Source organism: Tachypleus tridentatus, chromosome 6, assembly GCF_004210375.1.
Source record: "Tachypleus tridentatus isolate NWPU-2018 chromosome 6, ASM421037v1, whole genome shotgun sequence".
Taxonomy (NCBI): domain Eukaryota; kingdom Metazoa; phylum Arthropoda; class Merostomata; order Xiphosura; family Limulidae; genus Tachypleus; species Tachypleus tridentatus.
In genome coordinates, this window is record NC_134830.1 from 77,726,679 (window position 1) to 77,787,626 (window position 60,948).

Here is a 60,948-nt window from a genome sequence, read left to right on the forward strand (position 1 = left end):
AATGTCTAAAATGATTGGACAGAATCTGCAAACGGCCTACAGTGTGTTTCAACTTTAGTCAGTTTAAGAAACATTGTGATTATCTTGAAGAAATAGAACATGAAACATAAATATTATAACATAAAACCGAGAAAGCTGTGGACATATTTTTGTCACAGATAAAGTCAGTTATTTACCACTTTAGACTCTGCAGGATCTGCAAATAATCCATCCCTGCCAACAATATGACTGTGAAGTTCCATGTTAGAAATCATCAGATCACACTTTCCTCTCTCCAGCTTCAAGTCAGTTTTTTTTATCCACTGGAAAACCATTCCCACATTCTCACTAGCAGATTCAAGACTGTAATCAGACACAAAAATTTTACACTTGTATATAAGAGATCTCTTTTATTGCTTTAGTCTCGGTGTAATGATCTTCCTATCCTGTCGAAAATGATAGGTATATTATACAAGGTAGGCAGCATAACAAAAAAAAAATCAAAGACATATCAATTGCTAAAACTTTGTTTTCTAAATGACTGGAAGTCAGATCTAACGTGTTGTTCTAGTAAATACCTTCCAGCATGTTCAGAGATTCATCACCTGACAGTTCTCACAGAACCTTGTTTAATATTTGTTCTCTCTCTCAATGACTGCTGAAAACAATAAATAATTTAGCAAAGGTTTTATTACTCTATATCTGTTTACTATGACAAATATTGAGGCCTAAATAATCTAGAAACATCTACAGCAGGTGTAATGGTTGTTTTCTTAGACGGGCATTACGTGCATGTGGTTATTGTCTGTCTAAGCCATCTGTTTCACAATATCATTGACAAATTCAAATTTACAAACCATGATTTACATATAGCTGTTCTACAACTGATGTTGGTTTGGATAAAATTGCATATTCCAATATTTTTCCTGGGTACTAAATACGAGACGTTTCTTTAAATATGTCCAAGCATTTTATAACTAGGGCTTGTGCGTCATACTTTTTGTCTAAAGTACCATCTGAGTGAAGGCATCTACTATTATTTTGAGCCAGTCATCATAAGCACCTTCGGTATTCCTGACTACTCACTAATATTCACTGTTGCTTAGACAAGACATGAGGTTGCGCCTATAACATGAAAGATATTAGCAGTTTTTAAGACCATTCTGATTAAGGTGATGCCAAAATAGTTATTATTGTAAGCTTGTTTCTCCATTATAGCAAGTTATACATTCCTTTCTGAAACATATTTATTATCTTCTGATAGAATATATATAATACAAATATGGTGTCACGTGAACTTATCAGGTATATTATCAATCATCAATTAGGATATTTTTACACTCAGTAATTTGCATGATAGAACATACATTGTTCTATGGTGTCACGTGAACTTATCAGGTATATTATCAATCATCAATTAGGATATTTTTACACTCAGTAATTTGCATGATAGAACATACATTGTCTAACACACTTTCTGCAGTCACCTAAGAAAGTGGCTCATATCTTTCTTTGTCACCCTCTTGAACATCAGATCAGTGTTATTGAATATAGATAACATAACTTTGGACCAAAACACCAATAATATTCAATATACAACATTATGCGTTCTGTGCTTCCTATTTAAAAGTTGAATCTCAGTGTAAAGTTCATTAACTATCAAAAATAGTTAGTGCATTATGCTAGCTAATAATTTTCTTCATAATCAGCCTTTCATTTACTTTCAAACAAAACAATTCTAGTTTCACAGAAGTTCCAATAACACCCGTTTCAATAGCCATACCAGCATTCTGGTAGCTACTGCAATGTTCAGGAGCTCACACTTATATGCAACTTTACCACATTATAAGATACACGAAATCTTATGGGCTTCTCCCTCTTTGCACAAAAAAAGGTCTCCTTGATGCACCATATATGGGTTACAATTCTTGTAAAAAGAGAGTTAAGTCTAATAAACAATATTCTCCAATGGCACACTTAGTCTAATATTTATCAAAGAAGACACTAACAATTACACTTGGTTACAAACAATTATGATATCTATTGTTTTTTTTTCATATTTCTTGTTTCATGACAGCTCAGTCAACCCCAAAGGTTTTAATTAACATGTAAACTCTGAAGCTATAAGTAACCTACCACTCCTGTCGAAGAAAATCTGTGTTCAATTCTGAATGAACATATTTTTTTTGGTGTCTACTATTTTCGTGATGGCAAAGTAGCTCAAGATAGCAAAGTTTCACTTTCAACCTTACTTGAACCATAGATGCCACTGAAGAATGATACCGCTTTCCTCGATCGATCTGTGAATACCTGTGTTACGTACAATCACTGCTTTCACTCATGACATAATGTTCTACATGTATTATCTCATCATAGAAGCTCTCATTTATCTATGTTTCTTGCCTGATAAAGCTCGGATCCAAAACAGAAGCTTGTTCAGAAATGCAGATCTTCTCTTTCAATGTGCATCCAAATTGGGATCATAGATCTAGCCTTCCATATATAACAAACTATAATTAGTCAGAAGTTTGGATTTTCTGTTTTTTACGCAGTCCTTCTTTTTTATTTTGTTTTAATTTACTTAACTCTATCGGTATTAATATTCTCTAAACATATATGTATACACATATACATACATAGTGGTGATAACCCAACGTCCATAAGACATATTTATCTTTAGCCTGATTTACATTATAAGATAGAAAAGATAGCATAAATTAGTATGAGCAATTAGTTTTAAGTTACTTATTCGTAAAATTTGGAAATGAAATTTTGTGAAGTTTTTAATTAGGTACAATCAGAATATAAAGTAAAGGAAAGAATAGCAGAGTTTACGAAGTTTTCTATAACAAATCCTACCATCTTACTCTCTGGTAACCTTACATATAATGAAAACAGACAGTTAAAGCTAAGTAGCCTGCTTGCACAATATGTTCATCAGAATATATTTTGTAGTATATATATCTGAGTACAATCCCCAATCCAATAAAGTTCATTAACTCCTAGTTAAGCTACGTCCTTCTCAACATGCATATGAGCAGTCCACTGTTTTCAAGCTTTTCTGAGCTGATAAGAATACTTAACTCATATTTCACTACTTTCAACTAACTGGAAAAGGTGCATCCCTGGCATACCATTGATTCATCTTCCTTTTCTGCATCATAATCCAAGAACTGTATATAAACGTTCCTGTGTCAACCATCAGTCACATAACCTACACCAGATTCGGAAAAAAAAAATTAAATATTGTTTGTTTTTGAATTTCGCGCAATGCTACTAGAGGGCTGTCTGCGCTAGCAGTCCCTAATTTAGCAGTGCAAGACAAAAGGGAAAGCAGCTAGTCATCACCACCCACCGCCAACTCTTGAGTTACTCTTTTACCAACGAACAGTGGGATTTACCGTCACATTATAACGCCCCCACCGCTGAAAGGGCGAGCATGTTTGATATGACAGAGATGCGAACCCTCGGATTACGAGTCGAGTTCCTTAACCACCTGGCCATGCCGGGCTTAATAAGATAAAGCAAAATGTATGTAATATGAAATATAACATACAGTTAATGAAAAAACAGGAATCGATAAAATTGAAAGTGAGTGTGGAAATATTTATATTGGACAAACTAAACGTAATTTAAAATATTGTTTGACGGAGCATAAAGGCTATGTAAGAAATTTTAAAAAATGAAAATTCAACCATAGTAAAACATATATATTAAACATAACATATAGTATTGTGGGAAAATACTGTATTATTAGTTCATTCAAATGGTATTACAACTAATAATATTCGAGAACCTGTCGAAATAATTAAATATCATGTATTATTAAATGTGGATGAAAGTCTGGAAATTTGATCCAAAAATGTGAGGTGACCTTCTTTGAAATATTCGCATGGAAATTGTAAGCCTTTACATAGATCAAATGATCTATTTAAACAAAAAGTAAAAATAAGACGCAATTACGTATTGTAACTCACTCCTGAAAATAACATTGAAAATAACATGTAGTGTCAACTTTTTAATGGTCATATATTAACCTTAATTAAATTTTTTTAATTGTGTATCTATTTCAATGTTGTGTGTTATTTATTATTTTAACATTATACACAAGTGTCAAGAAATAATATTTGAACCATCTTTAATATTTACCAGTGCTAGAATTACGTTAACTAAATATCTTATTCCATCGTTAGGTATCTTCTTAGCTTAGAGTACAGTAAATGCTCTGATGTGCAGCTGTCTTATTCCATAGACTCAATGTTTCATAATCTTATCAATGTATTCAGTATTTTTTATGCAAACAAGACCTTTCACACCATACAAACATTTAAACTGGTATATGGAAATTCTTAATCATTTTCTCTGCAATTAAAACATGTTCATATTAGTCAAATGTAATTTGGTCTGTTATATTTATCGCATGATTAAAAATCCAACCCATTTATGACTAGCGCTTTAATCACAAAAGTAAATTTTCTTGTTACGTGGCCCAGCATGGCCAGGTGGGTTGAGACATGCGACTCGTAATCTGAGGGTCGCGGGTTCCCATCCCCGTCATACCAAACATGCTCGACCTTTGAGCCGTGAGGGCGTTATAATGTCACGGTCAATCCCACTATTCGTTAGTAAAAGAGTAGCCGAAGACTTGGTGGTGGATGGTGATGACTAGCTGCCTTCCCTCTAACCTTACACTGCTAAATTAGGAACAGCTAGCGCAGATAGTCCTCGTGTAGCTTTGGGCGAAATTCAGAAACAAAACTCAATATTCACTTTTTTAAATAACGGGAGAACAAGTGTGAATAATGTTGACAACAAGCTGTATTTCACCAACAGAATAGTCTCCACTAAATTGTTAGGGATAAATTACACTATATTTTACATTTTAAAACGTGACATAACGGTATGTTACTATTGAGCGACTCTCAGCATGGCTGAAATACTCAATTATTACTTCTTGTTGGTTAGTACACGTAGCTTTGTGTCTGAAAAACAAGCAGTTGAAATTATTTTTTATTAAAAGGAAAACTAGAAGCATGTTTACGCAGCAAATCATGTCACTGGACCTAAAAGGTCACCCTTCCCTCAAGACCCATAGCTCCTGGATAGTTTGCGCATCCTATGTGTGCATTCAGAGAGAAAAATATAAATAGGGAAAGTGACTTTGTAATTTTCTTCTTTCTTATTCAGGGTGTTTATATCCTTCTTTTATTCTGTACAAAATGATTAATGTGTCTTTTCTTAAGGAAGAATTATAGAAAAGTTTGCTTCTTCCTTTTTATTTTTTGGCATCTATTGACATTTTGCTTATTTTGGAAACTAAATAGGTTTCCCTATTACTACCTGAAGTCAAATATGAAATATTGCAGTATTTAGGAACAAAATTCAGGGAGTTCAAAGAAACAGACTTTCTTCAACCTACCAATAATGGTATTAAAACAGATAAAAATCAAATGTAAAAAATTCATAAAAGAAATATGGTAGAAAATTTGTATCTGAATACTGTATGAGTAACAAGGAAAAGACTTCGAAAAGGAAAGGGAGTCAAGCTTGGTCAAGTAAAAAAAGATAGAGTAATTGTAATTATCTAAAGAAAGTGAAGCACAGTAAATCTAAAATGCAACATCCCGGTTCAGTAAGCAAAAGTGTAAACACAAGATAATATATATAAAACGCAGAAACACAAAGTGGAAAAATCCAGGAATGTTTCAGAAGCAGAAGAGTTATGGCAACTGAATGAAGTTAAAACAAGCTGTTTAGAAAATGATCTATTTGAGTGAGTGACATTTATTCCTTACAGCGTCAGCGCTGGTGATACTTTGTCAAGTATCATCAGAGTGATGGAGATGACAGTTATGGGAGAGTGAAAGGTAAGAAAAAGGTTATTAATGTTAGGTCAAAAGTCATGATTATCTTAGAAAGGAAAGTAAAACAGTTCTGCGAGTCAAACGGCTGGTAGGAGTATTTGTTTGTTTTGAATTTCGCACAAAGCTACTCAAAAGCTATCTGTGCTAGCCGTCCCTAATTTAGCAGTGTAAGACTAGATGGAGGACAGCTAGTCATCACTACCCACCGCCAACTGTTGGGCTACTCTTTTACCAACGAATAGTGGGAGTGACCGTAACTTCATAACGCCCTCACAGCTGAGAGGACGAGCATGTTTGGCGCGACGGGGATGCGAACCCGCGACCCTCAGATTACGAGTTGCACGCCTTACCACGCTTGGCCGTGCCAGGCCTTGGTAGGAGTATTAACACTTCTATTGATAAGGGGAGAACAGTGTTTCGACCTTTCTAGGTCACCTGAAAATACCCATACCAGCCGTTCTGAGATACATTTTTATTTCAAGTGGATTTCTAATCATCAAGAAAGTCTTTTGTGAAATATCGTTAATCAAAAGGTAAAAACGTACATTTAGTAAAAACTTCAAGGTCAACAAAAATTTTAAAAAGCCTTTAATGGTTATTTGTGCTGGCTTGATAAAAGGAAATATATCAGCGACAAGAGCCGGTGTTGAGACTTCATTGAAAATCCCTTTTTTCATCCAGTGCTTAACAAATTTCTAAATGTTTCTCTTGTCGGTTTTTATCACACTCCTTCCTTCAAAATATTTCAGCTTATAAGAGGTGAAAATATTTTAAGAAGAGCTTAAAACAGCTAGAAAGGTAAAGTGCTGTACTGAAATTTGTCGATGGTTTTCAGTACTTTGCAACTTTCTTGAGTTGCCTTTTGTTCTATTAGTTTTTTTTTAACTCCCCCTAAAATTTGTTGAAACGTTTGATTGAAGATCGTTAGGCTGGTCGAGAAAGAACAAAACAATATCACTTTGAACTTTGTATTTTCTCTTTTCTAGATAGCGTTTAAAGTATAGATTTTTTTGTATATCAAATGACATATTTTGTTAGCTATGGCAAAGGAAATCTTAATAAGTAGGTTAAGAACCTTTAAAATTTAAGACTGAAACGTTTGGAGACGGCTTGGCTAGGTAATGAAAAAAAACTTTTTTTAAATGTGTGACGTTTCAACGAGGTCCGGCATAGCCAGGTAGTTAAGACACTCGACTCATTATCCGAGGGTTGGCCGTTCGAATCCCTATCACACCAAGCATGTTCGACATTTTAGACGTGGAGGCGTTATAATGTGACGGTCAATCCCACTATTCGTTGATAAAAGAGTAGCCCAAGAGTTGACGTTGGGTGGTGATGACGAGCTGCCTTCCATTTAGTCTTACACTGCTAAATTAGGGACGGCTAGCGCAGATAGTCCTCGTGTGGCTTTGCGCGAAATTCAAAACGAGTTGACGATTTAAATATAGTTTTGTCTTATATGTGCGTGTTTTTTTTGTTTTTTTTACAGTATAGCCACGTGTGTTTTGTGTGTGTGTTTTTCTTATAGCAAAGCCACCTCGGGCTATCTGCTCAGCCCACCGCGGGGAACCGAACCCCTGATTTTAGCGTTGTAAATCCGGAGACATACCGCTGTACTAGCGGGAGGCTAGTATAGCCACATCAAGCTATCTGCTGAATCTAAAGAGGAAAATCGAATTGCTTGATTTTAGCGTTGTAAATCCGTGTACAACGCTGCACTAGTAGAGGACGTCATCTTGTAAATAGTTTTTATGTAAAAATATTTTGATTTTGTTGATGTTTCACAAAAGTTGTTATAGATTTTAGAATTTAAAATAGCAAAAATAAGGAAAATACCATTATTAAGTGTATACTTATTCCGTCACCGAGCTATTCTCCCTAGCAGAAAAGAGGCAAAATTAATAATAAATTTTTTTGCTAAGAATGTCAAGGCCGGATCTTGATTAACGTAATATATTTTGACGAATTAAGGAGAAATAAGACAGATACCTGAAGATGCCATTTCTGGTTAAATCATATTTATGAATAAATGGCGTATTTGTGAAATACAATTGTCTTGTTTTTTCCTGACTTCTATAATTATGACATTCTACCAAGTATCGACGATTTCAAATATCAATTATATAATATGTTTTGTTTTTATGTATAATTTAGCAAACCAATCTTATGTGAAGAAAAAAGACAAAAATCGATCATGAAAACAAAAGTTTAGTGTAAAAGAAAAATAATATTGGGAATGATGAAAATTCTACTTAAAAGGACTAAAGTGACTGAAGTAATTGGTATATTAATGTAAATTATATATTAGTTAATTTCAGCAGGAAGACAAAATTAAACTTAAATGAAGCTAACTTGCTCTTATTGTTGTTAATATGCCAACATATATTCATTTTATTCGCATTTTGGTATTCATTTTGCTTAAGGAAGATCAAATTAAAGGCTATGTAAATTTTGCTAAGAACATCAAATATCCAGGCACAGTCACATTGTATAGCAGAATGTTAACAGAAAAAAAAGATAAATTAAACTCATTTGTGATTCAATATATATATATATTGCTATATGTTAATTCTTATCTGTGCTCTTATGCAGGAATAATGCAAATGCAATCCCTACTATCTTGTTTACATTGTTTTTGAAGGATTGATATTAGCTATGCCCACATTTGCTTCTTTTTTGAAATTTTTGTTTACATGTTTGCTTGTTGTTGTTTTGTTTTTGATGTAGCATTTCAATAGACATAGGGAGGTTGTATTTATAATTAGGTTCTAATGCAATGAGGTTTCCAACTGTAACATTTATTGTTTATCTGTTGCAGGCTGGTAATTCCTTTTTTACCCCGTATTTAAGGTTTTTAAAGGAACACCAAATTTTGTAAGGAAATTAACTTTAACCAGAAATTGAAATACTATTTATACTAGAATTATATATCTTGATTGCTATTAGTTATTAATAATACTCATAAAAGTGAATACTTCGTTCGAAACTATGTCACCAGAATGACATTAGTTGACACCATTGTTTCGGGTTTTAGTTATCATGTAAGAAAATAGAAGCAGATGAAAGAAGAACAAAAAATTCAAACTTGTTGCTATGATATTTACAAGGTCTCTCAGAACTTGTGACTCGGTCATTGCATATGTGTATTGTTACAGAATGAAACACTGTACAGTATTGTCAAGTTCTGATAAATAACCTATTGAGAAGTAACTTAAAATACCATTTCCACAAATAATTAGCCATCCCTACGTAGACAACTCTACCACCTGCTTGATAACCTTTTAATGTTTCAATTCTCGTCCCATTTATCCCTTTTGTTATTTTTTCCTTTAGTAATTCGTCATCTTAATAAGCTAAGGGCTAAATTCTAAACAAGATCACATTATAATTAATTCACTACTACTAGTTCTATTGGTGCTATTTCTGATTTCCTGATTCTTTTACATGTGAGAAACCAAGTTTCTCTTTAAGTCTTGCTACAATTACCCACAATTTACCCTTCTTTTTATTCATTTAACTATTAAATACTTACATTAATAGCATAAATAGTGTAATTTATACTTATAGTACTCCACTATTACTTGTGAGGTATTCACACTTTATTGAAATTACCTATATATATTTATCTATATACCTATGAACAATTTGAAAGTGATGAAAGGTATATTTGTCATATCAACAAAATAATTAATTTTATGATATTCACAAATTAATTATATGCAAAAAAATGTTGTGTTTTTGTATTAATTAATTTTTTATTAACAGATTATTTTCATAGATTAACTATTATTAACCCTGGTCATTTGCATAATCAAATGTCGTATTACCATAAATTTATATTAGTTATCAAAAGCTAGGTTTACATTTCCTATTTATTTATGTTAAACTTTTTTTAAACAACTTTAACACTGTATTGGTTTGGGTTAATAGTGATTTGTTGTAGGTGAGATAATTTTATTATTACTTATTAAGATGTTGATAATATTATATTAAAATGACTTTTGAGCTTTACCACACCGTTACAATCCATGTCATTACATTCATTGATGCTCTGTCTGACAACCATACATCTTGATAACAGCCTTAAAACGCATTTTTAATTGCAAAGGGTTTTGTTGTAAAGTTACTGCTTCCAAATCATATCTCTTCTCCATTCTGGCTTTCCATGATCTACGTTGTGTAAAAGAACAATAGTTTCCTGACATCTGTTTCAACAGTCTGATGGTACAGAAACCTTTAAGCACTGCATTCAGCAACTTCATTAGCATGTCTTCATACAGAATGGTACGAATAATCGTTTGAGCCATGCAATAGTTTATTGGGTCCATTAAGGAAGCAACATTCTCGCACTTAACTCGTGTTATCTATCAAGATTAAGATCTTTCTTTATAATTTTGTGTACTCTGCTTAGGGACAAGCGAGTGGATTTTGCCACTGACTTTGCGTTAAAGAATTCTCACCTCGAATAAGTCACTGCGTTTTGTTTTCAAGTTTCCTCGTAAATGGTTTTGAATCCAGTTGATCTATATCATTTTACTTTTCTCTGCCGTTTTGGAAAGTCTGAATCCTCGAACTGAACGTGTCTTCGTGAATTGATTGTGAGAAAAAATTATGTTACATGTCTTTACCTAAAGTGATAAATTTTTGGTAGCATTTCATTACCCACACAATTCTATGATATCCGCGAAAACAGGAAGTTCTTGGATGCAGTAAGAGGAGGCCCGGCATGGCCAGGTGGGTAAAGCGCTTGACTTGCAGCCTGAGGGTTGCGGATTCGAATCCGCGTCACACTAAACGTGCTCGCCCTTTCAGTCGTGGGGGCAAAAATGTGACGGTCAATCCACTATTTGTTGGTAAAAGAGTAGCCCAAGGGTTGGCGATGGGCGGTGATGACTAGTTGCCTTCCCAGTGATTTGTTGCAAGTAAGTGATAGACGAGACGGTTTTGTTTTGTTGATGTTTTGTTTAGAATAACATCAAGTGATGTTATTCTACATTTTATACTGTTTGTCTTTAAATTTAGTCTGCTTGAAAAATATCAGAAAATAATAGGTTTTAATTTGAGTGAAGTATTCATTTGCCTATTAAACAAAATGAATTATGGTTATTCATTTCCTTTTGAATAGCTGTAAAATTATAGATAAAACATTTAAGACCCCATGTTTATAAATTGTCTAGAAAAGTACACACAGTATTGTTGGAACAAGTGATTGATAAGTAAATAAATATTTTGTTCTTTTTAAATGTTAAACATGCAGTTACACTGTGTGTATATCTTTTCATATAGAAGATTTAAAAAGTCACATATTTTGAATTATTGTGTATGATGTCTGACAGGGTTTCACCTGGATTTTCCATTTGTTTTCTTCCACTTGATAAATTGAGATACAATTTTAAAGTCAGTTTTATATGTTCATACTAGCTATAGTTTAACAGATTAAATTGTAAATATTTTAGAATCATTTTCAGACATTTATTTAGTGTAGTTCATTGAGAAAATAAAGAATATTTTCGTTTTTGCATAGCTGCAAAGAGTACCTGTAATCAAAACAACCCACTTCATAGTTTTTTATTTTTATTTAATTTTCTGCCCATCCATAAAAATAACTATTTTTGATAAGAAATTATTATCCCTTGAGAAAATATTATTTTTTTGTTATGCTAAAGTACTTCTTTTAATTTTTGTAATGCCTTGGTTGGAAGTTTATTATGGTGTCACATTAAGTAGTTTGATTATTTACTTATGAAACACAGGTTTCAAAACAGCTATAAAAAAAGTTTAAGTATGATTGGTAGAGTAACGATTAGGCTATCATGTTATAATAGAGTAAAAATATAGTTTAAAGTTTTTTTTATAAAATGTTTGTTAACATTTTTCATTTTCTGTATGTTTGTGAATTGTAAAAATATTTTTGTGTTAATTTCTGTAACTTTCAAACAGATAATTTTTTTTCTTCTGTGAGAAAACATCAGACTATACAAGGTAGTGATGGTAATTTTAAAAGGAATGTTCACTATAATTATGAATTTACTATGTCATCAAATTTTATTGAACTACTATTTCATCAATTCATGTCAATAAGTTTGGTATCAAACTTTAGATTATAATTCAAATTTTAGTATTAAATTTTATTTAATTTTTAATTTAAAAGTAAATATTAAAACATATCTAAACATCAACTCTTGTGCATCACTTGGCATGTTAAAAGCAGCACTGATTCAAATTAGATATTTGTCAAAATAAAAAAGTCTGTAGTTTTGTATGAAGTAAAAATTGATATGTATCCCTGATGGCTTTTTTAGTCATTAACAAGTATTATCACATATCGTTCTTTCGATATAAACCTTCAAGCTGCTGAGTTGAGTTGCTTGAAACTTTATACATTTTTAGACTCAAATACAGCTTAGTTACTAAACTTGATAAGTGGTAGTGGAATTCTGTGGTATTAATTTAGTAATTTATGATTTTTTTTGGTGATTGGAAGTTCATATGTAAAACCTAAAAAGAATTATTTTGTTTCAAGTCCTCCACATAAAATTTTTTATAAAGCTAAGCAACCTATAACAAGCAGCAAAGGTGGTAGTTAGAAGTGATGTTTTGCTGTATTTCTTTATTTACTGTTCTGTGCTTTAAGAATACATTTAGAACTTACTCATACACAGTAAAAATGACATATATAAATAATGCTTAATAATTGAAAAATGAGAAAACATTCCTCTTTCTGCTGATGCCATCATCTTTTGACAGTTTTCCATCTATAGGAAAGACAGTATGATAGTCGAACCCATGATGAAGTGGCTTTGCTGGTCACTCAAAACATTCTCTCTATGCCTGTGTCACTAGCCACTCCACTTAAGGCTGTGGTAATTTATCTTTCTTTGGGTCACACCATCACTATTTGTTCCATTTGCCTGTCTCCAGATAAAGACTTAAAAATCAAGTAGACCTAGATGTTCTTTTAGATCAATTGCCATCTCCAATTCTTCTCTTGGGTGATTTTAATGGACACAGCCCCTTTTGGGCAATGCTGACATTGATGGAAGGAGTCATTCTGTGAAGTATATGTTTTGAGATCATGATCTCTCTATATTCAGTTATGGTTCTTTTACTTACTTTCATAAACCCAGTCAGTATTTTACTGCTGTAGATCTCTTTATCTGTTCACTCTCACTCTATTCTCATTTTTCTTGGAGTGTGAGGAGTATTCCATGTGCCAGTGATAATTTTTCCGTCATTTTGGAGGAAACTGGCCCATGGTCAGTGCCACCTGACCAGTGTGCCATGATGGAAGGTGGACAAAACTGACTGGCCCTCTTTCACCACTCTAATAGAACTTGATCCTGCCATCATTGGTCTGCCATGTGTGGATGGCTGCATATGTCCAGTAATTGACTATAATATCCAGGCAACTGCTCATTCTAATCCTTTGACCTTGAGACGTTTTTCAGTGTATCCTTGTTCACAGTGGAACCTGACCTACCAGGTGGTAGAGAGGACTCAGAAATGAGCTTGAGAAACCTTTCTGTGACATCCTTCTTTTTCTAACCATATTGTTTATCAGCAGATCCATGCCCACAGTTAGCAGGTCAGGTTTCAAAGCCAGAAGGGATCATGAATTAAGTTCACCTCTAGCATCTCTATTTCTACCAGCTCTTAAGTTGTGTGGGATAAGATTCAGAAGGTCAGTGGATTGTACACTTATGAACCACTTTTGATCTTTCTCTCTTATAGCCAGGAAGTTGCCAATGTCCTCAACATTATTAACACTTTTCGGGGGAGCTCTTCATATCTTTCTAGCTTTTTTGCCTCCATCTCAGCCTTCTTGACAGTAAAAATTCTGGGCAAGAGATCGTCATTTTGCTTTTGAGAATTGGGTCAGTTTCTCTGACTACAACTGTCTCTTTCCTGTGGTGGAACTGCAGTGACAGTACATCACTTGGACCCAACAATATTCATTATGATATGTTACATCATTTATATCTTGCCCCTCTTTCTATCTTTCTAATTGTTCTCAGCCAGATTTAGCAAGAGGATGTCTTTCTTGATGCTTGGCATCTTGCTATTGTACTACCCTTTTCTAAACCTAAGAAGGATCCATTATTCCAGCAAACTATCCACCTACTGCTTTGACAACCTGTCTGTGTAAAATCTTGGGGATAATTGGCAGTGCTAATCTTGTTTGGTTCTTAGAGTAAATAACTTCCACTAGCCCACCCAGGGTGGGTTCCAGTGACAGCACTCTCTCTGCCTGGACCACCTTATTTGGTATGAAGCACCAATCAGGGAAGCCTTTTTAATGAGAGAACATTTAGTTTTCATCTTCCTGTTTTTAATCACAAGCTTTTATTTCACACATTAAGCATCTTCATATCAAGTGTATGAGGGCACTGAACATACTCTATTTTCTCTTACCAACCTCTTGAGAAACCAGTCAATGTATACTAAAGATCTATCATGCCCTCATAAGATATAAACTTTAGTTTGGGTCTTTGATCTATGGTTCAGCTAAGCCTTTAGCACAAAGTTTGTACACCAAGTCTCATGAACCACCTCTACATCTTCAATATTGGCAACTCTCCTCGCAGTATGCTGTTAAGCTATGTTTGTTGCCATAGCACTTCACCTGGGATGGTGTCTTCCGTTCTTGGTGGGATGTTCTTTGCAATAAAAGATGGTTCATTATTCCACTTCCTGGCCTCTATATCTAGGTGCACATTACCAGCTTGGGTCTACCATTGGACAACGTTTCTGAATCTGGTGTTCAGCCTATTCCTCTGTGGGCTCAGCCATGGTTTGCCATGGCTTGTTGGGTGCACACCGACTCCCCTTTACAGTTTCTGTGTTCACTGCAAAGTTGTATGCCATCTCTCTTGTTGTGCATCATGTAGCAGCTAACCATTACTTTGCCTGTAGTGTTCACACAGAGTGTCTTAGCTGTCTACAGTCCTAGTAATTTTTTCTCATGAATTCTCACCCTGTCCTCTTTGACATTTTGAACCACCTGGCCCAATTTTTTATATCATTGTTTGTATCTGTTCTTTCTGAATACTGGGCCATGTTAGCATTTTGAGAATGATCTCACTGACACTGCAGATAAGTCCATCTGCTCTGATACCATTATTGCTGGGTTTGTTCCATATATGAACAATTATCTTGTGATCAAAGCTAGACTTCTCACCATATTTTTGACACTCACAACACAACATCCTACATCTTACTGTCTTGCCTTGTTATAACCAAGAGTGGCAGAACCAGAATTTACCATTGATTTTGGAAGCTATTATTGATGATAGTGAGACTGTCTGTCTCTACTGTGTTTTTAGCTTTTATATGGGCCATTAGCCTTTTTAATTCTATTTAGGTTTTTACCTTTTCTGGGATTTAAACAACACCACAAAAAAAAAAGAAATCTCATATTTTAGCACATACCATTTTTATCTTGTTTGATTTTAATTGTTATATATTTGTTGATATGTTTTATTGCTTTTTTAAACTTTTAACGTTTTTCAGGAAATTGTTGACTTTAAAAAAGAAACAATTCCTACTTTTTTTGTGGTGGTGGTGTTGGAATCCCACAAAAGGGTAAAACCTAAATAAAATAGAATTAAAAATGTCAGTGACTCATAAAAAAAGACTAAACATGTTTGCCAAGAAAATAATATTTGGCTTTTGTTCCTTACTTCACATGTAGACATGGAAGATAATGCTTATTCTTGCTAACTTATTCTTTCCATGTAAACATCCATCTACATTATTTTTTATTTCTATTTTGTACTCCTTAACATGCAACACTGAAGATAATGGAAGATTTTGTTTTTATGTAGGTTATTACTCCTTACCATGTCCACATAGAAGGTAAGGTTTATATCTTCTTGTTTATTTCTTGACATGTACACCTAGAAGATAATGCTTATTTCTTTTTCTTCTCCACATGTGTAAGATCATGTTTAGACTTCTTTAGCTATGTCTTGGCATGTACACATTTTGAATAAGGTTTAGTTCTAGTTTTTACTATTTAACATGTAGCTTATTCAGGTTAATATTTTGCCCTAGCTCATTAATCTTTGACTTTTACTCATAAGAGATAATGTTTAGACATAGTTAATTCTTCTTTACCCTGTTCTACTTAGAAAAGTGCATTTGTTCATGGTTTATTGATCATTTCTACATACACACCAATTTGTATCTGGGAGTAGTTGCTCAATTTAATATACATATTTAAATATTACTATGTTTTTCTAGTTTACTACTTTCTCAATTATAACACACCAAATATGTTGTTTAATCATAATTCCTTACTTCTTATGTCACTTACAAGTAAAATGGTTCTTCCTTGTTTATTACTGCTTAGTATATGCACTTTGTAGGTATTCTTTAATCATACTTAATTCTATAATATGTCCAAAGAGTAGATGATATTTCAGTCTAGTTCTTCTTTAGCATGCATATTAAGACCTTTATGTCTGGTTCTCTTTCATCACCCCTTAACATGTACACATAAGAATAAATATTTGAAATATGATATCTTACCTTTCCTTGCATAACAGTTTTTTTTTTACTTGTACTGCCCTTTATGCATGCAAATTTTCATTTGCCACCATCTTTGATAGTCCCACCTATCATCAAGTATTTTCTTATGAGGCAGCTGTGTGATAGCTATCAAATGAGTGTAAAACAATCCTCAATCAATGACAGTGCGACTTAACTCCTAGGACAACTGACTCTCTCTTCATGCAGCTTAGCACAAGTTTACCTCTCAATTGACAGTGGTGGTGTTTAGATGTTTTTTGCTTTCACTTGACTCACAGAATTTCAATCAGTTACGTTTTTTTACGTTCAGTTTTCAAAGCTTTCATTTGTACATGTAAGTATTACATGTCTTCGAAATTATTTTTATTTTTAACTCCCTAGATTTTTCATTATTTCTGCTTATAGTTATCAAGCATTCAGAGTTTAATGTTATATTGCTACTGCTGTTCCAACTACAGTTAACCTTACTTTATTAACAGTGGCTTTAGATCTGCAGTTACCAATGAAAAGCATTATGACCTTGGTTCATCATGAGTTCAGTACTTTCATGCAGTTTTCTAATTTGTCAGAAGATTATCCCATCACACCACTTTCAGGGTTATCTAAACAAAACGATGGCAATATTAACAGACTGTTTCCTCCCCCATTCTAAATCACACTGTAACATTTAGCTTGTGTGGATGTGCTATTTCTTCCTTCTCCTTTCTTGGAGTAGATCAACTTGTTTTGTTTTTCTTGCCCATTTCCTTTGTTTCTTCTTCTACTATTTTAAATGAGACACCTTCAAGCCAGTATTTTTTCTTACACCTCCAACACTCTCATAGTATGGAAGCGCATGCTTTGGCTTACTATTTGTCTGAATTTCCGTTTTTTGCATCAGTATGATCATCTTATGCCTCTGTGAGGTTCAGCTCACAATACTTCAATTACATTTTCTCAATATCAATTCTCCCGGGCCCAACATAGCCAAGCTCGTAAGGCGTTCGACTCGTAATCCAAGGGTTGCTGGTTCGCGCCCGCGTCGCGCCAAACATGCTCGCCCTCCCAACCGTGGGGGCGTTATAATGTGATGGTCAATCCCATTATTCGTTGGTAAAAGAGTAGCCCAAGAGTTGGCAGTGGGTGGTGATGACTAGCTGCTTTCCCTCTAGTCTTATACTGCTAAATTAGGGACGGCTAGCACAGATAGCCCTCGAGTAGCTTTGTGCGAAATTCCAAAACAAATAAACAAACAATTCTCCCATATTTGCTTTACTTTAATCTTCATTCTCCCTTATTCATTTTTTGTATGATGCTCTACAGAGTTCACCTAAAATGTCTTTGGTGGAGATTGATGTCATAATTTTTTCTACTCTCACACAATTGTCCTCCTCTGTCCTTTCCTTCCGAACATCACTCTTTTCTTGTTGAGATCTTTTGGGTCAAGATGCTCTTTTATCCAGTATCTGTTAACCCCAATCTTCTTATAGTAATTGTATATGGCTTCCATTTTTGAGACAAGACTTCTTTGGGGGCCTTCTTGAATAATTAGAAACCAGAGTTAAGTCTGCCTGTTTGCCTACCTCTTTTCCTCATTAGCTTCCTTTTTATTTTGGTGCCCTCCTTAACCTATTTCTCTGTTTCCCCCATCTCCCTCATTCCTCTGCTTTAACGGTTTCTGTTATACAAGTTTTCAAGGTTAATTTTCAGTTCCCTGTCAATAACTTCACTGCCCCTAGTAGTCCTGATGACTGTGTGGTGGGAGACAGGTTTTTGCATTTTGTCATTGTATGGGAGTCTTTTACCACATACCTGTGGGTTCTCTTCAAAGGGTTTTTCTTCCAGTTCTCTCCCTTCCTCTCATCCAGTCTCCTTCTTTGCTCCTTTTGATCCCTCTTTCAGGTTATGTCTGTCCAAAGAGGTTCTAGACCAGTGTTTGTTAACCTTTTTAGGGTCATGGACCATTTTGGGAATCTAATTTGAAAGCTATGGACCCCTCTACCCAGAAAGATATGCATAAACACATAAACAAAAATAATGGAGGAAAAACAATCAGTTTCTTTGCCCTTGGTTCATAGACTCCCTGAAGTGTGTCCATGGATTCCCTAAGTTTAAGAGCCCCCATTCTAGATTTTCATTGCAACAACAATGTGAAGTGGGTTGTTCCTTCTCAACCAGACTTCTATTCCTGTTTGGTCATTGTTCTCAACAAATACTGGATGTCCCATAATTGATGCTTATTCTTTAATTCACTTCCTTGATTCATTATGGAGTCATGCCTATCTCTTTAATGGAATTAAACTCCTAACCTGTGGATGATGATGGTAAAAGTCTTGGAAGCTTACTTCTACATTCTGGTACTTTCTTCTCTTTTTTTCTCTCCAGGATTGTGCCTACCAGTTCTGGACTCTTCTGTTTGGGCTGGCTTTGGTTCTTTATAGGTTTTGTCAGGTAGTCTATTCTTCCCCTCTTGCCCAACCTCTTCAGATAACCTTATTTGGTCATGCTACAGCTTTCCCTTTCTCTGCTTCATCTTCACACATGACTTTTGTATGGTCTTTTGCCATATGGGCTAGACTGTTCTCACAGGTTTCTTTCTTAATTTCTCATTCAGTGCACTTTTCATTAATGTTACTAAAGTAAGTGGTATATCAAACATCAACTGTTCTCACAGGTTTCTTTCTTAATTTCCCATTCAGTGCACTTTTCATTAATGTTACTAAAGTAAGTGGTATATCAAACATCAACTGTTCTTACAGGTTTCTTTCTTAATTTCCCATTCAGTGCACTTTTCATTAATTTTAGTTTACTAAGGTAAGTGGTATGTCAAACATCATTGTTCTTCTTGTCATGTCAGGAATCACAGCAATGTGGAGATATTTTTGTAGGTTAAAATCTATGGTTTGCCTTCTCTAAAATGTGGACCTCCTCATCTGCTTTCATACCTAATTTTGAAGAAAAACAAAAAAGTACTGATATTTTATGTCCCTATGTATTAGAACGAGCTATGTAATCACTGTTGTTGGAATTCTTGAAAGCAGTATGTCTTGCTTTTCAGTATTGGTACTTTTATATATGTTTTTATTGCATTTTTAATATTTCTTGTTTTCAGAACAAAAAAATAGAAGCATGATTTCCTATCCTTTGTTATAAACAAGTCTTTGTTTCACCAATTCAATGGATGAGTACTCCAGCTAGTAATTTGGAAAAAAGTACAGTTGAATGAATAAGGGTGTCAATTTCACAATACTGTGAAACATCAGAAACATTCTTGCCAGGATTGTGCCTGAAAATATTAACAATTGATAATCTAAACATTGATGAATTAAAAACTTTAAATCTCTTTTAATTAAATCCTTAATATTTATGAAATAATGTAGCTGCTCTGATATTATTTAATATTAACATCTTGGTTGTTGTATGGATGAATAATTTATTAGTAAAATAAAAAAGTGTTGAATTTCATATGTCAGAAAATATTAGATATAAAAGTTTAAACTATAATAAAGAAATAAAGTTTTACATTCTATGCAAATTCAGTATTTTTGTAGTATGTCCCATTCATTTCAGTAAACCATTCTTTTATTATATATATTTATGTTTAAATCCTTTTTTGTTATTGCAGAGTGAAGATATTTTATTATTAAGCACCAAGTGAATATTACATTGATGTTTTGCATATTGCTGTTGTAGGAATACAATTTAGTGAAATTCTGTGTGTTTGAGATTCAAAGTTTAGGACACTGACTCCTACATTTTTGATGTTCTGAAGTTTGATGGTCTTCTGTAAAATTAAGATTATTAATTTACAGCAACTAGCAAAGTTTTTCATGTCATTGGTTCCACCCAAAAAGTTAAAACATAGATTGGTATATTTTATGCTTTACAAAACTATCTTCTATGCTGTTATTACTAACGTCTTGCAAAACCTTATTTTTCATTTAATAACTTTTTATTATAAATATAAGGTTGATGATTGATCACAAACCAGAATTTTTCACATTTGCTAAATTGTGTTGGCTTGTCAAATACTAGTAGAGCTAAAAAGAAAAACATACATTAAGTTATAGAATATTTTAAGAATTCATAAACATACAGGCTGTACAAATCTGGTGGATTTCAATATTTACCTTGATAAATTTGACTGTTAGATTACACACTTTTGTTTGGTGGTTTTCAGGTTCAACACCAGTATTGCCTCATAGATCAATCTGGTCCTGCCCACAAAAATGTTTTTATTGTTGTCTTGAAATTGGATAATGAAGAATATACTGCAGTGGGGCCTAACATTACGAAAGAGCAACATGCAGCAGCTTCTGTGGCTTTAAATAAAACTTCCCTTGAATATCCTATTCCAAAGAGTGAAAAAATAAGTCAGGGGCCAATGACTCCTACTGTAGAACTGAATGCACTTGCCATGAAACAGGGAGAACCTGCACTCTACCAGTTGACTGGTCAACCCTATCCAACATTGATGCCCAATTTCAACTTCCATGGGATGTACAACCAACATCAATGCTCTATGTCTGTCTAAAGGTATAGAACAAGCTGTTTTTTGGGGAAGGGACCACAACTCAAGCAGCAAGGCATGTAGCAGCTGAAAAAACTTTGCAAGCATTGAGCAAAATTCCTTGCCAGAACATACAAAGAAACATATTGAGGCTTCTAAAGTTGTAAAAGAAATTCCAGGGCTTGATCCAGAAGCATAATTGAAATCACTAATTAGTTTAGTTCTTGAAATTGCAATGAAAAGAGGCTTTTCTGTCAATTTTGAAGTAATTAGAAAAAGTGGCCCACTACATATATGTATTTTTGTCACCTGCTGTTCTGTCGGAGAAATGGTTACAGAAGGCGAGGGAAATAGAAATAAAATATCAAAAAAGAAAGCAGCAGAGAAGATGCTTGAAGAGCTCAAGGTATTGCTACCATTACCTGTCATGCAACAAAAAGTAAAGATACAGCCACTTGGTAAAAAAAAAGGGACACAACTTAATTAATGTAATGAAATTAGTTTGTGTGTGTGTTTTATTGAAATCAGTTCAAATCATTTATTTGATAAAGTTAATGGATAAAATTGGAACTGCTAAAAGTTTTAGGGTAACTATGTAGTGGATACAAAAACTAGACCTTTCTATTTGTGTATATATATATATATGTATGTCATTATTTATACATCTGTGTCTGTGTGTGTATACAAGCAGGCATGTACCATATAAAAGTAACTACTAATTGTGTAATTTGTAAATCATCTAAAAGTTACGAGTTCCCTTGAGTATTTCTTTAATGCATACAATGTACATTTAATTTTATATTTAATGTAGTATACTTTTGTCAAAACTTGGAATTGCCTTTGTCAAGATAAGAAACTTATAAAGTCCTTGAACTTTATGAAGTTATTTGTCACAGAAAATTATTTGATTTTCTGAATGTGATAATTTCCAGCTGCTGTTCCATTGATAACACAGTAGGGAGCCCACAGTTTTCTTTTCAGCTTAATTAACATAAAAAAATTCATCTCATATTGTATGACATATCTTCTGATATATGTCAATTTCCTGTTGTTAGTAAATAGCTGTACCTATCTTTAGCAAAGCTATAACAAATACGTGAAAAACAAATGCAATAAAAAGGAAAAAAAATTAAATCACTTGAACACTTTCACAAAGGCTTGGTACATGTATAATATATATGAGTTCATGCACACATTTAGTATATAGTATTTAGTATATAACTTTTGATATAGTGTGTGTACCTTCACAGAATTTAGCAGACTTTTAGTAACACGTTTTTTGAACACACAAAATCAGGCTTTTTTGAAATATTTTTACTAAAGATTTTTTGTGAAAATATTGAGTCTGTTTCATTACTAGTCTGAGTGCAAAGTGATTTCATGTACAATAAATAAAACTATTTTTCATCCCAAACATCTATGACTTTTGAATTCATATGTTGCTGTACATAGGTTGTTAAGCCTTTTAAAAGTTTACATGAAGATATCAAACACTTGGCTCACTAAATAAACAACCTACCTCTTTGACATCTTGGTTCCAAAGAGTGTTGTAGCATTTTTACAGATTACAATAGTTGAGAAAACCTCTACGAAGACATTCTGAGCTGTTTATTGATTATTCATGTCATATATTGTAGTAAGAGTTTATAAGGGCCCATTTCTAAAAATAGAAAGAAATAAACAGGGCTACTCTGTTTAATTCAATACATAAACCATATCTCAGCAAAATAAAAAGATATAAGGTTTTTTCTTGTATTCTACATTGTCAATATTGGTAATTTGATTTACCAATTTGTATGAAATTATAGATGTAGTATTTTGATATCACAAATATGTACTACATTAAATATGCCACATGACTCACTAAAATCTAGGTTTAAGTGAGTTCTTTTAACATTTACTTTTAATTTAAGAAATTAACTTACATATTATATTAAAGTTTGAATTATAATCAACAATTTTACTCAAAATTTTCTGACATAAATTCATAAAATTTCGAATGCAAGTCAACAAACACAATAGCATAGCCTTTAATATGTGACATTTCACAAAAGGGTTAAACTGTAATACATATGCACTGTATCCACTAGATCATATTTAACCAATAAAGATTATATATATTAATGAATATTTATTTATCACTTAGACTTGTCTTTGAATTGTTTTTGTTTTGCTTTTTTAAATATAAACTTTGAAGTATGCCAAAAGCCAGTTTAAAATAAGACCATATGTAGTCTTTGTAAGCTTCGAAAAACTTGTTAGTGCTGTTAAGGAGTAATGATATTTTAATGTCGTCATTCCATTTTTTTTAATGGCACTTCAGTTCTGAACTACACAATGCATTGTTTAGCATATCATTATTTCAGTCTTTATCTGTTGAACATGATCATATTGCTTACAACATTAATTTTTTGATGTTATTTCAAAAATATTGTATATAGAGTTAATGTTATACAAATGAAATATTATTATTTATACACTATATTTCCCAAATTTATCTCAAGAAAAATTGTTTTTCTGCATAGATGGGTATTCCTTTTCACGTGTGAGTATATTTTTCTCCAGCTTATTAAATGTAACATTCTCTGAGTTGTGAGTCAAGTAATTGTTTACAGTTTATTACAGTATTCTTATATATTGTTATTTGAAAATACAGTATCAACTTTATATTTGTAATAATTTGTGTTTAAATGGATTCAAACACCACCTACATTAAAAACTTTCTGGACATCATTACTAATGATGAACTGTAATTTTCACAGTTTAATTATGTTTTTAAAAGTATTATAAATACTGTATAAAACATTCATGATTATGTAACTGTATATTTTGATGTTGTATAAGCAAATGTAGGTTTTTGGAGAGGTTTAAGAGGTCAAAATCCTCTGTCCACTTTGTTTTTGTAGAAATCAGTAACTGTATACATTAATGTTACATAACTGTTAGTGTGTCTAAAGGAAAGTTCCAAGGGCAGAAGTACCCCTACCAATTTATTTTTCTTCAGAAATTAATTGTATTATTATTTAATATTACTTAAGTAGGTGTGGATTTAGGAGAGATCAAAGGTGATTAGAAACCCCACCCTATCCTCTGTACTTCCTTTTTTTTCCAAAAATTAATAATTGTATTGTATAAATAGCCAAAGGTATGAGGATCTGAGCCTTTCCATTTTTGTTTCTCAGAAATTTATTTAAAATAGCCATATAGAATCAGAAAAAAGTGTTATCTGTCAGTGTTTTTATTTGATTGCTCTATCAATTACTATAACTTTTATGTGTGTGTTTTTCTGGAATCTACAGCAGTTTGATTATTTCTTAATAAATACAATAATATGAATGTTAACTAACCTTGCCATAGTAAATTTTTGCAACTTAGCTTTTTCCAGATACTAACAATGTGTGGTGTAGACTCTTACACATCTGTTTCCATCAAAGTTAGGAAACCTGTACCTCATATATGCTTGTTACATAATTGTTTTTCATTGTTTGGAAGTTATAATACACACCAAAAAACTGTTTTCATATTATGGATGCCCAGAATAAACAAAGATATGAGTACTATGACTGTATAAATGACGAATTAAAAACAAAATTGAAAACAAGTATTCTATTTATGAATTTAGATCTGATATTTTTCTAAATATAAAAATTATTTAATTATAAAATTTGAAGTGTTTGTCTTTATTTTATTTCATATCCCAACTGAGCTTTCTAATTGATATTATTACTAAAATTACAAGTATAATGTTGTTGCAAGTAGAAAAACAACAAAAGGAATTTTAAAATATCAGTAGGGTTAGTAGATCTCTAGTTGGAACCTTACTTGTCTCTCCTCTCCCACATTCTGGAGTGTCCCTGTTTAGAATTGCAGCCTCACAAAGTATGAATCTCTAATGCTGTTTAACATAATTAAAAATGTGTAACTAATACATTTCAAAATTATTTCACATAAGTACTCCATTTAGCAAGCTCTGACATGATTTTTTATGAACAACTTTATTATTCATTAAATATCATATATTGATTTCTGCATATTATTTGAAAAATAATTTTATTTACAACAATGAAAGAAGCATTTAACTTAGATATAATACAGGCCTGCAATCAAAACTAGTCATTTTTTAAAATATATTATTGATGATATATTGAAAATTTTCTTAGATTTTTGTCACAAATATTTAAAGCTATTGTATATACATACACATATACATATATATTTATATAAATTCTAAGTATTTAAACTGTCTAACTCAATATTTTGTTATGTTTTGACATTTATTGTAAGTCATAAAGAAAAATTAATATTTTCATTTCTGGGCAGTTACAAAGTGTTTTGTTTCTAAACCTAACATTCTATAACCTTTTTTTATATGAACTATTACTCTTTGAGAGTGTGTTATCCAATTCTCAATATTCAGGTAATTAACTTAGATTTTGCACACGTTTTGGTTGAAATCTTGCTATGTGCAATATGAAATTAATTAAACCTATCATGAAAATTCACAGATCAAAGGCCAAGTCATTGGCTTTATTGACTTGCATTTAGACTTTGATTAAACGACTATATTATTAATTTATGCTTGGTATTTCGTATTAAATTGTAGATTACAATTTGGATTTTAGTATTATACATTATTTAATTTCCTAATTTAAAAGGAAGTATTAAAAACGCTTAAAAATCGTTTTCTTTGAGTCACTTGAATATATTGAATATATTTGAGTCTATTGAATAAAGCACTGATTCAAATTAGATGTTTGTGGTGTCAAAATACTAAATCGATAGCTTTGTATGAATTAGGAACTCAAATTACCTGTACTGACAAACTAGAATGCAAAATAAGATCCTCATATCTTTTAATTTTGCTGAGATAAGTCTCATGTATTGAATTAAACACAGTGGCCCATTGGCCTCTTTCAAATTTTGGAAATGGTTCATTATATAAATTTCAATATATAGCATTTGAGTAATCAATCGACAGTTTAAAATGTCCTCCTAGTGGCTTGCTTAGACATTATAAATTATAGTGGAATCCTATGGTATCAGTAAAGTAATTTATGACTTTATGTATATAAAACCTAAAAAAAAATTTCATTTTATAACTTCCATGTGCAAAATTTTAAATTGCTTAGCAACCTATGTCAAGCAGAAACTGATTACTAAATCGTAACTAGGAGAAATAATTGTTTGCTTTAATTCTCTTTATTTACTTTTCTATATTTTATGAAACATAAGTTTAATAGCTTATTTCTGTATAGTTATAATATATATACATTTATAATGGGTCTGGTTGTTAAGGCACATGACCCGTAATCCGAGGATCATGGGTTCGAATCCCCGTCACTCTAAACATGCTCACCCTTTCGGCCATGGGAGCTTTATAATTTGATAGTCAATCCAACTATTCATTGGTAAAAGAGTAGCCCAAGAGTTAGCAGTGGGTGGAGACGACTAGCTGCCTTCTCTCTAATCTTATATTACACTCTTAAATTAGGGGCCACTAGCACAGGTAGCCCTTGAGTAGCTTTGCACGAAATTCAAGACAAACCAAACATTTATAATGTATAATAATTGAAATGTGACTACATTACAAAATACTAGTCAATTAAAACATAGCCAGGACAATGTGACTTTATAAAGACTAAATGTCAGTTTTATATTATTGGATATGGTAATTTGAGTGCAGGTGCAATGTGTCAATGGAAGTTCTATAATGTTAGCCAGCCACAACTCGAAGATCAATATAATAAAATAATAATCATATATAATTATATAACGTTATGAGACTTGAGCTCTTTAGACTAAACCTTTGTATTTTTGTGTTGTAATATGTAATCATTCTGGAATGAAAAAAGCATTATTTATATTTCCCAATTTTTTATGGTGGTTATAAGATCAATCAAAATGACAAACCCCACATAGTTGGGGTAGAGAAAATAACAGATATAAAGTCTTACTTAAAACAAACATTTGAAGTGTATGTAGGAGGTTTAAGAGATTACACAAATAATATTTAAAATTTTTGGAAGTATATTTTTTTAATCATGACATCAAAATCACTTCACATTTGTTCTAGCAATGAAACAAACTTGATATTTTCACAAACAAATCTTTAGTAAAAATACTTCATTAAGAAGTCTGATTTTTTTTGGCACAAAAAAACTTGTAACTTTACTCAAAGCGTACCTAATTTTGTGAAAATACACACAGTGCATTAAAAGGCATAGCATAAATATTTAACGTGTGCAAGTGTATACATGAAGTTACGTATATTATACTGAACCTGTTGCCAAAGGGTTTAATCATTTACTAATAAATCAGTGCTTTGAAAACAGCTATAACCAAAATAATATATATATATATATATCGTTGACTGTGCAACAACCTTAGTAATTACTGTTAGAGGTTCTTATATGTATGAATTAATGCTGTATTCAGCCTTATCTTGAACTAACTCCTTTGGACAAAATTTGTTAAATGCTTGCATGCATATTTAGGAACACCTAAAGACCTTACTTATTTTTTTATGGAAAGATAGAATACAATATGGATTAAATAAAAAGGATCATTAGACATATACATAAGAATTGTATATAATTTCATCCCCTTCTATTCCACAAATAAAACTCCTTTATTTACAGTCCATAAGACTGTATGCAGAAAAACTATAGTATATATATATATATATATATATAATTTTATTCCTATAGTGTTTGTCTTCACATATTTGCAAATTGTCTATCCTTATGCAAAAACTTGGTTTTGCCTACAAAGTATTGCAGTCAATAGAATGCCTAAGAAAAATATTGCTGTATTTGTTGTTGATTTGGGAGCTAATCATGTTTCAGAAAAGTTAAACTTAAAGGAACTTACATATGTGACTTTTGTATATATTTTAGAATTCTTTTTTGTGTTGTTTATCAGTGGTGAGGCCTAAGTTCCCCTCAGACTAACAGCAGCAACCAAACAAGTTCTGTTACCAGACATATGAAGTGTACCTACCTAATATGTTTAATAGTTTCATCCAACAATGGCAACGTCAAAAATGCATGATTAATTAGTGTGTTTGTCTTCACATATTTGCAAATTGTCTATCCTTATGCAAAAACTTGGTTTTGCCTACAAAGTATTGCAGTCAATAGAATGCCTAAGAAGAAAAATATTGCTGTATTTGTTGTTGATTTGAGAGCTAATCATGTTTCAGAAAAGTTAAACTTAAAGGAACTTACATATGTGACTTTTGTATACATTTTCGAATTCTGTTTTGTGTTGTTTATCAGTGATGAGGCCTAAGTTCCCCTCAGACTAACAGCAGCAACCAAACAAGTTCTATTACCAGACATATGAAGTGTACCTACCTAATATGTTTAATAGTTTCATCCAACAATGGCAACGTCAAAAATGCATGATTAATTAAGCCTTCAGTATCCATCATTACTATTCATTGGCAGCATACTAACTGATGGCTAAAGGCAAACATGTTTGATATTTCTAAAGCAGCATTGCAGGTGGTGCTGTTGGCACACTTGATTTGCATGCACTAAATTAATTACATGTTTGACTACACTGCTCTTTATTTTGATGTGCACATAGCCTTAGAATGATAAAAGTGAGGCTATAAGGTATCAAGGTTTAATATCAGGTTTTCCTTTTTCTTTGTTTGGAGGTTGGAACATCAACTACTTTATAGAATATAGTATGATTAGCCTGGAAGGAGGCATTTTTGTCATTTCTGCTAAACATCTTACACAAAACATACAAATTTAATTCTATAAAACATGTTAATGAAGTAATTCATACGACTTGCACTTCCATATATTCCATTTTCTTTTGAGCTATATCTTGTCCAAGTTTTGAACAAAGCTTTATTTTGAGGCTTTGTGTTCTGCTTAGAAGTTTCAACTATTTTAGAAAAAATGTTATTTAATTCACATAGGTTTTTATCAATTGTACACAGTAAAACTTTTGTTTAGTTTGTTCACAATATTTCACCAGGTTTACCTGGTACCTTATGATGCTAGGTAAGCCTGATGAAACGTTGTGAACAAAATAAAGTTTAGTATATAAAACTAATACCAAAACATGCAAATTTCAAATATTTTGTTTTATACAAGGTACAAAATCAATGTTTATTTATAAATGTTCATATACATGACATGAAAATAAATACCGTTGAATATATATTATACATGTAGCATATAGAATGTAGTATACGTTTTCATTTTTAGTATTTTAAACTACAGTATAACAGTCAAATGCAATATTTTCAAGCAGTTTTGACAAAATAATGACGCTTAAAATAATCTGTTACCTAAGTGTAGCATAAATATTTCTAAGACCTCATGGTAAAACTAATTTTCACAGTCTCAGGTTTTAGTGCATAATATTCAAAGTGTTGCTTATTCAGTTCGATGAATGTTCAATCCAAAGGAAGTTCTTGACGTTCATAAACAGTAAAATAGGAGTTTTGAAATTTAATTTCTTGGAGGTATACATGTTATTTTATATACATACATGTAAATTTATCAGAGCTTTATTGAATGTGTTGTGTATACATAAATAGCTATGTTCAAGAATACTATTGTAGCATAAAAAAGTCTTACTTCATTCTACCTTCAATTAGAACTTTTCAAAAAAATCTTTAATTAAAATTAAAAATATATGTTTTTTGAAGGATAGTAAGATGCAGATTATATTTATCAAAATCTGTTTATTTTCCCGTGCAAAGTTGGAAATTTTACTACAGCGAGAGGATCTAATAAGAAGACAGCCAAGAGAAATGTTACTGATGCTATACTGCAGTCAAAGTGATACTCTCGTTCCCAACCAGCAATCAAAGCTACTACCCCTAGAATCAGGAGCGTAGATTTTTTACACTCGATGGGGGAGGTGATTTTTTCAACTGTTCAATTTGCAAATTGGAATCTCTGATTACGAGAAAGAAAGATGTAAACATGCAGTCACATAGTAATCTTGTTGCTACGATACTTCAAGGTTTCCATGTAGGTTTGTGCAAGTGAGGTGTTGTGAACAGTTTTTCAGTAGATATAAACTTATCAAGGGTAATTACTAATTTTATTAATATTTGAAAACGTAATTCATGCAATGAGAGTTATTAGTAACTTTGTCAAGTATAATGGCCATCTTTTATTATGTGCAGTGTGCAGGAATAAATTCATGTGGCAGTTAATTTATGACACATTTGTCTTTATTTTATTAACATTTTGAAAACTGTTTGATAAAAAATAATTAAAATGTATTTGCGAACTCTTGAAAATTACATATCAATACAATGTAGCACATAATTATTCATACTTTTCATTGAAGTAAGATTCATTTAGTCCTCTAGTCTACATGTTCCCAAAAGTAGACCTCCTTTGTGATGATCTGTTCATGAATTATTTCATAAGCTCTTCTATATTTATCTTGTCGACTTTGTGAGTGTGACAAACTGCCAATGGTTGAGGCGGCACTGAGACATAGTTGACCTTAACCACGTCTTTAACCGTCTTAATACAGAAAAGCTGCGTTCACATTCGCAACTGGATACTGGACATACAAGCAAAATTTTCATGAGAAGAAACACTTCACTAAACATCTGCTGACTTGTTTCATGCATTTTACAGTAAGCATCCTTCGCACCTTTCAGAGATACTGCTTTTGTTGTTCCTTTGAACATGGGCAACTGAAACTCGAGCCGTTGTGCAGAGATTTCTGGATAGAAGTTTATAACCGAGTTGTCAATCTTGCCAGATGTGATCATGTTCTCAAGTGCCAGATATTGTCTGAAGTTATTGTTGTCTGCATTGAATCTAGTGGTCAGATGTTCTATGACTGTGTCCACAAATTCAAAATATTGGCTTCTGTAGTAATCTCTAGCTGTTGCAGAATGGTGTGCTGAGCCATCACCTGTGATCCTTCTGAGGGATCTGCGAATGCGCGGTAGTTCAATAGGCACCAGATCTAAGGAAATTACTTTTTCCTCAGCTTCATCAAATATCTTGTTGTAATTTTCCTCTGTTCGCAATACCCTCAATTGCTCAACTGTCATTGCAAATGCTTCAATCATGCCAGATACTGTCGCTGATTTTGCTTGGTATGCACAGTTTAGTTCCTCTATTGCAGCAAATGGATGCTGAGCCATCAACAATCCTAAAACTGTCTTTCCTTTTACAAATCTGTCCAGCAGACCTCGTGCTTTCACTGCTACATCTGATTTTTCATTTGCTAATTCAGGCAAAGAATCAACAATGTCACTGTAGTGATCATTAGCACATGTAATCGCAGATAGGCGGCACAACCAGCGTGTTGGACATAGTGGGCGGATGTATTTAACTGGACCATTGTGGCTGTCTGACGATACAATATTTTCAAAGATTGTCTTGTATTTGCCTGATCTATGTAGCAAGATACCAAGTTCATGTACCCACTGGATAGAATCTCGAACACATTCACAAGTTTAACTGCATGTTGCATTATTAAATTAGCCTTGTGTGCTCTACAGTGAAAAAACAAAGTTGACGGTTGCTTCTCTTTTATTTTTGCCTGGCATCCACTGTACGCACCACTCATGTTAGTGGCTTCATCATAAGTTTGTGCTCTTAAACCTGACAGTGGTAAATTGAGTTTAGTTAGTACATCAAGTATAGTCGAGGATATTGTTTCACCAGTTGTATTGGAAGCACTGTACAAACCAAGAAATGTCTCATGGACGTCAAGGTTCTCATCTACGTATCGTATAAATATTGCTTCCTGTTCGGCACCTGTAACATCTTGAGTGCCATCAACCATTAATGCAAAGATTTTACTTTGCTGCACTTTGTGTGCTATGTTCCTAAATATTTGATGGCTGAACATTTCCATTATTTCATTCTGAGCCTCGGGTGATGTGAATGTGGTTTTCTTTGACAAGTAGGCCGTCAACTCAGGATCTTCCTCTTCCAGGAGCTTCATTAACTGCAGGAAGTTCCCCTCCATATCAGTATCACTGGAGTTACATCAAGTGAACCTTCTGGAGATATAGCGAATCTGTGCTGAGAGTAGGATTGGTGTTCGTTAAATTTCTGTTTTGCCTTTTTCCAGTTGCAAACACAGGTGGATATCAAGGTATACTCCACTGGCCTCTCCAATTTCGCTGTAAAAAGGCCTCTATTTTCTGCCTTGGCACAATGAAAGCATATGACTTTTTGAGTATGATTGTCGAAGTGCAGCCATGAGAACTCATCAAACCACTTGCCCTGGAAGTTGATATTTTGAGATTTTGCTTTCTGTCGTGGTATTTGTTGTGCGTCTGGATGATATGGCTTTCCACACTGTATCTGTGAAGTGTCAGATTTTTCATTACTGCACAAACATGTTTCACAACTATCTGGTGATTCATGATGTGCAATAGTTGCACAAGCATTTTCAACTCGTCCTCTGATGAACATGGTATTTCCTCTGTATGGCAAGTTTCTATTCCTTTGCTCGAGGTTGTTGGATTATTTGCATCTGCATTGCCACTTGTAGTACTAGTAACTGGCTTGCAGAACTGTCTAATATCGGAAAGTTTCAGACGCTTGCTTGTCATAAGTGGAATCTGTTTCCCAGATAACTCAACAGTCTAAAATACAGTCTTTATTGAAAACCTCTAACGTACAACGAACGAAAATAGATCAGAATGGAAGTAGGACTGAACTGTACAATGTATTTAAGCGAACGCGCGAACCTCACAGTGACTACCGCGCCGACTGACCGCCTGGGCATCGCTGGAACAATAATGTGTACTAGTTACAACAGAAGTAATTGAAATTTTCTCGAAAAATACTTAAACAATCACAAATATATTATATTCCTGTTAAAACTTATCATAAGGCAAAGACGTTTTGATATATGTCTATAAGCACGTCTATTAAATAAAAACACCTAAACAAAAACTAGCAATTCAATTCGAGTAGAGGCTTCAGGCCGTTGAAATCGCTCCTTTTGTTTTCTAATTATACAAGACAATACAATATTTTTACTTGCTATGATAAGAGAATATATTGTTCCTTTACCATAAAACACCAGCACTTTATTAGAGGGCGGTGATAATCTGAAATTTAATGGATTAATGTGGGCCACAAACACAGGTCAAATGAGCCCTGTTGTAAAATCGAGGCTCAGATTAAAGGGAGCGGAGGGGGTGATGTAGAGCGCGTCTGGATCCGAGAGGCTCGAACCTGTCGTTAACTGTACACTAAACGTACACTATGGTCAGTGGATTCGGCAGCTAAGGAGAGTAAGGCGTTCGACAATAAAACCAGCTTGACATGCATAAGAACAAATGGCGTAGGAAAACCGCACAATATACACAAGAAGTTTACGCTTGGGAGTAATACTTTCGAATTTCATGCTCTGTCCAATCTGTTGTGATGAAAATCTTACTAAATCTTACACTACGTACAAGACGTAGGTAGATTCTGTTATGGGCAAGCGCGTTAAGGCGTGCTACTCGTAATCTGAGGGTCGCAGGTTCGCATCCGCGTCGCGCCAAACATGTTCGCCCTCCCTGCCGTGGGGGCGTTATAATGTGACGATCAATCCCACTATTCGTTGGTAAAAGAGTAGCCCAAGAGTTGGCGGTGGGTGGTGATGACTAGCTGCCTTCCCTCTAGTCTTACACTGCTAAATTAGTGACGGCTAGCACAGATAACCCTCGAGTAGCTTTGTGCGAAATTCCAAAACAAACAAACAAACAGATTCTGTTATAGTGCTTGCAAGTCTTGCATGTATACTTAGGCCAACTGACTGATACTTACGAACTATCGCTTAGATCGAAAAGCTTAGAAGCACGCCTATATTAAATATGTACATTTTGGCCACTGAAAAAGCCTGTATCTAGGCCTAATTGTGTAATTCGATTGGTAAGAACACGAGAATCAATAACAAACACAATTTGTAAGCCTGTGATGCAATAAAACAACACAACGGACCAAACTGTAGGGGGGATGATTGTATGCACCATAACCCCACCTAAAATGAAGGAGAATGTATCCCCCATCCCCCCAGGATCTACGCCCCTGCCTAGAATAAATGTTGTAAGTGCAATATTTAGGTAGAAAAAAATACAACACTTGTTGCTATCATTGATTTTACTGTTCATTATGTTTTATGTAAAATTAATACTTTAGTATTTTTGCTTAGGCATTACATGATACTGAAACTAATTATTTGCCTATTGTACTAATTTGTTGATTTTTCCCAACAGGCACATCAATTAAAATGTTATTTTAACGTTTAAAAACAAACAAACATTTGTACATCATGCTTAATAATGTATGATTTTAATTATTATCAAAAATTGTGTAATGTATATTAGAAATGTTTAAATAGGCATGCAGAGTTTTATGAATGATTTTTAAGACTTTAGAGATTTATAAAGGAAAATCAAATCATTTGGAATATTTTGCTATTCTTTATTTCAGTAGAACATTTACTGTACCTAAGCAGATCTGTATGTATCTTTGAGCTATAAGTTAAAAGATAAAAAACATTTGATGTATTCATGAGATTGCTTCACTCAGGAATGCTTAAAACTCTTTGATAATAATATTATTTAAAGTTTAATTTTCTGTGGAGGTACATAAAGAATAGTTAAATGTAGCAATTCTAGCATTTTTGTGCATTAAACACAAACCTGTGCTTTGCAGTCCTTCATGTGATGTGAGTTCAGATTAAACCTAATAAGTTTTATTGTTAAATTTAAATCCCAGTTGTTGTTTCTTTGTGCATTCCAGCTGCTTTGTAATTATTATTGTATATCTTATTCAAGGATGGACATATGTCTTCAGGTCAGGAGGTAAAGAGAACAGGAATAGTTAAATTTCTAGAATACAAAGGTGAAAGTTTGAAGAGTAATGTATCTTCAGAGCAGATTGCCAATTTCTCATCATAGCTTGCTTGCAGCACAATATTTTTACTCTCAGAAAGATTGAGAATGATTTTTGCCATTAAAAATGCCTATTATATCTGATTTTCATGTAGTTCAAAATGATTTAGAATCAACAGAAAGAAGCAAGAATAAAAATAATAATAAGCTAATTATCTCTGGGTGGAATTTTCATCATTATTTTCCACTGTTGGAATGAAAGTAATGGGTTATTTATTTTTTTATTCTGAGTATTTTGATGTTTATAAAATTCCTTACATACTTTAAAACTGCAGTGGTAGTTCTTCATGACATGTTTTGTAATTAATGTATTTATTACCTATTTGACTTTCAAAATTATTTTCCAAGTATTTACAAATTTAAACATAGACTTGTTCTGTTTTGTACTAACAACTATTATTTGGTTACTTAAAGTTTTAAAATGTTTTTGTTTCAAAAATTTTTAGAAAAAATTTGTAGAATACACAATTTGATTGCTCAGTCCAATCACAGGTCACTTTATACTCAAATAATTCTGTGTAGTCACCCTGGTATAACAAGAGTTAAATAGTAATAATCATGTTTTTTTCTAACCAAGTATTAAGAGTGCCATTCAACATGGTATTGTGCATTTGATTTCAGAGTTATCCATATTTCATATTACCCTACATCTGTAACAATTCATGACAGAATAGAGAAAATACCATGTATAGTAAACAGAGATACGGAAAAAAATATTGTATCTGCATTTAGGAAAGTATAAAGATTTTGCAAATGCAACTTGCAAACTGCAACTGACAAAAGTATGTTTGTTCTCCACATGAAAATTACTTTACATTTCAACTTTTTTATTTTCAGTTCAATAAGATTACGTGAATAGCTAGATGAGTAGATACAAAAGTTCTTTATCAGTCAACAAAAACCTTTAGTCTGTAACCCCCTCCATCTTTCAGATTGGTTTGTAGCTATCAAGAGGAAAAAATATTTTAGGCAGTTTGTTTTCATATATCACATTAATGAAAAGCTGATTATTTTAGTTGGTTTGAAATTGTTTCTTATATATTACAAAAATAACACTATGTAACAAAATTTTTACTTTTTCTTCTTAGGCAGAAGGTGTTATTTCCAAATTGCTTAGGCCTAAAGTGAATGAAAAAGACCTGTTTTTCTTTTCAAACTTTGCTTTTGTGACCTAGGTAATGAAATTTTGAAATATACCCATTTTCAAGAACATTCCAGGTAGATTCAGTGCTGAGTAGCTGATACAGAATTTTCTTGAACTTACAAGAACTTTCTAGAATGTTGTACAACTTCACTCATCAAGAAGGCTCAAAGCTGTTCTGCTCCATAACGGGAATAAGTATCCATCTCTTCCCCTGCTCATTCAGTGCACCTTAAAGAGGAATATAACAGTGTCAAGACCTTGCTAGAAGCCTTGAAGTATGATGAGTATGGCTGGGAGATTATCGGAGACTTCAAAATAGTGGCATTCCTGATGGGTCTCCAAGGATGCTTCACCAAGTTTCCCTGTTATCTTTGCCTTTGGGACAATAGGGACACAACAGCACACTACAACAGGAAGCACTGACCACAATGGACCGAGTTTTCTGTGGGGATGCACAATGTGAAGTGTGAGCCACTAGTGGGCTTCCAGGAGGTGTTGTTCCCACCATTGCACATAAAATTGGGTCTTATGAAACAATTTTTCACAGCTCTTGATAAGAAGTCTGCAGCCTTCAAGTACCTTCAAGACTTCTTCCCTAAGCTGTCTGAGGCAAAGCTCAAAGCTGGTGTCTTCATTGGACCACAAATAAAGAAAATCCTGGAGTGCACAGAATTCCCCAAGAAGCTCAGTAGGAAAGAAAAAAAGCTTGGGGCAGCTTTGTTGCAGTGGTTCGAGGTTAATTGGGCAAAACACAAGGCCGAAAATTAAGTGGAACTAGTTGGGACTCTCGTGAAGAACTACGGCAATATGGGCTGCATGTCCCCGAGAGTCAATATCCTTAATGCTCATCTTGATAAATTCAAGGAGAACATGGGAGCATACTCAGAGGAACAAGGCAAGCACTTCCACCAAGAAATACTGGACTTTGAACTCTGCTACCAAGGTGCGTATAACTAAAACATGATGGAAGAATATATTTGGGAGGCTGATACATGAAAGTGATTTACACTACAGTTGCAAATCTTGAAAATCTACTCACGCCTAAACATTTTTCTTCATTTTTGTATAACTTTAGTATAAATACATATAAATCTTGATTCATATGTTGTTTTATTCAGACCTTATGTAAATTAAAATGTGCAAATTTGCCCATTTTTAAACAGAAAATAGGTTAACTTCTAAATTGCATTATCCAGGTCAGAAAAGCAAAGTTTGAAGGGAATAATGGCTATTTTCTGTACTTTTACAACATAAGCAATTAAGAAATAACACATACTATCCGGGAACAAAATTTGTGTTACATAGTGTAATTCATAGAAGGTATGACCTTTTACAGAGTTATATTCAAATTTTAATTTAATTCATTATCAATGTATATGAATAAGATGACCTCCAAACATATTAAATTTTTAAATTTGTTACGGAAATACTTACATATCAATATTTCTGTAGTACGAGCAACAGGACATTTGTTCCATATGTCTTCCCTCTTCTGAGGTAAAGTATAATTTTGTATAGACATCAACACCAACATATAACAAACTTCTCCCAAAATCATAAGCCATTGGAGATATACCTATTGAAGTTATTCCCCATACTACTTTGAATTTCTCACAAAAAAGTTATTGTTGAAGGGGATTTAAAAACATTTTTGAGTCAGAGATCTTCGCTGATTTCACCAGTCAAGGATATTTTGCTGTGTGATGTATCTCCATTGGAATTATACGCCCTACTAGTGTTCTTATACTGATGTTTAAGCTGTCATTGTAGGTCATCAGAACTGTGAAGTACAATCCTGTATTTCTAACCCTCTCAAATGTGTACAGTGTCAGTGGTTAAGACATTATAAAGCACCTTCATGGATTTTGTTTTGATTTTAACATGTATTCTTTGTAGTAGCAAAAATCATGATGCCTACAAGTATAAATTACACCCTCACTGTATTGGTTGTGGTAGTTCCCACCCCTTGTACTTTTGTTCTTTCTCCAAGTGGGTGGAGGAAAAAGAGATATAGCAATTGAGGACTGTAAACAACATTTATTACCTGAAGCTCAGAAGTCGTCATTTCCTTTTAAATTTGGACATATGCAGCTGTACTCCATTCCTTTGTTGCAGTGGGAGTGTAGACAGATTTTTCTTGTGCCTCCAATGGAGTCTTTCTCTAACCATATAAAGTCTTTTTTTTTTTTCCCTCTTTGTATACAATAGTTGACAATTCTACATCTACTTCTGTCTCTTCCACCATCACATTCAGCAACTGCTTAGGTCCCTCTCCTTTGGTCTCAAGGTGCAGAAATATTATTTCGTATACACTCAGTCTCTGGAGTTTCCTTCTTCTTACAGAGATCTGCTCAACTGACCTGTGGCAAGTTCCATGAAGGTTGACAGACTTCTTTCTGCTGAAGAAAATGTTGTGATTGCAAATAAAAGGGTTCTTCAACCATTTCATCTCCTCCTAAGCAAAAATGAATACTCTGATAAAATGAACTTTCAATGAAGGGCTTTTAGTTCTACTTTTAGTATAAATATGTACTTTATTGTTGTTGTATGACTGAGGAGCTTTCTACAGTAGATGTCTTGACTTGTTGGTGATAAATTCAAAGATAAATGAACAGCATACACTCCACTTGTTTTCAAAATAATATATATACACTGCTGACCAAAATCTTAAGGCCAATGAACATAAAGAAAAAAAATATGCATTTTGCATTGTCAGACTCAACCACTTATTTGAGTAGAGCTTTGAAAGATGAAAATAAGAAAAGGGAAAATAAAAATAAAAAACTTTGTAGCATTTAATAAGGAAAATGTGAACACTATGAAATTAGCCTAAATTACAATTTCAGTTGATAAGCAAAACTACTGTACTTAATTCTATCACACTAGTAGTCTGTATATAATTTACTTACAATTGTGGAGTGAGTTACTGCAGTCGTATACTGTTCTTCCTGTAATCATTTGGTCTTCTTTCTTTAAAATATCGTATGTTCCTATTTTCTTTGCTTTTTGTTGTTGTTTGGCACATATAACTTAGCTGTATTTTGCCATAAAGCTACAGTTAACCAACAAATCATTGAAACTGATGAAATAGTTCTCCAACTAATAAGATATCAAACATAACGAAAGGAAAGAGTTGAATTTTTTTAAATATTTCAAAACATCTTCTAACCAGCTATCCTGGTTTATCAAATGTAGGGCAAAAGTTCTCATTAACAATAACCTAACATATAGCATGAAACTAAGGATTTTGTTATTCAAGATTTTAGTAGTAAATTAGGATAAGATCAGTTAAGTGTGAAGTGTTTCACAATAATTCCTTTACATCTGACATTTCATCAATTGTATGACACACAATACCTTAGCATAGTAGTTCTGTTTAGTTTCCTTTGTATTAAAGGGATAATGATCTGTAACTAATACTGTTTGTATGTGTGTATCTAAAATCTTTCTTTTTTTATCAAGCAGCAAATTTAACTTTACAAATAAAGTACTTTATTTTAAAACAATTATCGAAGTATGCTATAAAATAGTTCAGTTAATAGTGGCATTCAAAAATTGCTTCATTATGTGAGTTATCATAAGTATATTAATTTTGTTTAAAGTATTTTAGCTTCATTTTTAATAAGTAATTTTCAATTTTTTTAATTTCCTTGAAGATCACTGTATTTTTAAAGAGAAAAATCATAGATGTAAATTACTCACATCCTTTATGTATTAATTTCAAAATTAGATCCATTTACTTATTATAATTATAGGCTCTGTTTTACCACTGCATAAACATGACTTTGTTTTGTTTTCTTTTAAAATTAAACAAACTAGTGACACAATAATCCTTGATGATGAGAAAACCCACTTGTAGGGAACATTGTATATTTAAAAATGGCTGGAATGGGTAGAGAAGGCACTAATAGAAGAGCAAATAACCAATACAAAGGAACACCTTTATACCTATATTAATAAATATATCCAGCATCCAAGCACACCCTCTACATTCCTACACTCAACTACACAACCACCTTCAAACATTTGGTCAGCTACTGGTCAGTAACCCTTTCTTTCTTTGTGAATCTAACGATGACATTATTCGCTCCTCTATTAGTGCCTTTTCTATCCATTCCAGCCATTTTTAAATATATATACTAGTGATACTTATTACAATAGTTATATTTTATACAAATGTAGCTGCTGAAGTTAGTTTTCATTTACAAGATTTTGCTTATTTTTGGTGTCTGAAGTTGCTGTTAGTAGATTATTCTTTGTAATTATAATATTGACCTAATATGAATGTGAATAACAGGTGTGATTGATAAAATGAATGAAGAAGGGAAATTAGGAAGACAGTTAGTTCCAAGTCTTGTTGATGCCTGATACAACAGGAGTGAGTGGTGAATCAGGTCAGAGCCCAGGCTATCCCAAAGGTAAGTTTTGAAATCTGTTTAGTGAGAATCATGTGAATAAACACTTCAGTATGATTTTAATACAATGTCAATAATAGGAAATTGTAGAACTAAATTAGAATTCATCCAGGTAATGTCACATCCATATGGAAACTAAATTAGTCTTTCATGATATCAAGTATCTAATACATCAACTCAATTAGCATGAAGCTCACATTACTGTTTGTACATCCAGGGTGGCCCATAAGTCCCTACCCATCCATATATCTTGTGTATCCAGTGTGTCTGTGTGGTGTCACCAGTATTCTTGCACTCATGTACTCATGTACAATACGCTCTTCAAGTGTAAACGAGCTTCCATCAGCTATATTTCTCTGAAAAAAAAGAAACAAATTTATAATACATGTGTAATTGAATATAACATAATAACAAATGGATGGGTAGGGACGTATGGGCCACCCTGTAGAATAGCTATCTGTGTGCTTAAGTGTGATGTATATATGGTAATTTACCCAGTAATTAGCAGATCTTCTTGATGCAGATTATGTTGTACATAATTTATTAGAAACAAATGTAGTAGATTTATGACCAATGCTTTTTCAATTTGAAAATATTTATGGAAGTTTCAGTTTTATAAACTTTTTTTTGTCATGAATGATGATTTTTTTCAGGAACCTTTCTCTTATAGTATTTGTGTTCCAGTAATTAAAGTAAGTTGTATTCTTTCTTTGGCATTACTTTCATTAATAATATTTATTATAATGTTTAATGCTTTTTTTTTTAATTATAAAATCATTTTACATTCTTAGCTTAACGTATAAATTTAGGACTAACCTAAATTTGTAAGTAGTTCAATGTTATTGGAGTGGAAGGTTTATTTTGTAGTATGTTATGTAAGGCATCTGTGAAACAATTCCAAGGGAACTACATCATAATTCACCCAATTTTGTTCTTATGATTTTGTTTTAAGTTATCCAATGTTGGATCAGTAGGAAAGTTAGTCTTAAAATGCTAAAGACTGGAGCTCAGTTCCTCATGACAGATTGAGTGAAAATAGCCCATTATGTATATTTATGCTTAAAAGTAGTAAATAACTTTCATACCTATTAATAAACTGTGCACTTAATGTTTTTGTTCTACTAATTAATATAAAACTTTCTTTTTCATTCACATAGCTAAGCAGTTTTAAGACATGGCTGATTCTTTTAAAATCTAAATACTTGATAATTAAATTTTCTTTGCAAAATTTACCATTATGTTAAATGCTTAAATCTGAGAGGAGATTGTAAAGATGTGCACAAGCCTACATACAGATGAGTGAAAATATGTCATTGAATATACCCTCAAATTAAGACAGTTTGTGATAAAAATATAAAAAGCATAAATTGAAAAAACAGCTTTTAATATCCGTTTTGTATTACTTCCAGTGCTTTTACTTTTGTAATAATTGCCATTTATGTTATAGTAAAACTTAACAGGAATACCTGTTTTTTTTTCTCAGATTTTATGAATTAAAACAATTATCTTTTGGACTTTTTTAAAGAATAAATTCAAACTTTTGAAGAGAAAGAATATATGATTCAGAATAAGTTTAAGAATCCTAAACAACTGACAGATTTAAAAATTTATGAACAAGTTTATTGTGTGAATAGTGATTTTCTGTCCATGTACTCTACATTTTAGTAGTTTAAACTGTTAGATACCATAGGTATGTGGATGATACATTATTTTTATATTTAAATAAAAAGAAAACAAGTGTTTCCTTTCTTAGAGCATTCAGCAAACAGCATATAATTTAGAAAATAGGAACATATATACTAACATAACACAGGATTCCATAGATTTGGTAGAAGATGTTTCATACTAACATTTTATGTAACAGGGGATAGGGAATTTTAAGTGACTTGAATGTTTTTATATGTGTATAGTTTAATATAAGATAGTATTTAAAACTATTATACTGTGAAACATTTATCAAAATTTTGTATTTTAAACTTAATATTAAACATTTCAGCTAACATTAAAGCTAATTTATATCTTATCAGATATAAGGATAAGTTGAAAACTATATTATAGAGGTTGTCATTTTGCTAGTAAGTAGCATTATCTTCAGAAAAAAAATAATGTTAAAAATTTAGTATTAAAGATGGTTTTAATCTCTCATTATTAGATAACATTTTATAACTTTTTAAATAAAGTTTACACCCCCTCAAAACTTGAATTATTATGTGCTGATATTTTCATTTAATGCCAATCTTTTACATATAGGTGTAAAAAAAAATTATAGCAACAACAACAAACATTTGCCGTGTTTGTGCGTTTGTGTGTGCGTAGTAATAAATATTTAATTCTTGAATATTTTAGAATATACATATTCTATTTTCAGCAAGCTGTATTCAATGGTGTGGTTTGTTTTGAATTTCATACAAGGGCTATCTGTGCTAGTCATCACCACCCACCATCAACTCTTGGGCTACTCTTTTACCAACGAATAGTGGGATTGACTGTAATATCATAATGCCCCCATGGCTGAAAGGGCAAGCATGTTTGGTGCAGTGGGGATTCAAACCCTCAGCTCTGAGATTACGAGTCCAGTGCCTTAACCACCTGGCCATGCCAGGCCAATAGGAGGGGCATGTTCTGCAATGGTTGTTCAAAGTAATGCTTGAGATTGTGAGTTGAGCACCTTAACTGCTAGGCCTTGTACACTCAGAACTAAAAGTTAATATTCTGAAGATGACTGGATAAATGTAACATACTTATAATGTTCTAAAAACATATAGGTAGCAAGGTAGGTCATTTGTCACAAATATTTATGAAGTTTAAACACTTTTATAAATTGTAATTAAAATACAGGATAAACAGATAAAATATATTAAAAGACTAACATATAAACAAAGGAGAGAATGGTGCAGAAACATTATATAAGTATTTAGAATAGGTTTAATCATAGTGAAACTGTGTTATTATTTAAAATTGGGAGCTCACTTATAAAATATAATTTTTTTTTAGTTACAAGTTCAGTATCAGATGATCCAGGTGAGATTAATTTGAAATTTGTAATCAATACTGGGTGGTTGGTGTTTTTGCTGTGTGTGTGAATTGTGGAGTCTGGTGGATTTGATAGTTTTTTCCATTTTTGTTTAATACTTCCATATGTTTGGAAGCTTGCAGATGTAATTGGCAAATAGTTTTGCCAATGTAAGTGGCATTACAACCGTCACATATATTTATATACGATCCTGGAATGCATAGGGGTAGGTAATAGGTCTTTAGATATGGACAGATTTTGTATTTTGAAAAGTACCGTATTTTCCACCTAATAAGCCGAATTTCTGGCCCTAAATTTTGGACCTAATTTTTGGGGGTCGGCTTATTGGCTGATCACTCCTTTTGGAAATTTCTTCTTCTTAGGAAATGTTTTTCTTTTGAAAATTACCACAGGCGGTAATTTTGTCCCATCAGCAAAGCACGTTAAGACTACAGTGAAACGTTGTTTCTGGAATTTCATTGGTTACCTAATTACAGTGAGTGGAGCCAATAACGAATGACATATTGATTCCATCTCTGTCTCAATACGACACGTTCTGCTTTACTACAGAACGCCAATGATCACACACAACATGTATGCTGACGCTGAAACGAGACTAAGAAATCATTTTGAAGAAACTTGTCACTTCTTAAATATGGCTTCGGCTTATTGGGCGGTAATAAGCAAAAACCCTCATTTTCAGAGCTGAAAATTGGCCTCGGCTTATTTGGCAATTCGGCTTATTAACCAGAAAATACGGTAATTTCCAGATATTGTACATATATACTGCCTTAATGGAGTTAGCTAATTATGAAAATATCATGGTCATCTAATCTGATGGAGATACAATTGTCATTATATTTAATAAACCAGATCTATGCTTAAAGCTATACCATAATAAGTGTATAAAAAATCTAACGAATCTTAAAAAAAATTGTAAAAATTGTAATTATTTTTTCAGAAAACATTCTTGAAGACATTTACCCTTCAGGTTTCCAAAGTCTCATGTATTGGTCACTTAAATTTCACAAAAATAACATTTCCTTAAGATCTATTCTATCCAGCATTGGTTCCCTTACTTGTAAATTGGCTAAATTCTTTGTTCCTATTCTAAATGTAATCACTTCTAATGAATTTATAATTAAAGATTCATATTTCTTTATACAATAAATTTCTAAAATTACCAAAGCTGATCAATATTTATTTGCTAGTTTTGGCAGTGAATATGTGCAAACAATTCACTGAAGGAAACAAATAATCTTAACGAAACTTTCCCTTGTAGAATAAAACACAAGCATTAATTGCCAACAGTTCAAAGAATTACTTATCCTTTCTCTCATGGATAATCACTTTGATATGGTAATGAAGTCACCTGTAGGCCCAACTCTTGTTAACATATTCCTTTGTCATTCCTATTTTAAACTAATTGTTAGCTTCTAATATAGAAATAGTTGAGAGGGTGAAAACTGAGAAAGATCTAGGAACAAGTGACGATTGCTAACCTAATAAGCTTTGATGTTTTGCTTCATATTGAAATCAGGAATAATGATATTTTATTTCCAAATTTCAAAAAAAGCAAATTTTTAAGAATTATCTGTCATGAATTGGGCATCTAAGTTATGTGGAAGCATTGAGCCAATATGGAAAGTTTTTAAATTAAAAATGTTCAATATTCAAAACAAATACATTCCTTTTGAAAGAAGATGTGCAAAGCTACAAGTAAGAAACCAGGTCAGCTCATAAAGAGTATAAGAGATAAAATTAAAGAAAAGCATCATAAATTTAAGAAAGTTATCTTGACTGGTATTATAGAAGATTTAGAAGATCAATATCAAACAGGAAATTAGGACATTTAAAAGTAGGTGTGAAAAACATTGGCTGAAAACATAAAAATTAATGGTAAGGATTTTTTAAAAGTATATTTAGCTAATAGTAAACAAAATGTTATATTCCTCATCTTGAACAATTAGTAGATGAAAAGAAAGTTGAACAAGACAACTGTATAAATTCTGAGTTTGTTAAAATAAAGTTCAGAAGTTTAAAAGACAATAAGACTCTTAAGCCAGATAAAATTTCCTCAAGGGTTTTAAAGGAAGTTATGGACTGGATATGTGAGCCACTTGCCACAATGTTTTGTAAATCCTTGAATAGTGAACAAGTAACAACAGATTGGAAATTAGCTAATGTCACTACTATCTTCAAGGGAGGTAATAGATGTTGTCCCAGTAATTACAAGCTTATTAATCTTACATCAGTTGTGGGAAAAAGGTTTGAAAAGTTTGATAAAAGATACTTTGCAAATTCATTGAACAGACTTTAGAATTTTATCAGACAGTCAACATGGTTTCATTAAGGGAAAATCTTGCCTTATAAATATTTGATGTGCTTTCAAAATGTTGCTACATATGTAAATGAGTGTAAGGGTGTAGATTTGGTGTATCTAGATTTTTAGAAAGCATTTGACAAAGTGCCACACAAAAGACTTTATAAAGAAACATCTCTGTAGGTCTGGGGGATGAATTAACTAATTGGATAAGAGAGTGCATGGAAGAAAGCAGAAGATGTAAATAGAGTTCAGTCAAAATGGATTAATGGTGCAAGTGGTGGATCTCAGGACTCAATCATAGGACCACTGCTTTTTTTATTTACATTAATGATATAGATAGAGGAATGGCCAATAAATTACTTAAATGTGCTGATGATATCAAGGTCTTGGGTGTTGCTGGCTCTGAAGAGAAGATGCTGCTGATTTACAACATTTAGAACCTTTTTGTGAGTTTGGTAAATAAATGGCAGATGGGTTTTAATTGCAATAAATGCAGGATATTGCATAATATCATCTTCAGTGTTGAACTTCTTACCTTAGGAAAGACAATGAATTGTTGGAAAGAGTTTAGAGGAGGATTACTAAAATACCTAGGATGTAAAGGTTGTCCCATGAGGAGAGATTGAAATCCTTAAAATTTTCTCTTGAAAAGAGAAGAGTTGGAGAGGGTCAAATTGAAGTGTTTAGGATTGTAAAAGGAATTAATAATCTTGATGCAAGAATTATAGAATTGGAGGATACAAATATAGATTTAGGCAGGGGTTGAAGCTGTCTTCAGCTAAGATAATTTTATTTTTCAGATAGGGCAGTTGGCCTATGCTATGAGTTACTTTTAAATGTTGTGGAGGCAATAAATTTGACTGAATTTAGAAGAAAGCGTGGTATATGTATATGATAAGGGTTGGCTTTAAATATTTAAATTATTTTATTAGTTTTAGTTTGGTTCAGAGGATGGGATAGCAGATTACTTGTTTACCCTAAACATTATGTTATGCTAAATAAATATCAAACTCTCTTTTTGAAGAACTTTTTATTTTATCTGTTATTTTGTCTACCTTAACATTACATGGGGCTGATCAATCTTAATGACCTTATGATTACAAATGAGGAAATCTAAATTACCCTTTTTCTCTCTAGAATCACAACAAATTGTAATCAGAAGCCAAAAATGTTTATTTTAAAAAGTATACATCTCATAATAGTATATACATTTATATTTAATTATTTTTTTCTTACTGATCTTTGAACCATGTTTAAATAATTATCCTGCCACATGAGTTGAACCAAATCAAACAGCATAAAACTGGCCTTTACAGAGTACAGATGTCTTAATCTTAGCACTAGGATACTAGTATTTTGTACTTAATTGCTTATGTTGTAAAAGTATAGAAAATGGTTACTATTCCCTTCAAACTTAGCTTTAGTAACCTGGGTAATGAAATTTAGAAATTAACCTATTTTCTATGTAAAAACAGCCAAATTTGCACATTTTCATTTATATAAGGTCTGAATAAAACAACATATCAATCGTGATTTACATGTATTTATACTAAAGTTATACAAAAAGAACAAAAATGTTTAGAAGTAACTTGCAACTTGCACACTTTCATCTAATAAATCCCACTCCTTAAGCCTAGATGTCAAAAGCTCAGCATCTAATTTTGTTAGGCCAAGATCTCTGATCAAGTCATTGAGGTCTCTTTGGTTGGGGTAGTATGTGTTTCTCTCACCAGCTGCACCTCTGAAATTGTAATCTGGATCTTCAACATCTACCTCCTCTTCTGATTTGCTGCTTTCTTTTGAAAATGGCTGCTTTCTCTTTGGCAGAGTGGGTACAAGGAGCTCAGGGCAGTGTGGCACTGGAGCAATGGATGATAGAAGGTTCAGATACATGATAGCGGATGCATTCTTGCTAGCCTGACATTTGGAAGGGTCCACCATCCAGAAGTAACAATTGCTTGAGTGGTCAGTGGGTTCATGCCAAATTCTTGGAATAACAAACTTCATGGCACTCTTTTCCCCTCTGTACCATCCTGCAAAATAGCAAAATAAAATTGTTATTATGAAGAATAAACTTATTTCATTCACAACTAATGTGTAAGAGGTTCATGCAAAATATTTTAGATATTTTTTTTTCCGTACTGTTGGAAATTAAAAAAAAAAAAAGATATTTAAATTTGATAAGCTCTAAAATCTGTATAGTATAAAATATTACTATTCAAGCAAGCAAAAATTGTCCTAGAAAATTGTTCTAATTTTTTTACAGTGCTTGCAGATAAAACGAGGTGTCCAGGGTTTGTATGACAGCCATGACAAAATATACTTTGTAAGCTTCACACATTTTAGCAGATGCTGTCACAGAGTACTTTTTCGCTCTTGTCTTGATAAATTGGCCACATACATAGCAGAATGCGTCTGAAGAATGCTTGAAGCTTCTTGATGCTATCTGATAGAATCAAATAGTTCTATGTGTTCACTTAGGCAGCTAGAACTAAACTGAAGTGGTGAGCCTCTGTGTATATATTACCATGGAAAGTTCTAGAAAGTTTTTGAAAATTTTTAAGTTCAAGAGAATTCTCTGTCAGCTATTCAGCACTGAATCTACCTGGAATGTTCTGGAAAATGGGTACATTTGAAAATTTCATTACCCAGGTCACTAATACAAAGTTTGAAGAGAAAATAGGTCTTTTACATTTACTTTAGGCATAAGCAATTGCAAAATAACACTTACTGCCCAGGAACAAGAAAAAGTAAAAATTTGTTACATAGTGTAATGAAAAATAATAACAGTAACGATTCTTCACAAGGTATGCTCATGAGTAGCTCATGCATTTTATCTTTCAGTTTAATAACTTCAGTTATGCATTTGCAGAGTAATTTACAACCTTTTCTTGGTGGGATTATTAGTTAGGGTTCAAAGAGCAGTAAAACAATGAAATTAAGTTATCTTGCATAAACACTTGTAGTTTAATAACATTCTTCTATTTCTCCAACAGCAAATTAATGTTTGGCAATGGAACATAGTCTCAATCAGGATTGAACAGAAAGTCATTGAATAGAAAAAATTCGAAAATGGAGAGAGATTAGAAAATAATTATTAGGGGTATGGAATTGAGACCATTGTATGATACATAAACCCAAATTGTAAATAGCAGTTGAAACACTTTAATACAAAAAAAATACCATAATCACTACTCAAAAACAATAGTTATAGGCATAAATGGACTTATTCTTTTCATGTAATTTGTGCCTTGGAATATTGAAATTCGACCAGAGAAAAAGTTGCTATTCAAACCGAAGTTTCAGGTGAAAAGATGTAAGTTTGCTTAAACCTTTGAATTGTTCACATACAGGGTGTTCAGAAAGTCACTGTGCACTTATATATTTATTAACAGACATGTTTCAATATAGAATACAGGAGGTAAATATGAATGAAAATTATAAACAATGTTGAAAGTGACCCCCGCTGGCATCAAAACAGGTCTGGATCCTTCTTATTTTGTTTCTAAACACCGCAATAAGTTGCAGGCTTGAAATATACTGAATAAAATATGATTACAAAACTGCACAGTGACTTTCCGAACACCCTGTAGCTATAAAACATTAAGATAAAAGCCTAATAGAATAGTAAAGTGGCCTTACCAATGTGAAAAAGAACATCTGTAAACATATTGAAGTGAAGTTACATTCTTTCATAAAGTAATCTTATTGAAATAGGAAAATGAATATAAATAAATATATAGAAATGTAAATGTTTTAGAGTTTGCACATTTAGTTTTGATTTTCACTGTATAGAATATATCAAATACATTTATTTATTTAGCTATATATATATATATAATTGGCATTGAAATCAAATTCTAACTGCTATGTGACCTGTGGTAATGGGTTGAGGTTTGAAACTTAATGTGCATACATGTAGACCATCAACTGTCTAGTCATTTTATATATTAACTATTCAATCTTTTACTTATAACAAATATAGTTGTGTAAGTTGAAAAGGAGCATCTCTTTTCATCCTCTAAATGTGCAAACTGTAAATTATCAATTTTATGCAAAAAAACAACAACAACCTATTCACCTCTGACACTTGTCACCATATGGGACATATGTTGGAATAGGCCACCTCTTCAATTGTGACTTAGCTCAAACACTTGAGAGTTTGAGGTATATTCTTTGTGTTGTATTGGTAATATTCTGTTAAGTCCCAAAGTGGTTCATTTGGATTCAATTCATAGCTGTGGACTGGCCAAGACAGATTTTTGACGTTATATATTTTTTCAAACCAGTGCTGGTTACTAATACGTGACTTTTTAAGTTCTTCATAAAATACTGTTTTTTTGTTTTAAGTCACGAATTTTGGTTTTTGGAAATTTATATAAATAAATGTATTATTTTTATATATTGAAAGTTATGTCAAGACTTTTTTTAAATCGATTTCTTTCTTTATATATATCATTATGTTGTCTAGAAGGCACATCACAAGTATCCAAGACACATCACCCAAGTTGACAAACTCCACAACTGGCCAAAGCCTCAGCAGTAATATCAAGTGGGGATCTTCAGTCTCTGTTATTGCTAAAGGTGAACAATAATGGACAACAAGTCTGGGTACATAGTAAATTCATCTTACTATTTTCCCTGTCAGAGCCATGCTTCAAACTTAGATGATCTCATGTGAAGACAACAGTAGTTCACCATTTCTCCCTGTCATTATCTCTTATAATTTGCTCTATATATTTCAGTGTAAATAAAAGTATATGATTGAATTTTCTCTCTCCTGAGTTGTTTCTATTTCTTTTTAACTTCATTAAAATTTAATTTTTTGAAATGAATAAAATATCACTTATTAAAACTCCCATATATTTTTTACCTTCATATAAAGTGTATCTGTACAGCATTCATACTTGTTATTAATGTAGTGCATTAAGTTTAATTTTTGAAGTTTTCTTATAAAAGCCTTTTCATTGAATGGTAAGAAACCATTTAACATTATTTGATAATTTTGTACAAGATGAAAAATTATTGCAGATTAAAAAGTTTACACACATCTGAAACCTTGAGTGTTTTTACTTAGTATTCTTGTCTGTATTGATTGTTTTACACAATATATTGTTCAACTATTTTGTAAGAGTAGAAATTTTGAATGTGCTTGTAATTGTCATATGAATGAATGAATGAAGTACCCTTTATAGTAGTAATATTTAAATTCAGACATAAATGTTTGTCATCTTTACAATAATCCACCAAATTAGGTACTTTTAAACTCATTTATACAAGAGGGCATGAATTTAATTCTGAAACATAATTTCTTTTTCATGGATAAAGTATGTTTTACAAGGAAGTACACAGTATAAAATATATAGGAAGTTCCATGATAGTTTATCGTATGTATTTCCAGTTAACTATATTGGCATTAGTGTTGGTAATTTCAATTGCTTTTACAAATTTAAGTAACTAGAGAAGTTACCAGTGTTCTCAATATGTATCTGTGAAGCTTCAGATCTAAAAATGTGCTAATTTGAAATGTTAGCGAATACAATTTAATTTTGCTATTTACTGTTAGTAACACAGTTATACTTTCCCAACTTGAACAGTATGCTAAATAATTGTTTGAAACCTTGTGTATGTTGATAAATACATGCATGGAGTCAATGATGAATAAATCTCAAAGATATAAGCATTTCTTGTTAATATTCATGCCAGAAGAGATAATATTTTTAAAATGTAATTTTTGTAGGATCTGTTGGCTCATTAAGTAGATACTTATTTTAATTATCCCTTGCTTTAAATATTGGTTTATGTTTAAATTGTTAAGTATGAAGTGATGGCATCACTTTGTTAAACTACATTTATCACTAATACTAACTTCATTAAAAAATAAGAGGGTAGTTATGTTATATTTTTCCATCACAGTAATGCTTATGAATTAGTGACAAAAATTACTTAAGAAAAATGTAAAAGTACCTTTGAAAATTTTAAATTTCAGATATGGCTGCTGTTTACCCAGTTTAAATTTAGTCTTATGATAATTCAGTTACAGAAACTGCTCTATTTTTATGTTGTTAATGTAGTGTTAAATATAAGTAAAACTTCAGATATTACAAATAAGACACATTAGGTAATAATAACTGTCTTGCATTTAAATTGTAATAAGTACTTTTTCCTCAAAACTTGTTATTGGTATGCCTCCATTCACAAATAGTAAATATTTTCTGTATGTTCTCTTATTGTTGTCTTCATATCTTATCATTGATTTATTTTTTAAAGATAAAAATAAACCATAACGTATTGGTATGCATATCCTGCTGATTGTTCTTTAAATATTTCAGATTTATTTATTAAATTTTTACCTATAAAATCGAACAAAACAACTCTTTAAACATTTTATGAACAAAATTGTATTAGAATATCAAGTAAAGACGTAACTTATTCTGGTCTTAAAATAATAGACACAAGTTTGTAGCATTTGAGTTAAGTATTAACTTATGTAGCAGTTTAAATGAAAGATAATAAAATAATAGTAAATAAACAAACAAATCTTAATATAAATCTCAAATGAGGTAGAATTACTTTGAGTTAGTGAAATGTTTTCCTTGTTTGTTTGAACTCATATTGTCAACAAAACACAACTCAAACGTTTTGAAAATTATTTTGTATCATATACTAACCCATAACTTTCGATTCTCTCTCCTGCTTTATTGTGCACATGTTGGGATCTTGTATAACCCATGATTTCTTGCTATAACTTAATTTTTTTTTTTCCTTAACACTCATGCTGTCCACTTTTTATGATTTTCTTTTTTATGTAACCGTTTATGCTATTATGATTTCTGTCTCTGTTGGAGGCCTAACTTATATGATTTGCCTATATCATGCATTCTCTCCATTGACAGTTTTACATTGTCATGACATTCTGTAGTGATGTTCCTGCTAAGTACAACACTTTTATTGTTTCTGAATTTGCATACAACTCACTGTTTCCTTTTTTATATTTAGGCTTACTTGTTTTTGGTGTCTTCCAAGTACGTTTTATTTGACACAGTGCTAGTCCAAAGCTTGATGACACTTCTGCTGCCTTCATTTTTTTTTCTCTCATGAAGATTCTCCAGTTTCAGTATTGAACCTACACGATGGGTGATTTACCACGTATTTATTCTAACTTCTAACGATTTACTTTCTTATTTTTAGCCATCATCAATTTTCTGCTCTCTATGTTATCATTTTGCTTCTTTTGAAATTTTTTTCCATCACCATTATTGTTATTCTAATTTTCCTAATGATTTTACTTCGGATCATTATGATGTCTATTACATATGGGTCTCACTGCTATTGTTTCATTGACACTTTCAATTGTCATTTTATATTGAAAAGTGTAGAACAAAAATTACAAATATAGATTTAAAATAACTTATACATACAAATTCAACTATTTTCATTTTTCATATGATGAAACATTTTTCTAACCCATGTTTATGGTCAGAATGTGGCACATGCAATCACAACTTTAGTTGGTTTCTGCCCTCATCCACTGTGAATTGTCATTACACTGATGTATAGAGGATTGTTGCTCAATGCTGGCTCACATTGCTTTTCTGGGTTGGATTGTTTCAAAGATCTTGTTTTTAGTATGTAAGAAGTAAGTCTGATTTGAGTTTTACGTTTATGAAAATGGTTTGTTTGTTTGTTTTTGAATTTCGCACAAAGCTACTCGAGGGCTATCTGTGCTAGCCGTCCCTAATTTAGCAGTGTAAGACTAGAGGGAAGGCAGCTAGTCATCACCACCCACCGCCAACTCTTGGGCTACTCTTTACCAACGAATAGTGGGATTGACCGTCACATTATACACCCCCACGGCTGGGAGGGCGAGCATGTTTAGCGCGACGCGGGCGCGAACCCGCGACCCTCGGATTACGAGTCGCACGCCTTACGCGCTAGGCCATGCCGGGCCTTATGGAAATGGAATTTACATCAAACAGTGCGCAAATCAAAAACCTTTCCTCCCGCACCTCCACAATCGAATTTTCATCACAAATACGATTTTCAGGAAACTAACTTCTGAAGGAAAATAAGAGCTTATGTAAAAATACCAAAGCACGAAGGATAATTCAAATGAAAGGTGATAGAATGGAGAGCTAAGATTAAATAATGTGTATGTGCTCCACGTAAAGGGCATGCGAATTATTTTAAGCCTGATATTTTGTTGACTACATGAATTCAAATTCAGTAATAAAAGGTTTTCAATATCATAGATATAAGTACTTGTTTGAAATTCGTATTATTTCTAAAAATGTACCAATTAGTTTATATATTTTTTAAATATAAAAACTGAAATGCAGAATTGCTGACGTTAGCTTCTATTGTACGTATGCAGAAGAAACTATGATCTACAGTTTCCATTGTGTTTTGTGTACGATTTTTTGTAATACCATGAAAGTATGAAATAAGCTGAACATGGCTGTTAATGTACCATATAATATGCTGTAACGCCTAATGTATGGTACTATTTATTTGTGCTAACCAGTTTATTTAATCTAAAACCACATCTATTTAATAATCTTTTAGACAATTGTTGTTTTTTTTGTTATATTTTAGAAATTTATGAATTTGAAATTTAATCAGTTGGACCATGCGTAGTATGTTATTGAACTAAAAGTTAGTATATTCATAATTTAATAGTTATTTCATGTTACAATTCACATTTTTGTTGAAATCAACAAATAAGTATTCACATAGCCTTCAAGGGTTCGCCCCCCCGCTAGTACAGCGGTATGTCTCCGGATTTACAACGCTAAAATCAGGGGTTCGATTCCCCGCGGTGGGCTGAGCAGATAGCCCTTTGTGGCTTTGCTATATGAAAAACACACACAAACACATTCAAAGGTTCGATTCCCCTAGATGGACTCAGCAGATAACCTGATGTGGCTTTGCTATAAGAAAACACACTCACATAGGCCTCATGAACACTTATTGACAGAAAAATAATTTAACATGAGGGCTTATCATAGATTGGTTAGCGGATCCGAGGTTCAGTGGTTCAAGCCTCGTTCTCCCCCCTCACATAGAGGCAGACAGACAGAAGCGTTAATGCTGTGTATTAATGGCACTCAAATACTGGTTTAGAAATCGGTGATATTAATTAGCCGCCAACTCTAGTCTTTCACTTCAAATGTAGGAATAGATAGTTCTCACGTAGCTTTGACAACATTCCACAATCAACCGTTATGCGCTACACATATTGTAAAAACAAGTAAAGCTCTGCAAATCCAAACTTGCATAAAATATTTTATATCCAAGATCAGTATATCTATTAAGTGTAGTTTTATCAATGCCTTAGGGCGCTCAACTCGTAACCTAAGCATTGCGAGTTCAAATCCCTGTCATACTAAACATGCTTGCCCTTTTATTCGTGGGAGTGTTATAATGTGATAGTCAATCCAATTGTGTTTTGGTAAAAGAGTGGCGGTGGGTGGTGATGACAAGCTTCTTTCCCTATAGTCTTACACTTTTAAGTAAAGGACGGCTAGAGCAGATAGCCCTCAAGTAGTTTTGCGCAAAATTCCACAAAGAACCGATACGCTCTACATATATTTAAAAAATATATACTTAAAGCTTATGTACGTGCAAACTCTAACATATTAAATAATGCAAGATTAAAGTATATCAAAGTCAAAAACTCTTCTAACAGTTTGGCTACCACCTTTCAACCTCTCTCTCAGACGGGTCTAGTGTTTAGAATACCGGAATGTAATAATAAGTAGTCCTGTTCTGCAGCATATTCGTGGAAAAACGCACTTTGAGGCCATAGGGTCGTTATAAAAGTGACGGTCAAATTTTGCTAGTTTGTCACACACGCCTTCCTCCTTGTCTGTCATTTCAAAGTTAGGAACAATTAACTACAGGTAATACCTTGTATAACTCTATGCGAAAATTCTGAAAGAAACCAAACATATCACCTGTAGCAACACATTAATATAGGACTGTTTAAACCATGTATCTGTTCACCATTCCAAGGTTAATGCATCTTATGGCAGAACGAAAGGTATGTGAATAACAATATGCGTCGTCAGAATGTGAAATAATTTTTGTGTGTATATACAATGTAATAAATAATTTTAATACTATTAATTACATTAAACATTAATAGGCGATTAAAATCAGCACTCTAAAACAATAATGAACGTAATACCAAATAAGCATCAAGAAGATTTTAGTGAGGAATCCATTGTGAATCTCAGTTGTCACATTAAAGTTATAATGGATAATATCTGTGGTAACAACTCCCACATGCATTGGAGATAACCCATATATCAGACAACATCCAAAAGCTGATGCTAAAGTAGCCAGAAAGCAAGAAAAATAAATTAAGGATATGGAGTTAAATGCTTACGCTCACAACCTCTCAACTGCTACCACCTTTTACTGTCTGCTGTCAATTGTGGGAACGTAGTTACCATTGAAAGTTATTAAAGTTCCTAAAGTAAAAATAAAACTAACATAAAATTCAACTATTTGAAACTCCCACCCTCCACCCTTACAAAATAAAAATAAATAAATAAAACTAAAACCAAATGAGCATAAGAAGGACTACAGATCTTACCTTAATAGTTCTTACATAGTTCATATATATCCATTCTTCTCTCTTTCTATTGAAAATTTATCCTAGTACAACACTGAAAAGACGAGACAAGCCTAACTCCCAGAAATTAGTCTTTCCGTCTCGATATGTAAAATTACATCTTTATTAATTTAGCTACTTGAAAAGCAATTCATAACTTAAAATTTAACTGTGAAATCTTCCCAATGCGAGCCATCATTTTATCAGCCTTGCGTTAATACGTTCGTCATATGAGTGGTATACTAGAAAATACACACAAACACAAAAAATATTAATCAAAAAGCATATAAAAATGTTTCTGGTAGAAAAGTAATTATTCTTTGTAGATCCATAGGCATTGGAAAATAATATATGTTAACTGAAAACACAACTTATTCTTTATTTTGAACTCGTTTAGCTATTGGATATTTGGTAATTTTAAAACTATTTGTAGACACTTAATAAACGTGTACAGTGGGATAACAATCATGATTTCAGGAGTTTGTTTTGATCTGCTGCTCTTATTTTCAGATTTAGTTCTTTTTGCTCTCGGCTATCAAAATATATTTGATGCCTCAGAACAGTTAATATTTGTATCTTAAGTAATTGACTGTAGTTTGTATATTCTATAATGTGTGTAGTGTCTGCTACCAGTAAAATGTGATTACTGTTAAATTTTGAGTTAGGAATATCATTATTCTTGTATATATCTCGTACGTAATTGTATTCTGTTGATAAAGTTTTAAATATTGAACTTGTTCTGTACATCAACAGATGATATTCACAGTGGCGGCGCCAAGGGGGGGGGCTTGGGGGGCTTGAGACTCTCCCAAAATGAACCAAGCCCCTCTCAGCCCCCCCCCCCAATTTGTTACCTACATATATTCATAAAATATGGAAAACACAATCGTCGTTGTTGCTTAACAATTAACGTCAAAGAGACATAGATCTGTAGAACTCAACATCTTCATTATGACGGAAGTATGTGTCATTCGTTCCATAGCAACGTACTGAATGCATTGAAACTCATGCGCTGTATTGCCGCTCCCTGTGTAATGCCATTCTATCCTGAGCTTTGACGAAGATTATACAACTACGTTGATTTCAAGTTACAACAGATCATCAGGGATTTTACTTGATAAACCAAAGGTTTCACAGGTATTTCTTTTGATTTGTAGCTTTACTCTTAACGGTATATTAAATGTTCAATCTAAGCTAATCTTGATTTTCTTTATTATTATGTATTACCTTGGGTGGAATTTAGGTGAGCTTCCTCTTTTACATATACGCATATTTTCATAAACATATTATTTCTAATTTCTAATAATGAGTTACTAATCAGAGTATGAGTTTCCAATGAAAACTGCATTAAAAACGCAGTTCAAAATAGAACACCTTTCTAAAATGTACCTTGGTATTTGCATTATTATAATTTACCTTCATCTGTACTTCATATTGATGGCATTTTGGGAAGCCCATCCACAGTTTACCTCAGCCCTTCCCCCTCCAGAAAATATCCTGGCGCCGCCACTGGATATTCATTTCATAATTCTGTCAGCCATCTCACTCCTGTTCTGTGGCTCTGTAGTAAAGTTGATGGCTTACATCACTACAGGTGATCCTTTGCATTTAAATGAACAAATCTACTTCATTGTCATTATATTTTTTATCGTCAGAGTGTTTTTGCTATGATTAATAATTTGTTTTAATATGAAAATTATAACATTAGATTTGATAATTGTTAGTATCTTGCATGATAACTAAAACATATTGAGTGAGAATAAAGACCAATGTAAAAACTTGTTATACCCAACGCCAGTAAGACTTTTCGCAAAATATCAGGACTCGCCAATTCCTTGGCCAAGTTTGAATTATATAAGTGAATTGTAATTTTGAATAATTTTATCTAAGCCATTATATATCAAAATTAAGTTTATTATTTTTGTTAACATCAAAATAGTTCTTTATTTTTAATATTAACTTGCTTATTTCTAATATTACGTAATTATTTATCTTATTTGAATTAATTTTACTCGTTATTTTGCTAGATAACCATAAATGTAAGGTGGATAAAACAGAAAACTGTTAAGACTCGCGTCTGTCTAAGCCAAATATTTAACATAAAACATCATTTCTCTTACTGATCAGGGGACTGATGATATCACTGCAAGAAGTCACCAGGATGCCACTTATATTACTTACAAAAATTTAAAATTGCAGCTATTAATTATTTTGAATTTTTAGCAGATATGGAGTTATCTAGACCACATTCCCGTGAAAAAAAAAAGTAAGTTGAAATCAAGATATTTGTTACATCGTGAAATATCTCGGTCATTGAGGCCAAACTCGGACATATGATTATCAGTATTATTCAGAGGAATTTGCTAAACAGTAAGCTATTATTTTGTTTAATCTCCGAGGTAGTTAGTGATCATAGCGCCAGCGGAAGACTACTTTAATAATAATGAGACTTATTATTAGATATAAAGAAGGATGTGATGCTCTTTTATTAGTCTACTCTGTATCGAAATAATGTTAATTTTCAGCTTATGAGTATTGTACAATATTTGTATGTGTCACCTCTTATCTTTTAATTTACTTTGTTTAGCGATGATGTATACTTCTTAATCCTTGGAATGTTTTCTGTCAAAAGTAGTAATAATTAAAAGGTGTAATTTAATATTTTCACGAGCTACGTGCTCATAACATGCTGTAACCCTATTTTATGTTCAGAATTTCACACTCGCTGTTTTGATGATTGCTAGACTTTGATGTTTTTTACAAATTGACGGAGGAAATGGGGTAGAAGGTGAGAGGTAACTGAAAACACGAGTTCCACATTTTACAAAGAAGTGAAGTGCCCTCTCTAGAAAAAATGTAACGTATCGTCGCTTGCAAACGCTGGCTTACGACAAATTACAACAGTTCAAGCTTGTAAAAAGGTCAAATAAGATATAAACTAATTTATCATTTTCGTGGACTGATCTTGGTATTATGTTTTCCAGATAATTTACAAGAATTCCTTCATGTAACCTTTTGGTAGCAGTTTGTTACAGTGTGACAGCATTGTTAGTGGTAGGTTTACTGCATGACGTTATATTAACATAATATTGAACTTGGTAGTATGTCTTTTAAGTAGTGCTACGAGAAAAGACTATCGTGATTTAGGATAAAGTTTAAATGTAATGGGCTATCTTGAACAAGCATCATAGATACTATGACTGAAGTTCCATATAATACCACAGGAAAAAAATTCTTTCTAGTTTGGCGTAATTTTGGTTGTCTTCTGAAAGAGAAAGAGAAACTATACTACTTCGATCAGTCATAAAAGCGTATAAAGATTATTTCTTTTTAACATTGTATATATCATCGTATTTCTACAAGTAGTAAAAATAAATAGTCTGACAAATTATTTTTCAGTACTACTTTATTTGAATAATGTTCCAGGACTTCAGTAGTAATAGTTAACAGCCATACTGACTAATCCGTGAGATCATGTGACCTGTTAAAACTTGGTGATAATCCCTTTGAACTCAAATAGTTGTTTCGTTAGTAGCTCCTCTTTACGTGTTTATAACCTTATCTCTATGCATAATATTTGAATATTTTCATTAATGCATCTCTTTATAAAGAACAGATCCTGGCAGCGCTAAAAACCGAGTTTTAACTTTGTTGTGGACATAGCAGGTAGCCCAAAGAGGTTTTTCGTGATCACGAGAAATACACTTGAAATAAAAATGTATCTCAGAACGGCTGGTATGGATATTAACACTTGTTGATAAGGGGAGAACAACGTTTCGACCTTCCTACATCATCTTCAGGTTAAGAAAGAGTTTGCAAGTGACGTTGCCGGACACATGTCTTAGGAACGGGTGCAGGATTGTAGAGGGCGTTGCAGTTGGATGTTAGGTTAGTAATTAATATAGGTATAAAGGCGTTCCTTTATAATGATTTAATTTTGGTTTAAGTTGCTGTATAAGTATGGCTTCTTTGGAAATTTTTGAACACTGAAAATCAAATAAACACAACATAATCATAGAAAACTCTCAAATACTAAGTAGGGAAACAAATATAAACAAACGCAAAATCAAATGGATTGAGTTGTTTTCAATTACTTGTTTTAGTTCATTTTAAGAAAATATAATATAAACTGTTTGCTTAATATTTAAACAGCAAAGTTTTACTAAACAACTTCTTCATACATTTTAAATCATTATTTTTACAATGTCATTATCACATTTTTTGTTTTAAATTCATACCGAATCATCTGCAAAATTATTTTTCTCAATAAATTTTATTTCGTAAAAATAATTTAAATACCATAAAAATAATAATACAGTCAAATGCTGGAATATATATGAAGAATATGATATCACCATTAATAAGATGATACCTTATCGCATATAGCTTCGAAAACATAATATATTGTAATAATGAGATTCTTATCATTTATAATGACACTTTTTATTCTCATGAGTTATTGACATGGGAGTATATACTGCATCAACACTGTATAGCCAGTGTTTATTAGACATTAACATGGAAGCATTACTGGATGCTTTATTATCTTTCTAAGAAAGATATATGAAATTTAGTTGCATTTCAGCTTTTTTCCGTTAGAACGTAAAAAAGTAGTTTTTCAACGGACTTTGTTATTAAAATGTATTAAACTTGAAACTACAGCA

At 32.5% G+C, this 60,948-nt stretch overlaps 1 protein-coding gene and 2 long non-coding RNA genes across 14 annotated transcripts; 1 reads left to right on the forward strand and 2 right to left on the reverse strand.

The window, feature by feature from the left end:
- Positions 1-12,608: 12,608 nt before the first annotated feature.
- On the reverse strand, positions 12,609-28,440 carry LOC143252856 (uncharacterized). 7 transcript variants are annotated; one of them, XR_013029212.1, is made up of 4 exons: positions 28,218-28,440; positions 24,685-24,757; positions 22,382-22,522; positions 12,609-19,297 (listed from the first exon to the last, which is right to left on the reverse strand). It is a non-coding gene; the product is annotated as an uncharacterized LOC143252856 (long non-coding RNA). The 7 variants fall into 7 exon arrangements; XR_013029211.1 differs by lacking the exons at positions 12,609-19,297; positions 28,218-28,440 and adding exons at positions 19,313-19,638; positions 27,862-27,938; XR_013029210.1 differs by lacking the exon at positions 12,609-19,297 and adding an exon at positions 19,314-19,638.
- Positions 28,441-33,539: 5,099 nt separating this feature from the next.
- On the forward strand, positions 33,540-50,517 carry LOC143252859 (uncharacterized). The gene is made up of 3 exons (XR_013029219.1): positions 33,540-33,917; positions 40,210-40,330; positions 50,138-50,517. It is a non-coding gene; the product is annotated as an uncharacterized LOC143252859 (long non-coding RNA).
- Positions 37,167-53,335, reverse strand: LOC143252858 (uncharacterized). 6 transcript variants are annotated; one of them, XR_013029218.1, is made up of 5 exons: positions 52,338-52,665; positions 47,397-47,699; positions 40,525-40,683; positions 38,822-39,011; positions 37,167-38,308 (listed from the first exon to the last, which is right to left on the reverse strand). XR_013029218.1 is itself a non-coding variant. In XM_076505641.1 (3 exons), exons 1-3 carry the CDS (start codon positions 52,441-52,443, stop codon positions 40,670-40,672), a joined length of 423 nt encoding a protein of 140 aa, XP_076361756.1. In that variant the 5' UTR covers positions 52,444-52,665; the 3' UTR covers positions 39,055-40,669. The 6 variants fall into 6 exon arrangements, 3 of the variants coding, with proteins under 3 accessions (XP_076361756.1, XP_076361754.1, XP_076361753.1); XR_013029217.1 differs by having other exon boundaries at positions 37,167-38,311; XR_013029216.1 differs by having other exon boundaries at positions 37,167-38,367.
- Between the last annotated feature and the right edge of the window lie 7,613 nt (positions 53,336-60,948).

What these genes read in the sequence shown, in the direction of transcription:
- LOC143252858 (XM_076505638.1), bottom strand. Translation starts at nt 52,443, where the DNA reads ATGAGTGTTAAGGAAAAAAAAAAATTAAGTTATAGCAAGAAATCATGG. An exon ending in GAGAGAATCGAAAGTTATGG is followed by an intron (nt 47,700 to 52,337) that starts GTTAGTATATGA and finishes GCTATTTTGCAG; the next exon opens with GATGGTACAGAGGGGAAAAG.